This window comes from Gossypium hirsutum, chromosome A01 (assembly GCF_007990345.1).
Source record: "Gossypium hirsutum isolate 1008001.06 chromosome A01, Gossypium_hirsutum_v2.1, whole genome shotgun sequence".
Classification (NCBI taxonomy): domain Eukaryota; kingdom Viridiplantae; phylum Streptophyta; class Magnoliopsida; order Malvales; family Malvaceae; genus Gossypium; species Gossypium hirsutum.
Genome location: NC_053424.1, coordinates 102,857,806 through 102,929,894, shown reverse-complemented (window position 1 = coordinate 102,929,894; position 72,089 = coordinate 102,857,806). Strand labels below are relative to the sequence as shown.

The 72,089-nt window shown below is 37.4% G+C and overlaps 1 non-coding gene across 1 annotated transcript; it reads left to right on the top strand.

Moving 5' to 3' along the window:
* Positions 1-43,629: 43,629 nt before the first annotated feature.
* LOC121208256 (small nucleolar RNA R71) lies at positions 43,630-43,736 on the top strand. Its single transcript, XR_005903226.1, has one exon. It is a non-coding gene; the product is annotated as a small nucleolar RNA R71 (small nucleolar RNA).
* Positions 43,737-72,089: the final 28,353 nt, after the last annotated feature.

Below are 72,089 nucleotides of genomic sequence, written 5' to 3'. Positions count from 1 at the left end.
GGCTCTATGCCAACCTAAATATGGCTCTGTGCCATGTTGATTATGGCTTTGTGCAAATCGTATTTACCAGTGGCTATGTACCTATCATATTTATTGATGACTCTGTGTCGTTCATATTTACCCAAGGCTGTGTGCCAATTATATTACCGTCGTTGATGGCTATGTGCCAAACTTATTACAATTACTGAGGGCTTTGTGCCAATAATAATACTGCTACTGAAGGCTTAAAGCTGTATATGTACTAGCAGCTTTGCTGCAATTTCGGTTAGTGCTTCAACCAGTACTAACATTGTAAGTGTAGGGATGGTGTGGGTGAGTTATTCCCCATAGGTAGTGTAGGGTTGGACGGAGGCAAGTAGAGGCTTGGATGGGATAGCATGCATCCATGCATTCACACATTTTGTTTATTACTGAGAAGGGCTAGGCCCAATTGATTCTGTTATGGACTGTGACCCAAATGATATTGTAGTAGGCATTGGCCCACGTATTCTCTGAATTGGACTGTACTGTTATTGTTAACGGGCTCTAGCCCAGACTGTTTCTGTTTCTGTTTTGGTATTCTGACTATTACTTTAGTAAGGGGATTACACACTGAGTTTTCATACTCTCGCCCCGTCTATTAACTGTACAGGTAATCCCTAGCATTAGGAGGATCGGTGCTGCGAGGGACTCGAAGATGTTCACACGACTGCAGTCTTATTATGCTTTGGACTTTATTTATGGTTTAGATACTGTTTTAGGTTTTAATTTTTGTAATAAGGCCTTTTAGAGTTTTTTGGATTTTAAATTTGGGTTTCATTTACTTTGATTTATATCTGTTTGAATTAAATCACGATTTTCCCAAAATGTTAATTGTTTTTAAAATAGCACTATATTTCTGCAACATTTTCAAAATGCTTATACAACTTAACTTTTTAACATAAGTTTTAGTAATTATTTTAAAACAAGCTTCCAGAACTAAAAAAGACTTTGGGAATAAAATTATGTATTTTTCAATGAACCACGCGTTGAAATTAAACTAACAAACTGGGGTTTTTAATGAAAACATGGTTTTCGAAAAACAATTCAATGTGACACGCCAGATTCGGGCCTAAATTTTAGGCCAGGTTTGGGGTGTTACACAACCAATACAGAAACACAACTTTTATAACTCTGAAAATGGTACTGCAGTACTTCCCAAATTTCAGAAAGAAATTATGATTAAGTAGATATCTCTTATAGATAATCATATGAATCATAAGAAAACCAGAATGGCGAATTTTTCAACATTTGAAGTTACATAGAATATCAGAAAATTACAACCCATATAGAATGATATCAACCCTGATGATATCCTAGAAAATGTCCAGAAAGAACAATATCACTCGTAAATACTAGAATCCACAGTAATAAAAGCAATATAATCTTCGCATATTTTTAATAGAACAATAGCTAGCAGAAACAGAGTATTAGCATCATACAAATTTTACCATCGACCTTTATATCCACACAATGGAATAAATACTAGAGAAAGATATAGCAATGTCGAACATAACTTAAACAGACTAACGATACTTTCGTCTATTTATATGTTTAACTAATATTCTCATACGATAAGGATCCTTTCTGAAACTAAACAGTCACATATACTTTTGAAGATAATTGTACACACAGAATGCCCAGAAGAAGTCATAGTAACTACCCGACTATAATTACTGTACATAGCTATCAATACAATTCAACCATTATTCAACTGAATAATTCTATCATCATTAAGTTCATATTATCACATCAATAGCAAAAATAAATCCAGAGCAGCTTCCTGTTAATACTTTCTTTAGATAACTTACCTGAATAGGTCATTTAATCGGAGTTAAATTCTTCTGTGACAATGCCTTTACATAATTGAATAGTCTCCAGAAATATCCAATATCTCTTTTAATACTACCTTCATTTGCTGATTCATTCACTTTTCTGACCATATTATTAATCTTCCGAACACGGACTTCTGTAACCCCAAACTTGTGAACTTTTCAACCAAATTTTACAGATTTCATTTTAACATTTCACTGATAAAGGGGTGAGGGTAATAAAGCCTTAAATTTCACTTACACATAAATGCACATAACACATACTATCTCAAATAGTCAGTTCATTTCTAATTTCACATTCTCAAATCATCTAATAAACTTTTTCTTTTAATAACTTTTGTTCCTAACACATTGTTCATATGCTAACTCAAATTACTAATTCACAATCAAAGCATTTCAGATAGAAATCATAACTCAAATATCATATCTCATACGCTCATATAATTATAACATTTATCAATAACAAAATGTCATACTCTTTGATCCATACCTTTATGAGTTTCAACTCATAATCAACACATTTTTATTCAAACATTCGAGTATACATTCCATACTATCAGAATTAGCTCGGTTGGAAAACTTATTTGTCTCATCAAAACAATTTTCATCAGAGTTTGGAGATATCACACTATCGTAGGTTAAAAGTGGCATGTATAGCTAAATTCACATACGCTATAGCAGTCCTAGAACTGACTAAACCATGGCTCTGATACCAACCGAAAGCAACACCCCTAACCCGTATCCATTGCCGGACTAAGGTTAAGAGGTATTACCGAAGATATCGGAACATTACAAAATCATATTCATAGATCATCATATCATAGAAATTCATACACAAATAGTCCCTTTAGAAGGTTTACGAAACCTTAAACATGCTTTGGAGAATGTTCGAGACCAAACTAAACACATAAATTTTTTTTTAAAACTTAAATAAATTTTCTAGGTTACAGAGGTCACACGCCTGTGTGAACAGGCTATGTGCCTCACACGGCATTAGACATGCTCGTGCGTCTAGACAGTGTCAAATCAGGCATACATACTGACTTAATCACACGGCCACTAGACATGCCCGTGCGCCTCGACCGTGGTTGAAACTAACTCGGGTTACACGGCTAGCCACACGCCCGTGTGCCTTGGCTGTGCTCAAGACTGACTTAAAATCGTAGGGTACCCTAGGGGACACACGGCCGTGCAACATGATCGGGTGTCACACATGGCCGGGACACAAGCTTGTGTCTCTGCCTATATGCACAAAAATAGCCGATTTGAAAAGCCAATTTGCCACCCAAATTGGGTCAAACCTACAAGCATCAAACCAAACACATTTGCACTATAATTTCAGCCAATTTCAATACTAAGACTTACATCATTCATGCCATATTATTATTAACCAAATTCAAGCTTATAATCTATACTCAATCATATCAAATCATAAGCCAAAGTCATATTAAATAATATGTTACCAACATCTCAATTTCTTATCCATCTTCTTGCCAAACTTATACCAAATTTAACAATTAAGCACATACCAAATTTACCATTTCATTTAATCATTCATATGCATCAAATCATACCATTTTCTTATCATATAAACCATAATAAAACCAAACCGTATTCACATCCATTATCAAGCCATAGCACTTGGAAAAACATATATTTACATCTCAAAACGTATTCACATACTTATAGCCTATACATGCCACATAACCAAATCTCAAAACATTATTTACCAAAATGATAACCGGATAGTGTGATGACGTCTCCATCTACGTCCAACCCGAGCAGATCTTTGAAAATCTATAAACATAGGAAAAACACACAGAATAAGCTTCGAGAACTTAGTAAGCCATAAGAAAATAAATCTTCACAAGATCATGTATATAATTCAACTTGAATAAGCCAAATTTAGTTAACTTCATACACATATTAAATCGCTTATCTTATATAATCCAAAATCACCACATTAAGTAACTTCATTACGCTTATTTATCGGTGAACAAATAAGCCATTCGTTTAATTTCAAATAACGACCATTAGATCATTTATATAAATTAATACATAGCCAATCAAAACATGGTCATTTATTACATTTCATGCATAGAAATATATCAATTTCTTTTTATGCATTTCAAAACCCGAATAACCATAACAAATCACACATCCAAACCATGTTCCATTTTTCCATAATTCTCATGTCTGAAACATAGGACCACAATTTCGTATAACAAGCATATATAACATATCGTTCATTATCATATATTTCACATATTGTCATTTGAATCATACTCACATTTCATATCAGAATTTCATATACAGATCACATGTACCTGAATCATATATGGCAAACACAATTACAATACCACATTTTTCATATAATTCATTTAAGCATAGATCACTAACTAGTATCCACATCTCATTTTTACTAGATCATAAATTAACTGATCATAATCATACTCACTTTCATTGCTTAATTTCATACACATCGTAACATACCTAATTTGGATACACATTCATATACTTATTTATTTCTCGGAATACCCGTTGAACCGTTTGAAATCAATAAGGATACTCAGAAAGCTCATAAGCTCGTACAATGCCAACGTCATAGACATGGTCTTACATGTAATCAAATATCGATGCCACTGTCCCAAACAGGGTCTTACACGAAATCATATACGATGCCAATGTCCCAGACATGGTCTTACACGTAAATCACAAATCAATGCCAACATCCCAGACGTGGTCTTACACGATAACACATATCGGAATCCTATGTCATGACATATGTATCCTAACTATTCCTAAGGTTCGTACGGAGCTTTCGGACTTCGTAACTCGATCGATTCAAGGTCATAAATATTGCTCCATTTTTAATTCAATTCGACGTATAGTTATACACAAGTAATAATTCAATTCGGCACTATTAATATATATACAATCGAAGTTAACGACATTTATTTACATATGAACATACCTCATGTTATCACGAACGGATCGAAACGATTATTCGATAATTTTTATTTTCCCCGATCCAAATCTACCTTTCTCATTTCTTGATCTAATTCAATACAAATTCAAATTATTTAATCATATATTCAACCAAATTCATCTAAAAACACATAAATGGGCTAATTACACTTTTGCCTATGACATTCCACATTTTTTGTAATTTAATCCATATTTCATAAAATCACAAAATATGCATAATTCAATTCAATCAATACTTGGCTGAATATTCCTACACTTCATATAAACCCATATATTTCATTTATTTCACATTTTAGTCCCTCAAAATATCATTTTCACAATTTAGCCCAAATTACTCAATTTCATCAAAAATTCAAAGACAAAACTTAGTAATCTAACATATATCTTTCATTTACTAACATCAAACATCATAAAGCTCATAGTTTCATCAATGGCATAACTCAAAATCATTAACAAAATAAGAAAATGAGACATGGGCTTGATAGTATACAGAGCAACGATTACAAAAACATAAAAATTATCAGAAACCGAACAAAAACGGACCTTTAATCGAACTTGGAAGTAGCCAAACCCTAAAACGTCATGGTAGCTTTCTTGTCTTTCTTAATATTAGGCCAAAAATAGGATAATGAAGCCAATTTTTTATTTTGTTATATTTAATACATAATAATTATACTAATTACTATTATATCCTTAATGAATTTCATTTATAAACATAAAATAAGTGGCTATAATGGTCCAGTTACTCTTCAAAAGGTCTATTAACATTATAAGGACCTCAAAATTAATACGACATAGCAAATAAGCACTTTAACAAATAGAAAGCCACTTTTACATTTTACGCGATTAAGTCCTTTTCACAAATTAAGCGCACAAATGATCGAATTTTTATACGAAACTTTCATACATGCTAATTCACATATAATAAGCATGGAAAATAATATTAAAATATTTTACGAACTCAGATTTTTGATCCTGAAACCACTATTTTGACTAGGGTCTAAACCAGGCTGTTACATGAAACCGCTGTTTCGATTTCACTGAAAAATGGGCTACTACATTTTAGATGTAGTTTATGTTGAATTAATTAAAGAACTACAGGTTAAATTTATAGAATTTCAAGTTAGAATTGAATAAAGGATTGAATTGTAAAATAAATCATAAGTTTTAAGTAATAGGGACTAAATTGAAAAAATTTCAAAATTAGGGTTTTATGGTGAAATTAGAGAGTTGAAATCAGTTTAAAGTGGAAATTTGAATGAGATATGAAATTATTTTTGTAAAAATAACGTTATTTTAGTTAAGGGTTAAATTGGAATTTAGGCAAAAGTTGTGTATAAATTGAAATATTCAATGTTAAATTGTGTGTATTGATGATTTTAAATTGTTTTAACTTTTGTAGATAACGTTGAGTCGGAGACCTCGGCTAAGAAAGGAAAAGACAAGATTAACGAAGAACAGCTCGAGAATTACGGTTTGTATTTCTATAATCTGAATTTAATAATTAATTATTAAATTTATTACTTAATGTGTATGGTAAGTAGATTGAGGTAAGTAATTGTTATTATGATATTGAATGGAATGGAATTAAATTTATGAGCATATGTTAATTGTAACACCCCAAACCCGGCCTAGACATTATGGCCGAATCTGCGATGTCACATTGAAGTGTTTTTTGAAAAACATAATTTCGTTGAAAACTCGTTCTATGTTAAAACCTCTTCGAGATCTTAATGAAAATTTAGGATATCTTATTCATCGTTAAGACTCAAGTCTTTTTATCAAAATGTTGATCCTATTAGATTGTTATTACACTTTAATACAATGTTTGTTGTGGAAGCTTTCAAAATATGTTGTATAAACGTGGTGTTTTGGAAAAACATTCATATATATATATTTTAAAAACCCGTAGCCTACTACTTAGCAGATATAAATCAAAGTAATAAATCCCAAATTAAAATGAAAACTTAGAGAGGCCTTATTCAAAACAAATACCCAAATTAAAGTATTTAAAAATTAAAAGTTAAAAAGGGAAGCAAATGTGGTTGTGTGGCCACCTTCGAGTCCCTCTCAGCACCGATCCACCTAAGGATTACCTGCGCAGAAAACAGGAAGGGTGAGTTTATGAAAACTTAGTGTGTAATCCCTTAACAACAGTCAGTCACATAGTAGGCAATTACAAACTAGGCCAAAGCCCACTTCAGTAGTGGTTTAATTTTAGTTAGGGCCTTAGCCCATTATAGTATCAGAACCAATGTGGGCCTTAGCCCAATTCAGTAGCGGTCACAATACATATATGCAATAAAAACTCCTACCCAGTCAGCCTCTACACACTACTCTGTCCAGCCCTACACACCATGTGGGGATAAAATTGACCCACCCATCCCTACTCACCAAAAATAGCATCGGTTGCGGCACTAAACAGAAATTACAGTAGAGCTGCTAGAACAACTTCCTCCAATGATAATAACCCATCCCCATGCAACACATTATAATATCATGCATGTATGCAACATATATATAAGATGGCATGCGCAGTACAGTCATACATCCCATAAGGGCATAATAGTCACTTTAACTCATAAGGGCATAATAGTCATTTATCAATTTTGGGGTCGAGGTATGCTTACCGGTTCCAACAGTAGGTCCACAGTCATCTCGGGCAACCCGTGCAACCTTAACAGTCAAACAGTGAAAATGGGCCCAAGGCCCATAATGTAGGCCCATATGAGCCCACACACCCATATGGCCCACTATGCCCAAAAATGGCCCTGGCCATGTGAACTACACAGCCCAGCCCAATATTCTCCATACTCTAGTGTGGTTTACCCCTGTGGGGCCAATGTGTTTGTGGGGCCCACACAGCCCATTTTGGCCCAATATGGCCCTAATCGGCCTAAGCCCATGAGGACGCTTATGGTGGCCTTTACAATCATACACCCATATTATGCATTCGAACTACCACACGAGCGAATGCACGATCGTATAGTGTTGATGATCACCTATTTCGACTTTTGTCAATTTACGATAATGGCAATGTGATTACACACCTGTTTACGAAAGTGCACAACTGGTCCACGAGTACTCCAACCTATTTCAAAGAGAAACTTCGGTTAATAGCTTAAAATAAATTAAAGCGAACCCTAATTAAAACACTCATTCATAAAATTACCTATCACTCGCCTTGATCGATCGATTGAGGCTTGCATAAGAGGTTGGTTATAACCCCTACAGATACCTATATTCCAATAGATACTTGTTATCTATAACCATCCTCGCAAACAGTTGGACTAAGTATGTAACAACTTACTGGAAACGTAGAACTAAGAATAGGGGACAACAGTATTCGGCCAACACCCAAAGCATACCCTAAACTCGAGGCACGAGATGGAACAATCGCACCCCTAACAGTAGTCGGCAAAGGAAAGAGTTGTTAGAAGAAGATCAGAATGGTAGAGAAAAACAAGAGGGAAGACATGTGCTATTTTTCGCTTTTTCAGAGAACACCTACTAACCCGAAACTAACAATAAAAGAGTAAAGCGGAAGTATTCGGGTAATACACTACTTGAAAGGATAAGAGAATCAAAGCAAATAAATTAGGGGAAGAGAAGAAGATATTCAGTTTTACCAAAGCAAGGGGAAATCTCGATAAAAGCTGAAGGAGTAGAAGAGAAGAGGAAGGAAATATTCGGCCAATGACCCAATGGGAAGGTAAAATTTGATAATCGATTGGCAGGGGAGAAATGAAGGTTCGGCAAGGTGAAGAAAGTTAAGAGAAGAACAGTGAGGGAGAGAAGTCAATCAGTTAAAGCATAATATTGGAGAACAAAAACCACAATAGGCTAACACGAAGTGTACCCAAATGGTCACGAGTAATATTCGGCTACCAAGTAAACAATGAAAAAAAGAACAAAAAGAATGAAAAGAAGCAGAATGGATAATAGTTATCGAAATGGAAAGCAAATTAGATCACACTTTCGGCACTAAGAGCAAAACTATCCTATGACCAAATGGCTAGGGATACCAAAACAAACTGAATGGTTGAGGAGAATCACATTTCGGCACTACCACTCCCCTATGCCTTGATCTACTCCTTAAATCTCTCCACAAATCACTCAATTCAAAGTCCCAGCAAACACCTAAATTTTAGTCAACCTAGGACACTTCTACGGCACTTGTAGCAAAATAAAATGCTCCAGTTTCATCGCCAAGCCTCGAACCTCAAACCCCAGGGAACACTCCACACGCCACTATCCCGTAGACAAGAAGGCATTTTGTGTCATGTCTTACTCACATTAATTTAAAAGCCTACTAACTAAAGGTGTAACATCCTGATTTTCGGATTTATTCGTGGTTTTCAATATTTTGTAAAGATTTTAAAATTTTGTATTTGGATGTGGAATTAATATTTTGAGTAGGTAAATGGGCTTATAGAAGGCCCATGTGTTGGCCAAAACTTGGTTGAATTTTTGAATTTTTGGACTTAGGAGTTAGGGGTTCTGGCTAAGTGGCCCTTAAGTGGAGTGATGGGTAAATTGCATCACAAAAAGAGCCTTAGTAAAGTGGCAAGGGTGACACCACTAGGCTCCTAAAAAGGTGGCGTGTGGAGCTTTGAGGGAGGCATGGGATCGATTCCCTGTGTTGACAAATAGATGCATTTATTTTTAAGTGCAGGAGGGGTAGTGTTGGAGTCCAGGTCGATTCTGCTAAAGGAGAGTTTGGATCAGTCCAAACGCTTGGATTAAGGAGTGATAAGGGGAGAGATTTAAGGGATTTGGAGAGAGGCTAAGAGTTGGCCGAATTTTGGGAATTGAAGAGGGAAAAATCGGCAGGGGTTTTGAGGTTAGTATTTCGGCACCTAGGGTATTGAGTGGTGCCGTTCTCTTCTGCTCAGACATCACAAGGTTTTCTTTTCTCTCTTCTTCCTCTCTAGCCGAAACTACCACCTCCCCTATTCTTCTTTTTCTATTTTTCTTCTTCAAAACCATTCATCAATTCTGCTGTTCATCAATACTTTTGCCGAATCCATAAAAGCTGAAATCCTGTGATCACTGCTTGTGCCGATTTCTTCAAAGCCAGGTCCTTCTATGTTCTTTTGTTTTATTAAATCTACGATTATCTTTTCTTAATCCTAGATACCTGACGACAATTCTACTTCAAGGTCATAGCCTCATATCCTCATCTCCTTCACCACCCAAAAGCCGAAAGTACCATTGGTTTAGGGGCTTATAGCCGAAACTTCTTCAACTCTTGGATTCGGGTTTTACCATTGTTCTAAGGATAAATCTGCACCGGATTGCGTGGAAATCAAGTAGGAGTAAGGGGTAAGTACTTATCATCTCAGATCTGTTCTTATTTTACGATGTTAGGAAAAGCCGAAATCCCTAAAAATTAGGGAGGCTGTCGATTTGAGCATAAGGCTTTAAGGGTTTGTAACTGATGTTTTCTTTCTGTGATTAGAGTCTTCTTAAAGCGTTGGATCAAAAGCGTGAATCATTGGAACAATCGGATTCGGAGCTAGCTATCGATTTTGGCAAAAAGGTAAGGGTTCAAAGGCTTTTTAGGAACATGGTTCGACTTTGGTTGAGCAAGTTTTGGGTTTAGTGATTACGGTTTGTAAATAAGAACTGTACTAATCAATTGTAGGATATCGAAAGGGATCTCGGTAGCAGTCGTCGTGAATCAGGTGTGTACCGAACACCCTTCCTTAGTTCAATTCGGCAAAAGCTGAAATGCCAAAATTTCGGCATTTCATGGGCTTGTGAGTATGCGAATACTCTCAAGACATAGAGAAATTGTTAGATCTAGCACCACAAGGTGGTAAGTAAGTTCGTGCGACATTTTAGCGTACTTCGGAAAAAGGGTCTCGATGGGCCAAAACTGAGCTCAATAGGCTTACGGACCAATATGGGTAAGAGATGGGCAAATTAGCCTGTTAGTTAGATGGTGGAACCAAATTGCATAAAACTGCTAAAAATTACTGAAGTAGCTTGTGTAGTTGCGTAAGTTACGAAATTACCCCTAAAGAGCATAATTACTGAAATACCCCTAGGGTTTAAATTGGCTAAACTGTATGATTGATTAATACTGTTTTTTACATGATATGCTAGTATTAATATCTGTTGCATGGGATTGGGGTATTGATGGAGGAAGTATTGAAAGTGGTTCATCCACGTACTGGAGGCTTTGCCTCAACTTACTGATATTTGAGCAGCGTTGTTGCAACTGTGGAGTGTAGGGCTGGGTGGGTTGAGATATTCCTCACATGGAGTGTAGGGCTGGTACGGGGCAGTGTAGCGGTTGGTGGGTTGAGTAGTCTCCCCAGTTGGGCTTGCATTCATTACTACTATTGTTACTTATGTTACTGAACTGGGCCTATGGGCCACACTGTTATGTAAAAAGGGGCTAAGGCCTTACTACTGTATTCTGAAAAGGGCTTCGGTCCATTGTGTACTGTGATCTGAGTGGGGCTTAGGCCCAATGGGCTCGAGCTGATTTGGGCTTAGGATGGGTTTCTGTATACATTGAGTTTTCCCAAACTCACCCCTTCTTCCTTCCATCCTTGCAGGTGAGCCCTAGTTGGTGGACTTGGAGCTGGGCGGGATTCGGAGTGGCCACACATTTTCTGCAAATTCGATTCCTTCTGGTGAACTAGATTTTCCATATTTTTCGTTTATGGTTTTGGGTTTTTTGTAATAAGGCCGCTAATTATTTTTATGGTTTAGGTTGTTTCTTTATTATTTAATTCTATTATGATAAAACTGAACTATGATAACTAACGAAATAGATTAGCTCTAGGACGCGTTTTCAGAAACATTAAGTGATTTCAAAATAACACGAATACAAGTAAGACTTCCGCTAAGCTAACGTTTTCAACCTTAATCATTTTCTTAAGGTAGACATAACCAAACGGTTTTCTCAAAATTATACGAGATGTTAGAGTGTGGCAATGGCGGTGTGCATATCTAGGATTGGATCCGAAGGGAGCTTGGTACTTAAGCAGTCCGACGGACTCACCTCCTCTTCTTCCTGGTTTCCTACCTGGTGCACAGCTTCCATTCACTTTAACCTACTTTTAAAAGTGTCTTTTACAACACCAACTAAGTTTTCCAACTAAGTAATACGGAATGTTTTGAACGCTTCGATGTGGCGCATCAGATCCAGTCATAACGTCTAGGCTGGGTTTGGGTGTTACATTTAGTGGTATCAGAGTCAGGTTGCAACAACTCGGCTGTGGATCGGGTCCGAAAATCTTTTAAAAAAAAAAAGTTTTTTTCTATAAGTTTTTCAAAGATGTTCAAAGTTTTTCTATTGAACGAGGTTAAATCAATAGTTTTAAAATAAAAGTGTTTTCAAATGAAATCTTTTTATTTTCGGTAAACAAAAACATGGGTTTTTTTATGGACTGATAAGGAAGTGACACACTGAATCCCCGGCACCAAGTCTATAAGTGTTCTTTTTCTGCTTTAAATATTTATTTGGAACTGGAATGGAAATAATACTGTAGATAGTACTGAGCCTTAGAGATAGTGCTATTGATAATGTAGTATTAGGGCTACAAAACTGGGACCGTAGCTAAATTGTGATTGCGCGAAAATAACTCTGAAACTCTATCTGTTCATAAGACATTCTGTAATAAACAGTGAAACCAGTAAACTAATGTCATAAAATTCGTAATCAGATAAATCGTTATGAGTACAAGGGTTACTCGGGGAAGAGGCCGTGGTCGAGGTCGAGGTAGCACTCAAGTTGGATCTGCGTCATCTGAACACAGGCCAGCTGGCGAGGTACGTCCACCACCGATTAATGAAAATGGGCTGTATGACCGGACCGCAGGGGATGACGTTCTGTCTCAGGCCATGTTGAGGGTTTTGAAAAGGGTGGCCGGAGCTAACATCGGGCCCATGAATAGGGGGTCCATTTCTGAACGACTTCGGGCCAACGGAGCTGAGATTTTTAGGGGCGTATCTAAAGTGGCCCCAAATGTGGTTGAGTACTGGTTGGAAGCCACAGAGCGGATCATGGATGACCTAGACTGCTCAGTAGAACAGAAGTTGAAAGGGGTAGTGTCGTTGCTGCAGGATGAAGTGTATCAGTGGTGGATTACTGTGAGAGAGGGTACCCCAGCTGAGAGGGTAACATGGGAGCTAATCAAACAGACCTTTAAGGCAAAATATGTTGGAGCTAGCTATGTGGATGCACGCAGAAAGGAGTTCTTGAATCTGACTCAGGGAAATAAGACCATTGCTGAATATGAGGCGGAGTTTCTACGATTGAGTCGGTATGCTAATGGCATCGTTTCCATCGAATACAAGCGCAGCGTTTATTTTGAGGATGGCCTCAGAGATGAGTTAAGGGTGCTCATAGCTCCGCAGAGAGAGCGAGATTTCACTGCACTAGTAGAGAAGGCTAAGATAGCCGAGGAAGTGAAACAAACCGAACAGAAGAATCGTGATAGGGATCGAAATCGGTTCAGGAGGGATGCTGGACCAGCAGGTGCTGGAAATCAAAATGCTAAGAGAGCTAGGATGGAGGAACCGGTTCGTGCAGTTTCGATGAACACAGGTAGACCGCAAGCTTGTGGGGATTGCAGCAGAATGCATCAAGGAGAGTGCTGGAAGCGTTCTGGGGCTTGTCTTCGTTGTGGGTCTAAAGAGCATAGGATTAAGGATTGTCCTAGGAGGGCCACTCAGGCTCAGGTGGCCGAACAAGGGGCTGTGCGACCGGCTCAACCTGTGAGGGATGGACCGCTGCTGCCAAGAGGTCGTGGACAAGGTCGCGGTGGTAATGACCGTGGACGTGGGGCACCTGGCAGGGGTATTGGTAACGCGGATGCTCGCCAGCCAGCTTTGGTGTATGCTGCTCGTCGCCGCGAGGAGGGTGACGCACCTGATGTCATAACTGGTACATTTTTATATATGGTGTACCTTATACTGCTCTGATTGATGTGGGATCAACCCATTCATATGTGGCATATAACATTTCTGTGGCACTGGGTGTGCACTTCGAGGAGACTGTATGTGGGGTGTCTGTGATAAGTCCTTTAGGTCATTCGTTAAGGTAGAGAAACTCTTCAAGGAGGTGCCTTTGGAGATTCAAGGCGGGGTTTTCTGTGGGGATTTGATGGAGCTACCGCTTGAAGAATTCGATTTTATACTAGGGATGGATTGGTTGACCAAGCATAAGGCAACTTTAGACTGTGCAGCTAAGAGGATGGTGTTAAGGACTGTCAATGATGAGGAGGTAATGATTATTGGAGAACGAAGGGATTACTTATCCAATGTAGTATCAGCGTTGGGGGCTGAGAAACTGATGCGCAAGGGATGCGAGGCATATCTGGCTTTGGTAAGCCAAGCTGAAACTGAGGATCTGACTGTGGAGACCATCAGAACTGTTAGGGAATTCTTGGATGTTTTTCCGGAGGAGCTTCCTGGATTACCTCTGAATCGGGAAGTCGAGTTTGGAATCGATTTGTTGCCTGGAACAGCTCCAGTATCTATTGCACCCTATAGGATGTCACCGAAGGAGTTAGTGGAACTGAAAGCTCAAATTCAAGAGTTGTTAGATAGAGGCTTCATTAGGCCTAGTGTGTCTCCTTGGGGAGCACCGGTCCTGTTTGTGAAGAAAAAGGACGGAACGATGCGCATGTGCATCGATTATCGCCAGTTGAACAAACTGACGATTAAGAATAAGTATCCACTACCAAGGATTGACGATCTGTTCGATCAACTTAGGGGAGCTTCGGTATTTTCCAAAATTGATCTTCGTTCTGGATACCATCAGCTAAGGGTAAAAGAAGGGGGTATTCATAAGACAGCATTTCGAACTCGATATGGACATTATGAGTTTGTGGTCATGCCGTTTGGGCTGACGAATGCACCTGCAGCTTTTATGGATCTGATGAATCGAGTATTCCAACCTTACTTGGATCGGTTCGTAGTCGTCTTTATCGATGATATCCTGGTATACTCTGAAACAGAGGCAAAGCATGATGAGCATCTCCGTACCGTGCTGCAAGTGTTAAGGGAAAAGGAGCTCTATGCGAAATTCAGCAAGTGTGAATTCTGGTTGAGGGAGGTAACCTTCCTAGGGCATGTGGTCTCTGTCGAGGGGATTGAGGTGGATCCTCGTAAAATTGAAGCGATTCTGGAATGGAAGCCACCTAGGTCAGTATCAGAAATTTGGAGTTTCCTAGGGTTGGCAGGTTACTACAGAAGGTTTGTGGAGGGTTTCTCAGTAATGGCAGCACTCTTGACAAAACTCATAAGGAAAGGAGTACTGTTTGTCTGGACCGAGAAACAGCAAAAAGCTTTTGATAGGTTGAAAAGGTATTGACCGAAGCGCCAGTGTTGATTCAACCGGTGTCTGGGAAGGACTTTACTGTATACAGTGATGCGTCGCATGTGGGGTTAGGTTGCGTACTGATGCAAGAGGGCAAGGTGGTCGCTTATGCATCGCGACAGCTTAAGGCTCATGAGGTGAATTACCCTACGCATGATTTGGAGCTAGCAGCAGTGATTTTTGCGTTAAAAATTTGGAGACACTACTTATATGGGGAAAAGTGCATCATATACACAGATCATAAGAGCTTAAAGTATCTGTTGACGCAGACGGAGTTGAACCTTAGGCAACGAAGATGGGTGGAGTTGCTTAAAGACTACGACTGTTCGATAGAGTACCACCCAGGAAAAGCTAATGTGGTGGTGGATGCATTGAGTCGAAGGGTTATTACTGTCTTCAGAGCCTTATTCGCACGTTTAAGTCTGTACGACGATGGAAGCTTGTTGGCAGAACTGCAAGTAAGGCCTACTTGGACTGAGCAGATTAAGGAAAAACTGTTGAAGGACGATTCATTAGCTTTTCGGTTCCAAGAAGTTAAGAATGGTGAGAAAGAGGATTTTGGGTTGAACACTGAAGGAGTTCTGTGCTTTCGTGGAAGGGTTTGTATTCCAAAGGACCCTAAGTTGAGGCAGTTAATTCTAAAAGAGGCTCATGGTGGACTCTGTGCCATGCATCCTGGGGGGAATAAGTTATATCAAGACTTGCGAGAGGTGTACTGGTGGCCCGGATTAAAATGAGAGGTGACTGAATTTGTTGGGAAATGTCTGACGTGCCAGCAGGTTAAGGCTGAGCGCCAATTGCCTTCGGGATTACTGCAACCGGTGAAAATTCCACTATGGAAGTGGGAAAGAGTAACAATGGACTTTGTGAGTGGGTTACCTTTGACACCCACCAAGAAAGATTCGGTGTGGGTGGTTGTGGATAGGTTAAAAAAATCTACTCATTTCATACATGTTCGTACCGACTGCTCACTGCGAAAGTTGGCCAAGTTATATGTGGCGGAGGTAGTGCGACTGCATGGGGCACCAGTGTCGCTAATTTCTGATCGAGACCCTAGGTTTACATCTCGATTTTGGCAGAATTTACAGGAAGCGTTGGGTACACGATTGGATTTTAGCACCGCTTTTCACCCACAGACAGATGGACAGTCAGAAAGGGTTATTCAGGTTCTAGAGGATATGTTGAGAGGTTGTATCATTGATTTTCGTGGAAGTTGGGAGGACTACTTGCCATTGGCGGAGTTTGCTTACAATAACAACTATCAAGCAAGTATTAAGATGGCACCATATGAAGCGCTTTATGGGCGAAGATGTCGTACGCCGACGTGTTGGACAGAGTTGGGTGAACGACAAGTGCTTGGACCGGAATTGGTGGCAGACACTGAAAGCAAGGTTAGGCTGATAAGGGATCGGTTAAAAGAGGCATCCGATAGATAGAAGTCGTATGCGGATCTGAAGCGCAAAGAGATTGAGTTCGCTGTTGGGGATATGGTTTTCTTGAAGGTTTCCCCATGGAAGAAAATTTTGAGATTTGGTAAGAAGGGTAAGTTGAGCCCACGGTTTATTGGGCCTTACCGAATTGTTAAGCGGGTTGGACCAGTGGCTTATCAGCTAGAGTTAGCAGCAAAACTGCATCGTATACACGATGTTTTTCATGTATCCATGCTGAGGCGGTATCGATCTGACCCAACTCATATCATACCAGTTGCAGAAATCGAAGTACAGTCAGATTTAACCTTCGAAGAGGAACCTGTGCAAATACTTGATCGTGACGTTAAGGTGTTGAGAAGGAAATCAGTTCCACTAGTGAAAGTACTTTGGAGGAACCATGGCAAAGAAGAAGCTACTTGGGAGACTGAGGAGGCTATGCGTCAACAGTACCCTCAACTGTTCTAATAAGGTAAAATTTCGAGGTCGAAATTTCTTTAAGGAGGGTAGAGTTGTAACATCCTAATTTTCGGATTTATTCGTGGTTTTCAATATTTTGTAATGATTTTAAAATTTTGTATTTGGATGTGGAATTAATATTTTGAGTAAGTAAATGGGCTTATAGAAGGCCCATGTGTTGGCCAAAACCTGGTTGAATTTTTGAATTTTTGGACTTAGGAGTTAGAGGTTCTGGCTAAGTGGCCCTTAAGTGGAGTGATGGGTAAATTGCATCACAAAAAGAGCCTTAGAAAAGTGGCAAGGGTGACGCCACTAGGCTCCTAAAAAGGTGGCGTGTGGAGCTTTGAGGGAGGCATGGGATCGATTCTCTGTGTTGACAAATAGATGCATTTATTTTTAAGTGCAGGAGGGGTAGTGTTGGAGTCCAGGTCGATTCTGCTAAAGGAGAGTTTGGATCAGTCCAAACGCTTGGATTAAGGAGTGATAAGGGGAGAGATTTAAGGGATTTGGAGAGAGGCTAAGAGTTGGCCGAATTTTGGGAATTGAAGAGGGAAAAATCGGCAGGGGTTTTGAGGTTAGTATTTCGGCACCTAGGGTATTGAGTGGTGCCGTTCTCTTCTACTCAGACATCACAAGGTTTTCTTTTCTCTCTTCTTCCTTTCTAGCCGAAACTACCACCTCCCCTATTCTTCTTTTTCTATTTTTCTTCTTCAAAACCATTCATCAATTCTGCTGTTCATCAATACTTTTGCCGAATCCATAAAAGCCGAAATCCTGTGATCACTGCTTGTGCCGATTTCTTCAAAGCCAGGTCCTTCTATGTTCTTTTGTTTTATTAAATCTACGATTATCTTTTCTTAATCCTAGATACCTGACGGCAATTCTACTTCAAGGTCATAGCCTCATATCCTCATCTCCTTCACCACCCAAAAGCCGAAAGTACCATTGGTTTAGGGGCTTATATTCGAAACTTCTTCAACTCTTGGATTCAGGTTTTACCATTGTTCTAAGGATAAATCTGCACCGAATTGCGTGGAAATCAAGTAGGAGTAAGGGGTAAGTACTTATCATCTCAGATCTGTTCTTATTTTACGATGTTAGGAAAAGTCGAAATCCCTAAAAATTAGGGAGGCTGTCGATTTGAGCATAAGGCTTTAAGGGTTTGTAATTGATGTTTTCTTTCGGTGATTAGAATCTTCTTAAAACGTTGGATCAAAAGCGTGAATCATTGGAACAATCGGATTCGGAGCTAGCTATCAATTTTGGCAAAAAGGTAAGGGTTCAAAGGCTTTTTAGGAACATGGTTCGACTTTGGTTGAGCAAGTTTTGGGTTTAGTGATTACGGTTTGTAAATAAGAACTGTACTAATCAATTGTAGGACATCGAAAGGGATCTCGGTAGCAGTCGTCGCGAATCAGGTGTGTACCAAACACCCTTCTTTAGTTCAATTCGGCAAAAGCCGAAATGCCGAAATTTCAGCATTTCATGGGCTTGTGAGTATGCGAATACTCTCAAGACATAGAGAAATTGTTAGATCTAGCACTGCAAGGTGGTAAGTAAGTTCGTGCGACATTTTAGCGTACTTCGGAAAAAGGGTCTCGATGGGCCAAAACTGGGCTCAATAGGCTTACGGACCAATATGGGTAAGAGATGGGCAAATTAGCCTGTTAGTTAGATGGTGGAACCAAATTGCATAAAATTGCTAAAAATTACTGAAGTAGCTTGTGTAGTTGCGTAAGTTACAAAATTACCCCTAAAGAGCATAATTACCGAAATACCCCTAGGGTTTAAATTGGCTAAACTGCATGATTGATTAATACTATTTTTTACATGATATGCTAGTATTAATATCTGTTGCATGGGATTGGGGTATTGATAGAGGAAGTATTTAAAGTGGTTCATCCACGTACTGGAGGCTTTGCCTCAACTTACTGATATTTGAGCAGCGTTGTTGCAACTGTGGAGTGTAGGGCTGGGTGGGTTGAGATATTCCCCACATGGAGTGTAGGGCTGGTACGGGGCAGTGTAGCGGTTGGTGGGTTGAGTAGTCTCCCCAGTTGGGCTTGCATTCATTACTACTATTGTTACTTATGTTACTGAACTGGGCCTATGGGCCACACTGTTATGTAAAAAGGGGCTAAGGCCTTACTACTGTATTCTGAAAAGGGCTTCGGTCCATTGTGTACTGTGATCTGAGTGGGGCTTAGGCCCAATGGGCTCGAGCTGATTTGGGCTTTGGATGGGTTTCTGTATACACTGAGTTTTCCCAAACTCACCCCTTCTTCCTTCCATCCTTGCAGGTGAGCCCTAGTTGGTGGACTTGGAGCTGGGCGGGATTTGGAGTGGCCACACGTTTTCTGCAAATACGATTCCTTCTGGTAAACTAGATTTTCCATATTTTTCGTTTATGGTTTTGGGTTTTTTGTAATAAGGCCGCTAATTATTTTTATGGTTTGGGTTGTTTCTTTATTATTTAATTCTATTATGATAAAACTGAACTATGATAACTAACGAAATAGATTAGCTCTAGGACGTGTTTTCAAAAACATTAAGTGATTTCAAAATAACACGAATACAAGTAAGACTTCCACTAAGCAAACGTTTTCAACCTTAATCATTTTCTTAAGGTAGACATAACCAAACGGTTTTCTCAAAATTATACGAGATATTAGAGTGTGGCAATGGCGGTGTGCATGTCTAGGATTGGATCCGAAGGGAGCTTGGTACTTAAGCAGTTCGACGGACTCACCTCCTCTTCTTCCTGGTTTCCTACCTGGTGCACAGCTTCCATTCACTTTAACCTACTTTTAAAAGTGTCTTTTACAACACCAACTAAGTTTTCCAACTAAGTAATACGGAATGTTTTGAACGCTTTGATGTGGCGCATCAGATCCGGTCATAACGTCTAGGCCAGTTTTGGGGTGTTACAAAAGGCAAGGATTTAATCAAGTAAAAACAAAACTTTGTACAAGCCAAGGCTTGAACCCAAGACTTCTCAAACATTTCCCAGAACACGTAACCACAGAAGTAGACATGCATTTGTGTCACAACATACATAAATAAATATCTAAGATTTGGGGCGTTACATGAATAGTTGAATTGAAATTATGAGAATTTGTGATTGGTGTAAATTTTGATTGAAATCGAATTGAGAAATTGGAATTGAAAACCCTATTAACTGTATCGGGCTGAGCCGGATATAGTTGACATTCCATAGGATTGGAAGAGTTCAGGGATACTTTGACCACAAGTCAATAAGACACTGGGTGTCATATTATTACTTTAGATAAATTCAATGAGGTACTGGGTACCAACTTACTTCGTCATGGTGATGAGGCACTTGGTGTTAATCTATTACTTCAAATTATCCGATGAGGCACTGGATGCCATACTGGTGTGTTTTGGTTTGATCCGTGTATCCGCCAAAAGTCCGAGTTATGTTAATAGGGATAAATAAAAGAATTGGCAATATGAATGATATTTGATGATTTTTTTAAACATGAATTGGATTGGGATATTAAATTGAATTATGAAATTGAAAAGTATGAACCAATAGGTTCATGATGTGGTTATTGATATAATAAGATGACATGTGAATCCTATTGAGAAAAGCTATTTGACTAGCAATTGATGAGAATTGAAAGTGTTATGAATGATGGTTTATGGAATTGATTATTTGAATTAATGTTCTTTGGTTATATGTGCTGAAATATGTGTCAATATTATAAATTCTTGTTTAATAAGTATTCGGATTATAGAAAAACCACTGAGTTTTATACTCAGCGTACGATTTTGTTTCTGTGTGCTGGTTAGGTTAAAGTCAAATTACCGAATTAGCATCCAAAGCCGATCTCGATCTCATTGTGGTGAAGTACATTTCTTTTTGGTAAATGGCATGTACCTAGGATGTTGTATTTGTCATTTGGGGAAAATGTTTGTGAATAATGTTATAATATGAAATGAGTTTAATATATATGTGAATATATGTTTCTTGTTTATAGTAATTAAGTGATGTGTTTTGGTTGAAATTGGCATAAATTTAGGAATGGTTTAAATGATGTTTAACTGAAATGTTTGAATATTATATGATGTTCATATTTGTTCTGAAATGTTCGGTAATGCTCTGTATGTAATATCTCGAATTAGGCCTTAACCGGAATAGTGGTTTTGTGGCCACAAATTTGAGATAAAAATAATTATTCTATAATTATTTTAAGGTTTATGATTTGATTGCATGATTGTGTGAAAATTTCATGACGAAATTCTATGCATAAAATGCTTAAGTTGAAATTAGGGACTAAATCGAATAATTTGCAAAACTTGCATTCTAGAAGTTTTTAGTATGAAATTGCTTTGGAATATTAATGAGGAGGTCTTAAATAGAAATTTGACCAATTTCTAAGTTTATGGACAAAAATTGGACATGGAAGGAATTTTTGAAAGTTTAGTAAGGAAGGACATTTTGGTCATTTGGATATTAAATGAAATGAAATGGGAAAAATAACACAAAAATGATCATCTTCTCCATAAGTTGCTGCCAAATTTTGCTCTCCACCATAGCTAGGGTTTCAACACTTTTAAGCCTTGATTGTAAGTGATTTCTATGCCCGTTTTTAATGATTTTTATGTTTTTGAAATCCCGGTAGCTCGATTTAGATTATGCTAGCAATAATTCAACCTAAGGTTCAAGAGAAACGAGATTCAAGTCACAATCGAGGGAAAAACAAAGTTTACGAGGAATAGGCTCGATTGCTAATATTTTGTATCGAGGTAAGTTCATGTGTAAATAAGGTAACATAATTTTTATTTTAAGTGATTTAATGTTATTTATATGACATGATACTTATTATCATGAAATATGATGTTTTGTGAATTATTATTTGGTGATATGCAAATTATGTGAACAACTTGATAAGTATGAGATGTTAGCAAGTATCGGTTTCTACATTTCGAAGAAGGCGATCAAAATGTGTAATTGAAAAAGAATCCATCTGAACCTTGGGAATAAATTAGGGTACAAGTTTCTAACTCGTTGAGTTGAGTCCGAGTTCGTGAGATGTAACTAGGCGTCCGAACTCGTTGAGTTGAGTCCGAGTTCGTTTATGGGCGGGTTACATGGTAGCTTGGCTACATAGATTTCAAAAGCTATTGAGCTTGTTTAGCTATGAGTATAGCACTTATGTGCACATTATCCGTGTATCCGAAATCATATTCCGATGTGTTCAACGGGAGATCTCTAATAGAATAAGGAGAATGCCTAATACGAAGGTGGCATGCTGGTAAGTGTGGTGAATAAGAAAATTTGACAGGTATGTGTTTAAACCCTCGGGTTGAGAACTTAGTATGATGAAATTGTAGTAAGATATTAAATGCAAATGGAACATGAATGTCTTGGTGTTGTTTATGCAAATAATGTTTATGTTGAATGGCATGATTATGTTACTTGTTATTTGCATGTGAACTTACTAAGCATTTATGCTTACTCCCTCCTTTTCCTTCATTGTAGTTTTGACAAGCCGGCTTGAGAATCGGGATAGGTCGAAGGCTCGCTCACACTATCCGAAGACCTAAATTGGTAAAATGGCTTGTATATTTTGAGTGTGGCATGTATAGCAATATACTCACTCTATGTAATGATCATATGATATGGTTATGGTTTGGTAAAAAAGGGTTTGTAAATGATTAGTTATTGGAATGGCTAATCAAGTTTATATATGATAACATGTATGCTTTATGTCTTAACTAAACCATGAAAATCCTTGGAAAGGTAAAATTGGCCACAAAATAGAATCAGACAGCAGCAGTGACATGAATTTGAAAAATCACTAAAAATAGTTGAAATGGAATTTAAAAGATGAATAAGTTATGAAATATAATCTAGATGAGTCTATTTTCATATGGATGGAACAAAATAGGTAAATGAGTTATATTTTATGAGATATTTAAGTTTTGGTGGAACAGGGTTAAAGTGGTCTCTGAATCCCCTGTTTTGAATTTAAAAATTCACCATAAATTTTAAACAAATAATTAGAAGTAATTTTTTATATTTATAGATTCCTTGTTGAGTCTAGTTTTATGAGAAACAAACAGTATAATTATTGAAACTCTATACAGGGAGATATCTGATTCGTAATACACAGGGGTCAGAGTAGTCAAACCCTGAAATAGGGGAGACTTTAATCAATAAAATGTACTAATTAGCTCTACCAAAAATTCTAGAAAAAAATTAGTAGATAGATATATGAGCTAAGTTTCAGGGAAATTTTACGGATCTTAATTTTGAGTTTTGGAACTCGAGATATGAATTTTTAAGCGACTATGACGCAGTTAGCCAGCTTGTCTGGAAATTCTAAAATAAATTGTTTAAGCTATTTAATTAATGAATTAAGTTTAGTAACACCTCGTACTCGACTCCGGCGATGGTCTCGGGTATGAATTAAGTTTAGTCGGTTCCCGAACTAACGTGTTGTATGTACGGGTTTTGCTATACATGGCATATATATTGTGATAGTGTGATGACTTCTGACCTTTGAAATGATTTTTTTATAGTAAATGGATCCCGATCCAGCTGTGGCTGATGATGTAGAGAGTAATGCACCAGCTCCGGCTGAAGGGGCGGTACCAACTGAAAATCCACCTCCTACTGTTGGTCAAGGAGGAGGAGAAGGGGCTCGGGAAGCCTTTCTCCAGATGATGAATGCCTGGTATACTGAGTTCGTTCATACGAACCCGAATGCACAACCTCCCCCACCTCCCCCGATTCCTCAACCTGTACCCCGATGCCTCAAGGTGTAGATCTGATGAAATTTCATAGAACTCTAGTTGACAGAATTCGTAAGCAAGGGGTCGAAGAATTCAGGGCAAATGTTGATGATGATGCCGAGAAAGCAGAGTTTTGGCTTGAGAATTCTATTCGAGTATTTGATGAATTGTCTTGTACACCTGAGGAATACGAATGGTTGAAATGTGCTATATCATTGTTGAGGGATTCAGCCTATCATTGGTGGAAGACATTGATTTCAGTAGTAGCAAAAGAGAAAGTAACTTGGGAGTTCTTTCAAGAAAAATTTTGGAAGAAATACATCAGTGAAAGATTTTTTTATCAAAAGCGTAAAGAGTTTCTTGAATTGAAGCAGGGGAACATGACAGTTACTGAATACGAAAGGGAGTTCGTCAGGTTGAGTAAGTATGCTAGAGAATATATTCCTACAGAGGCTAAAATGTGTAGACGATTTGAAGACAGACTCAATGAAGACATTAAAGTATTTTTTAGGATTCTCAAATTAAAAGAAATGGTAGTACTTGTTGATCAAGCTTGTAAGGTTGAAGAACTACTCAAAGCAAAGAAAAAAGTAGAGCTGAGACTAGAAATTGGAAGAAAAGATCGATGAGCAGTTTATTCTCATAGTAATCCAGAAAATCTAGAAATAGGAATCCTCGTTCTTAGGTTTCGGCCGGACAATCATATGGAAACTCTAATAAGCAAAATGTGGGTTTTAAATCTCAGGCTACTTACGTGGCTAGTGTGGGGAATTCGAGATTTGCTAAGCCCGAGTGCCAGCGGTGTGGTAGAAATCATTTTGGCTCGTGTAGAGTGAATGAATGTTTTCAGTGTGGTTCTCCGGATCATTTTATTAGAGACTGCCCAAAGAGAGTTGGGAAAGAAAATTTTCAGAGTGTAAAAGCTAGTGGTGCAGACTCGAGGGGAAGATATTCGAGAAAAGCTGGAAATGAAGCAAGTACCAAGAATGTAGTCAGAGATCCAGCAGCTAAACCTGAAGCAAGGGCTCCAGCTAGAACTTATGCCATAAAAGAACATGAAGATGCTTTATCACCCGACATGATTACTGGTATATTTTCTCTTTATTATGTTAATGTTATTGCTTTGGTTGATCCCGGTTCTACTCATTCATATGTGTGCATGAAATTGGTGTCTAGTATGAATATACCTGTTGAGTACACAGAATTTATGATTAGAGTGTCCAATCCATTAGGAAAATGTGTGATAGTTGATAAAGTATGCAAGAAATGTCCTTTAATGATTCGGGGTCATTACTTTCCGGTCGGCTTGATGTTGTTGCCGTTTGATGAATTTGATGTTATTTTGGGTATGGATTGGTTGACATTGCATGATGCTATAGTAAATTGCAAAGAAAAGGTTATAGAATTAAAGTGTGAAAGTGGTAAAATTCTGTGGGTTGAATCAGGCAAATCAGAAGCATTATCTAGTGTGATTTCTTCAATGTCGGCTCAGAGATATTTGAGGAAGGGTTATGAAGCTTATTTGGCATATGTAATTAATACAAAAGAAATTGAAAAGAAAGTTGAATCAATGCCAATTGTGTGTGAATTCGCGGATGTATTTCCAGAAGAGTTGTCGAGTTTGCCTCCAGTCAGGGAAGTAGAATTTGGTATTGAGTTGATACCAGGAATAGCTCTGATCTCGATTGCTCCGTATAGAATGGCACCAGCAGAGTTGAAAGAATTAAAGTCGCAATTGCAAGAGTTGACTGACAAAGGCTTTGTGAGACCGAATTTTTCACCTTGGGGTGCTTCCGTGTTATTTGTGAAAAAGAAGGATGGTTCTATGAGATTGTGTGTTGACTATCGGCAATTAAACAAGGTGACAATCAAGAACAAGTATCCATTGCCGAGAATTAATGATTTGTTTGATCAGCTGAAAAGAGCGACATGGTTTTCAAAGATTGACTTGAGATCTAGTTACTACCAGCTGCGAGCAAAAGAGTCGGATGTGCCTAAAACTACTTTTAGAACAAGGTACGGTCATTATGAATTTTTAGTTATGCCATTCGGGTTAACAAATGCTCCTGCTGTGTTTATGGATTTGATGAATCGCATATTTCGGCCATACTTGGACAAATTTGTTGTGGTATTTATAGATGACATCTTAATTTATTCGAAATATGAGACAATGCATGCCGAGCACTTGAAGATAGTTTTGAAAACTTTGAGAAATAAGCAGTTATATGCCAAGTTTAGTAAAAGTGAATTTTGGCTTCGGGAAGTTGGATTTTTAGGTCACATTGTTTCAGGTGATGGTATACGGGTTGATCCTAGTAAAATTTCAGCCATTGTTGATTGGAAACCACCGAAAAATGTAACCGAAGTTGGAAGTTTCTTGGGGCTAGCTGGGTATTATCGCGGTTTGTAAATGGATTTTCTATAATTGTTGCTCCTGTAGACTACTCTGAAAGGATGTTAAATTTGAGTGGACGGAAGAATGTCAACAGAGTTTTGAAGAATTGTAAAAGTTATTAACTAAAGCACCCGTGTTGGTACAACCCAAATCAGGTAAAGAATTTGTGGTGTATAGTGATGCTTCTCGAAATGGCTTAGGATGTGTACTTATGCAAGAAGGAAAAGTGGTGGCTTATGCTTCGAGGCAGTTAAAATCTCACAAAAGGAATTATCCGACTCATGAATTGGAATTGGCTGCTATAGTGTTTGCTTTGAAGATTTGGCGACATTATTTGTATGGTGAAAAGTGCCGAGTATATACCGACCAAAAAAGTCTTAAGTAGTTGATGTCACAAAAAGACTTGAATTTGAGACAGCGAAGATGGTTGGAGTTATTGAAAGATTACGAGCTTGTTATTGACTATCATCAGGGAAAAGCGAATATGGTTGCCAATGCTTTGAGCAGAAAGTTGCTATTTGCTTTGAGAGCTATGAATACTCAGTTAAAGGTATTAGATGATGGTTCAATTTTAGCAGAGCTAAGAGCAAGACCGATGTTTTTACAAGAGATTTGTGAAGCTCAAAAAAGCGGTGAAGATTTGCAAGCCAAAAGAAAACAATGTGAGGTTGATACAAGGTCAGATTTCAAAATCGGTTCTGATGGTTGCTTGATGTTTAAAACCCGAATTTGTGTACCAAAAAATGATGAGTTGATTCAAAAGATTTTGCATGAAGCACATAATGGGTGTTTGGCGGTTCACCCGGGCAGTACGAAAATGTATAATGACTTGAAGAAAATGTATTGGTGGAGTGGAATGAAAAGAGATATCTCTGAGTTTGTATCAAAGTGCTTAATTTGTCAAAAGTGAAAGCTAAACACCAAGTACCTTTGGGACTACTCCAGCCTATCATGGTTCCTGAATGGAAATGGGATCAAATTACTATGGATTTTGTGTCAGGGTTACCGTTAACTCCAGGGAAGAAAAATGTCATCTGGGTAATAGTTGATAGATTGACTAAATCAGCTCATTTTATTCCGGTACGTACAGATTATTCTCTTAATAAGTTGGTTGAATTGTATATTAGTGAGATTGTTAGACTTCACGGAATACCTTTGTCAATCATTTTGGATAGAGATCTGAGATTTACTTCGCGATTTTGGAAAAATTTGCAAGAGGCATTAGGTACGAAGTTGAATTTCAGCACTGCCTTTCATCCACAAACTGATGGACAGTCAGAGAGAGTGATTCAGATTCTTGAAGACATGCTCAGATGTTGTGTATTGGAATTTCAAGGTAGTTGGGAAAGATACTTACCGTTGATAGAATTTGCCTATAATAATAGTTATCAGACGAGTTTAAAGATGGCACCTTATGAAGCATTGTATGGTCGTAAATGTCGGACGCCATTGTATTGGACTGAACTCAAGGAAAATCAGATTTATGGAGTTGATCTAATAAAAGAAACTGAAGAAAAAGTGAAAGTGATTCGAGATTGTTTGAAAGCTGCTTCGGATAGACAGAAATCTTATGCGGATTTGAAACGAAAGGAAATCGAGTTTCAAGTTGGTGATAAGGTATTTTTAAAAGTATCTCCATGGAAGAAAGTTCTTAGATTTGGACGGAAGGGCAAGCTAAGTTCGCATTTTATTGGATCGTATGAAATAATTGAAAAAGTTGGAACAGTAGCTTATCGGTTAGCATTGTCATCTGAATTACAGAAGATGCAGATGTGTTCCACGTATCTATGCTACGTCGGTATCGTTCGGATCCTTCACATATAATTTCACCGACAGAAATTGAGCTACGACCGGATATGACTTACGAAGAAGAACCGATTAAGATTTTAGCTCGAAAGGTCAAGAAACTAAGAAATAATAGTGTCACTCTCGTGAAAGTATTGTGGCAAAAATACGGGGTAGAAGAGACTACATGAGAACCTGAGGAAACCATGAGAAATCAATACCCACACCTGTTTACCGGTAAGATTTTCGAGGGCGAAAATCCTTAAAGGGGGGAGAGTTGTAATATCCCGAATTAAGGCCTAACCGGAATAGTGGTTTGGTGACCACAAATCTGAGATAGAAATAATTTGAGGTTTATGATATGATTGCATGATTGTGTGAAAATTTCGTGATGAAATTCTATGCATAAAGTGCGTAAGTTGAAATTAAGGACTAAATCGAATAATTTGCAAAACTTGCATTCTAGAAGTTTTTAGTATGAAATTGCTTTGGAATATTAATGAGGAGGTCTTAAATAGCAATTTGACCAATTTCTAAGTTTATGGACAAAAATTGGACATGGATGGAATTTTTGAAAGTTTAGTAAGGAAGGGCATTTTGGTCATTTGGATACTAAATGAAATAAAATGGGAAAAACAACACAAAAATGATCATCTTCTCCATAAGTTGATGCCAAATTTTGCTATCCACCATAGCTAGGGTTTCAACACTTTTAAGCCTTGATTGTAAGTGATTTCTATGCCCGTTTTTAATGATTTTTATGTTTTTGAAATCCCGGTAGCTCGATTTAGCTTATGCTAGCAATAATTCAACCTAGGGTTCATATTTGGAAAAATACCCATAGGTGAAATTTGTGTATTTTGGTGTTTTGATAGAATATGAGGTTTTAAATTATGCTAGACAACTTGTACTACTCGGTTTTAAGTGAAAACGAATAAAATGGCTTAATCAGGAAAAATACCTAATATTCATAAGTACACGTTAGAGTGTGAATTTGATGTTGCCATAGAAGGAAAAAATGATCATCATGTCATAAAACATAAAAAAATAGGATGAGATTTAATTTACGAGCCTTGGGGCAGAAGTGAAAATATGTGAAAGTTTAGGGGCAAAATGGTAATTTTGCAAAAGTTTGTATTAGGGCCTGTTTTAATGAATGAATGCATTAAATAAATTAATTTGGCATTATAGATCAAGAGAAACGAGATTCAAGTCGCAATCGAGGGAAAAGCAAAGTTTACGAGGAATAGACTCAATTGCTAATATTTTGTATCGAGGTAAGTTCATGTGTAAATAAGGTAACATAATTTTTATTTTAAGTGATTTAATGTTATTTATATGACATGATACTTATTATCATGAAATATGATGTTTTGTGAATTATTATTTGGTGATATGCAAATTATGTGAACAACTTGATAAGTATGAGATGTTAGCAAGTATCGGTTTCTACATTTCGAAGAAGGCGATCAAAATGTGTAATTGAAAAAGAATCCATTTGAACCTTGGGAATAGATTAGGGTACAAGTGACATGTCACTAGGATGGTTCAGTTTCGTACTCGTTGAGTTGAGTCCGAGTTCATGACATGTAACTAGGCGTCCGAACTCGTTGAGTTGAGTCCGAGTTCGTTTATGGGCGGGTTACATGGTAGCTTGGCTACATAGATTTCAAAAGCTATTGAGCTTGTTCAGCTATGAATATAGCACTTATGTGCACATTATCCGTGTATCCGAAATCATATTCTGATGTGTTCAACGGGAGATCTCTAATAGAATAAGGAGAATGCCTAATACGAAGGTGACATGCTGGTAAGTGTGGTGAATAAGAAAATTTGACAGGTATGTGTTTAAACCCTCGGGTTGAGAACTTAGTATGATGAAATTGTAGTAAGATATTAAATGCAAATGTAACATGAATGTCTTAGTGCTGTTTATACAAATAATGTTTATGTTGAATGGCATGATTATGTTACTTGTTATTTGCATGTGAAATTACTAAGCATTTATGCTTACTCCCTCCTTTTCCTTCATTGTAGTTTTGACAAGCCAGCTTGAGAATCGGGATAGGTCAAAGGCTCGCTCACACTATCCGAAGACCTAAATTGGTAAAATGGCTTGTATATTTTGAGTGTGGCATGTATAGCAATATACTCACTTTGTGTAAATGATCATATGATATGGTTATGGTTTGGTAAAAAAGGGTTTGTAAATGATTAGCTATTAGAATGACTAATCAAGTTTATATATGATAACATGTATGCTTTATGTCTTAACTAAACCATGAAAATCCTTGGAAAGGTAAAATTGGCCACAAAACAGAATCAGACAGCAGCAGTGATATGAATTTGAAAAATCACTAAAAATAGTATAAATGGAATTCAAAGGATGAATAAGTTATGAAATCGAATCTTGATGAGTCTATTTTCATATGGATGGAACAAAATAGGTAAATGAGTTATATTTTATGAGATATTTAAGTTTTGGTGGAACAGGGTTAAAGTGGTCTCTGAATCCTCTATTCTGAATTTAAAAATTCACCATAAATTGTAAAAACATAATTAGAAGTCATGTTTTATATTTATAGATTTCTTATTGAGTCTAGTTTTATAAGAAACAAATAGAATAGTCATTGAAACTTTGTACAGGGAGATATCTGATTCGTAATACACAGGGGTCAAGTAGTCGAACCCTGAAATAGGGAGACTTTAATCAATAAACTGTACTAATTAGCTCTACCAAAAATTCTAAAAAAAAATTAGTAGATAGATATATGAGTCTAGTTTCAAGGAAAATTTATGGATCTTAATTTTGAGTTTCAAAACTCGAGATATGAATTTTTAAGCGACTGTGACGCAGTTAGCCAGCTTGTTTGAAAATTCTAAAATAAATTGTTTAAGCTGTTTAATTAATGAATTAAGTTTAGTAACACCTCGTACTCGACTCCGGCGACGGTCTCGGGTACAGGGGCGTTACACTGTAACCCTGTTCTGGTGACAAAAAGGGGTCCTGTTACATTTAATGGTATCAGAGCTGTTTAAGTTTAGCCGATTCTCAGGCTAAATTGAGCTCAAAATTGAGTCTAAAGGTACATGCCATAATTGAGTGGAATTAAGTCGGGATTAGATACTAACATATTTGTTTGTTTTTGTTTTATAGTTAAAGATGTCAGATTAATATATTGCTGATACTAATCAAGAAATGTACACTGGAGATGATGAATCATATGAAAGGGATGAAACCGAGTCAGTAACACCTAGTGTAAATTCGGTAAGAAATCAACCACCTAATGTTGAAAGAGGTAATGTTAGAGAGAGAGAGATTCACAGCTATTTAGGGATATAGTCAATGCCCTTCAAAGAGTAGCAGGAACTGTATCTACCATGACATTTGCACCTACTACCTGACGAGCCCCGATTAAAGAACTGCATAAGTATGGTGCCACAGAATTTTTGGGCTTAAAGGGAGTCGATCCTTCTACTACTGAAAATTGGATGGAATCAACAAAAAGAATTCTGCAACAGCTTGAATGCACTGCTAGGGAAAGTTTATTATGCGCTGTATCTTTATTACAAGAGGAGGCTTATGTATGGTGGGAATCGATAATTCGACATATACCAATAGAACTGGTAAACTGGGATTTATTTCAAAGAGAATTTTAGAAGAAATATGTGGGTGAACTGTACATTGAAGATAGAAAATAGGAGTTCTTGATGTTAAAAAAAGGTGAAATGTTAGTAGTTGACTATGAAAGAGAATTTTCATGACTTAGTATATATGTAGCTAAATTTGTACCAACCGAAGCTGATAGTTGTAAGAGATTTTTACAAGGATTATGTGATGAACTACGTGTGCAGTTGTTATCTCTCAAAATTACAGAATTTGCAGATTTAGTTGAAAGAGCAAAGATGGTTGAACAAGTACTGGGTCTTGACAAAAATCTTGAAAATACTCGTCTGATTGGCAAACGTACTGGAACTACTAGTTCAACTCTGCAACCTAAAAGATTGAAAGAATCTCATGGTAACTGGAGACTGCGTTTTAGATAAGACAGAAGTGAAAGAAATTGTGGAACGCAGATGACAGTTTCTACTAGAAGTGTACGGGGTCCATTACGAGATATTGAAATACCAGATTGTGAACAATGCGGGAAGAAACATAGAGGTGAATACTGGAAATTAACTCGAAGATGTTTCTATTATGGATCTACAGAGTAATTCATTAGAGATTGTCCGAAGAATGAAAACGATGCACCTGTTACATCATAGAGATCAGTGCCTACTTTTAGAGGATGAGGATCTGGCAGAAGTGGTTCATTTTCCAAAGGTGGTGCAAGAAGAGGAAGTGATATAACTACTTAACAATCAGAAGCTAGAATACCAACTCGAGCATATGTCGTGCGGAGACGTAAAGAGAGTGATGCACATGATGTGGTGATAGGTATATTTTTATTGCAATCAAACCTATTTGTGTTTTAATATATCTGGGATCTACACACTCATATGTAAATACAAAGTTAGTTGAGATGGGAAATTTAAAATCTGAAACATCTAAAGTATCAATAGCAGTGTCTAATCCATTGGGGAAATTTGTGTTAGTAGATTAGGTGTGTAACAAGTGTCCTCTAATGATACAAAACATAATATTTCCTGTTGATCTGTTAATAATGCCATTTGGCGATTTTGATATAATTCTAGGAATGGATTGGTTATTTGAACATGGGGTGATTTTAGATTGCTATAAAAAGAAGTTCACTGTTCAGAATGAAAGCGACAATAAGATTGAGGTAAATGGTATTCGAACCAGTGGGTCAACTCGTATTATCTCAATGATTCAAGCTTTTCTGGGTTGTGCAGCTTTTCTGGCTTATGTTATTGATTCAAATTCTGTTGAAAGTCAATGCAGTAAAATTAGAACTGTTTGTGAATTTCCTAATGGTTTTCCTGAAAAATTGTCAAGATTACCAACAGATCGAGAGGTTGAATTTGCAATTGAAGTTTATCCTGGTACAGCTCTAATATCAATACCCCCATACCGTATGTCACCTACCGAGTTAAAAGAATTGAAAGTGCAGTTGCAAGATTTACTGGATCAAGGATTCATACGTCCTAGTATTTCACCTTGGGGAGCTCTAGTGCTATTTGTTAAAAAGAAAGACGATTCAACGAGGTTGTGTATAATTATCGACAATTGAATAAGATGATGATCAAGAATCGATATCTGTTACCTCGTATTGACGATCTATTTGACCAGTTGAAAGGAGCTTCTGTGTTTTCAAAGATTGATTTGAGATTGGGTTACTACCAGTTGAAGGTGAAAGAAAGTGATGTACCAAAAACAACATTTTGTACAAGGTATGGCCATTATGAATTCTTAGTAATGCCTTTCGGATTGACAAATGCTCCAACTATTTTTACGGATCTCATAAACCATATTTTTCAACCGTATCTGGATTAGTTTGTGGTGGTTTTCATTGATGATATTCTGGTTTATTTGAAGTCTAAATCTGAACATGAGCAGCATCTCATAATTGTTTTGCAAATATTACGAGAGAAACAGTTGTATGGAAAATTAAGCAGATATGAATTTTGGTTATCAGAAGTTGTATTTCTGGGACATGTGGTTTCAGCAGATAGAATTAGAGTTGATCCGAAGAAGATTAAAGCAATTGTTCAGTGGAAATCACTGAGAAGTGTGTTACAAGTATGTAGTTTTTTGGGATTGGCTGGTTACTATTGGAGATTTGTAAATGGATTTTCAAATATAGCTGTGCCGATGACAAAGTTGTTGCAAAAGAATGTTCCATTTTTTTGGGATGATCAGTGCCAAGAAAGTTTTGAGAAGTTGAAGCAAATGCTCACTGAAGAACCAGTTTTAACTTTGCCAGAGTTGGGAAAAGATTTTATTGTGTATAGTGATGCTTCTTTGAACGGTCTCAGATGTGTATTGATGCAAGATGGAAAGTTGATTGCTTATGCATCTCAGCAATTGGAACCGCATGAACATAACTATCCAACACATGATTTGGAATGAACTGCTGTGATTTTTGCGCTAAAAATCTTGAGACATTACTTGTATGGTGAGAAATGTTATATTTATACTGATCATAAAAGTCTCAAGTATCTTCTATCTCAAAAAGAGTTTAATTTGAGACAGCGTCGGTTGGTAGAACTTTTAAAAGATTATGATTGTGTTATTGATTATCATTCGGGAAAGGCAAATGTTATAGCTGATGCATTGAGTAGAAAAACAACAATTGAATTACGAGCAATGTTTGCACAACTCAGTATCAATGATGATGGAAGTTTGTTGGCTGAATTAAGAGTTACACTGGTGATGTTTGATCATATCAAGTCACCACAGTTAGAAGATGACAGGTTGATGAAGAAAAGAGAAATGGTTCAGAATGGCATGTCAGGAAATTTCAACATTGATGATCATGGTTGCTTGAGATTTCATAATCAAATTTGTGTTCCAGCTGTTTCTGAACTGAAAGAGTTGATATTTCGTGAAGCACATAATGGTTCTTTTGTGATGCATCTGAGTGGAACAAAAATGAACCATAATCTACAAGAATCTTATTGGTGGCTAGGTATAAAAAGAGATATAGTTGAATATGTAGCTAAATGCTTGACTTGTCAAAGAGATAAAGTAGAGCATCAAGTTCCTACTGGACTACTTCAGCCTATTAATATTCCTGAGTGGTAATGGGACTATGTTACGATGGATTTTGTAACGGGGTTACCATTGTCAACAAACAAGAAAAATGCTATTTGGGTGATTGTTGATCGGTTTACAAAGTCAGCTTATTTCATAGCAGTCAAAACTGATTAGTCACTTTAGAAACTTGCTGAAGTTTACATTCGAGAAATTGTGACACTGCATGGTATACCTATATCAATAATTTTTTTATTGGGATCCGCGATTGACATCGAGATTTTCGAAGCAGATACATGAATCTTTGGTTACACAACTCAACTTTAGTACAGCTTTCCATCCATAGGCTGATGAACATTCTGAGCGAGTTATTCAGATTTTGGAAGATATGCTTCGTGGCGTGTCATTGATTTTGAATCAAGTTGGGAACGCTATTTACCGTTGGTTCAGTTTATATATAATAATAGTTTCCAATCAAGTATTCGAATGGCTCCGTATGAAGCATTATATTGTTGTAGATGTTGATTACTTGTGTGTTGGATGGAATTGAATGAAAGAAAAATGGTTAGATAAGAGTTAATTCAAGAAACAGAAAATACTGTTAAGAAGATTCGAGAAATACTGAAGACATCTTTCGACAAACAAAAATCATATGCAAATTTGAAATGTCGGGACATTGAGTATTCTGTTAGAGATAAGGTATTTCTTAAAGTATCGCCTTGGAAGAAAATCTTGAGAATTGGTCGAAAGGGAAAGTTGAGTCCTCGTTTTATTGAGCCATATAAGATTGTGGAAAGAATTGGGCCAGTTGCTTATCGGTTAGCTTTGCCTCCAGAACTGCAGAAAATTCACGATGTTTTTCATGTTTCAATGCTCAAAAGATATAGATCAGATCGCTCTCATGTTATTTCAACATAGGATATTGAAATTTGACCTGATTTATCATATGAAGAAGAGTCGGTTAAGATATTAGCACGAGAAATGACAGAATTGCATAATAAACAAGTACCATTAGTAAAAGTATTATGGTGAAGTCATAGTATTGAAGAGGCAACTTGGGAACCGGAAGAAATTATGAGATATTAGTATCCGCACCTCTTTTTAGGTAAATTTCAAGGATGAAATTTATTAATGGGGGAGAATTGTAATGACCCAAAATTTTACGGTAATTGGAAAGTGTATTTTCGTGTCACTGTTTTCATAAAACGGATTCGTAAATATTTATTAAAAATATTTACAAAATTAGTTGTGCGATTAATTAGGTTTTGGTCAGGTAAATTAGTTTGAATTAAGGTTAATTATGTATAAGGATTAAATTGAATACAATGTGAAAGTTTAATTATAGAATAAAGAAAAGTAAAGCGACTAAATAAATAAATAAACCAAATTTTGACAATTGTGTGGTAAAAATAAAATACGTGTAATAAATACATACATACATATGTAATACATATATGTATTTACTTATTATTTAAGAAATAAAAATTATTATGTCAATACAATATTATACTAATATAATAAACATAAAGTAAAATAAATAAATAAAAGAAACAAAATAATAAAAGAAAGAACAGAAGGCAAACAAAACAGGGGAGAAAAAGAGAGAAAGAAAAAGAAAGGAAAATTAGGGTTTTAAAGGCTTGAAGTTGAAGTGGTAAGTCAATTTAATTCATTTTCTTGTAATTTTTGAGTTTTTAGGATCCCAAAACAAAATACTAATTGATTTATGTTAGAATATTGAAAGTTAGTGAATTTTAATGTAACATTTCTGACCCGAATCTGTCGTCAGAACAGTGTTTCGAAGCATTACCGAAACTTTCATAACATTTTACAAATAATTTATGTAAATTACCATTCATTAACCAAGATCATTCAAAACATCCCATAATTGGACCCTCGAGGCCCAATACGAGCATTAGAGTTGATTTGGGACTTAACCGGGGACTCTAAGAATTTTTCACGACATTTAAAAAATTTTCCAAAGTGCAGGGCTCACATGCCTGTGTGGCCCAAGGGACACGCCCGTATGCCCTGTGACACGCCCATGCTGCAGGCTGTGTTTGACCCCATGTAACTCTCTGACTTGTGCACACGACCATACCACACGCCCGTGTGCTAGGCCGTTTGGTTAATTAATTTAATTTGAAATTAGGTGCAGGTTTCACACGGCCAAGACACACGCCTGTGTTCTAGGCCGTGTAGCACACATGGTTGAGACACACGCCCTTGTCTCTGCCCATGTGTTCAATTCTGAGCATTCTGTTTCTCAAAATTAAGGCGCGAGAGATACACGGCCTATTTACATGCCCATGTCCTTGGCTATATGTCACACACGGTCTAGACACACGCCCATGTGTCTGCCCGTGTAGACAAATTAAAGTCATTTCTAGCTTCATTTCTCACCCAAAATTTCACCCAAGACCTACACTTGAAACAAACATCCAATACCAACCATTCCAAGCATTCAAATTAAACAATTCCATCATTCATCATGCCATACCATTACATGCATATGTGTTTATAAACTCACCTTGGAATAACTTAGGCATTAACATCATTTGATCACATGTACTCAAAATATCACATATGAATATATCATAATAATCTACTTAAACATACCAAAATAAGCCATTACTAGCCATTCTAGTGGGTAGGCTACAAAACATCATCTTCAAGCCACTATTGGTCAAGTTGTCCTCTACATGCCATTATACCAAAAAGATTTTACTATGTATACCCAAAATAACTAGTAGATAGTGTGACGATACTCCAATGATCTTCCAACCTTAGCGAACTTCCAAGCACTATAAAACAGGAAAAATAAAACAAAGTAAGCATTACATGCTTAGTAAGTTTGTATAACGGAAACTAAACTTACCAATCTCGTTATTAAATTTAAGCATACAATATCATGTTTACCATCCATTAGCAATTTTGCCTAAACAGATGCATTCAATCAAACATGTTAGTCACCAAAATCTTTATAACAATCAAGTAAACATAGATGAGCTCATCATGCAATATTCTTTCAAGTCATTATCATTTCATCTTATAATTCTCATACCATGTCAAGAGTTTTATGTCAGTTGAATCATTGAAATTCCAATAGATGCTCAAGTAGTACACTCGAGGTTTACGATTCAACAATTCGTCAATTTCTTATTCAAGGGTACCTACTAGGGTACTTAATCAAGGAACACACTCTCGTGCCATATATCGTGTAACAGGGTTACCAGTTCAGGCTAAATCCTTTATATAACATATGCTCAGAAAAGCTCAATTAGGATTACCAGTCCAGGCTAATAAGATTACTCAGCCGAGCTAAATCTCGTTCGCAACAAATGCAGAACCTTATTCGTATCAGGAAAGCACATATAATCATTGAAATCCAATATTCAATCGAGACTTAACCCTTTTTCACCATTTTAAGCATGTATTAATGATTGATGTAAATTGTGATAAGTTTTATAATTCATGAATGACCATTCTTGAAAACTAACTATTATCACGACAAAGGTAAGCGCACCTATCAAATAGTAAGATAGCTTATGGCAAGACTGGAATGTCGAACCCAAAGGAACTAAAAGTACTCGTATTAACTTTCTTTTTATTATATAGCCTAAAATTAAAGGGATTTGTTTTATCTAAACTAATTGCTAAACTAAGAATGCACAGAAAGTGAATTGGGGAAGTAACTTTTGGGGAAACTGAATGATTTGGACAATACCTAAGGAAAAATCCACCTAGACTTCACTTGTTATTGACTCTGAATTAGACGATTTATTCATTTGACTTGATCCGTAGAAATCTCTAATTTAAATTATTATCTCTCTCGAAACTAACAATGTCTAACCCTAGGTTGATTAATTGAAATCTCTTTCTAATTAAAACCCCTAGTTTTGCATTAACTTAATTTATAGATTCCCTTATTAGGTTTCACCCTTGCAAAATTATGTCACCCTATCTCTAGGCGTGCAATCGATTCTGCTTCATTATGTTAGATCTACTCTTAGACAAGGACTTTGTCTCCTCTAAATAAGCACATCAAAACTTGAATTAATATCCTGGAATATCAAAGCAAGAATTAAGAACACATAATTAAGAACAAATCAAATATTTATCATATAATTCAGATAATAATAACAATATCCGTCTTAGGTTTCGTTCCTCTTGGGTATTTAGAGGGTTTAGTTCATATTTATGAAAGAAAACATCTTAAAAGAATAATGATAACAAAATATAAAGGAAACCTAAGAACTCTTGAAGGGAATTGAAGGGAGATCTTCAGTCATGAAGGTGAATCCGGCTTTTGAGATGGATCAATCGGATTCCTTCGAGTAATTCCTTGCTTCCTACTCTCTTTGTCCATTTCAAGTACCTCCTGGGGTGTCTATATAGGCTTTAGAATGGTTCAAAACCCTCAAGAGTGGCCTTTTCCAAATAAGACTAGACTTGGGCTCGACAAGGACACGCCCGTGTGACAAGCTGTGTGAGGTGGCTTAGGTCGTGTTGCAATTTGTTAAATAGACACGGGTGTGTGAACTACCCGTGTGAAGAAGTCTAGGCTGTGTTAATTTCCTACGTTGACCCATTTTTTTGTTTTTGGCCTGTTTCTCACTCTTTTTACTCTCCTAAGCTCACCAAGTATAAAACATGAAATTAAAGGATTAGGAGCATCAAATTCACCAAATCTAAGGAGAAATCATCCATAAATGTGTTTAGCATGGGATAGAAATATGTATAAATTACGGTTTATCAAATACCCCCACACTTAAGCGTTTGTTTGTCCTTAAGCAAAATCCTCAACTCACAATTAAGAATTCATTTTTCTCAACTTATAATTCCTGTCAATAATATCTCAGAATAAACCATAAGTAATCATACATTGAGAATTTGACTAAAAGAACATCAAAGTTTAAAATATTCCAAGTTGAGCATTTTATCACGAAAACATTAGGTGTCTCCCCTCATCTAAGTAATCGCCTTTGATTCAAAATATCACACAATTCAACATCCTCACTAAAGATTCACTCAAATCACTCGAGGTGTTTAAGGAAAACAAATTAAGCACTCATCAGTCAATATGAAAAGTTATTACCATAAGCTTGCGTGAAAATTAATCTCCATCACTATGTATTGAGATGATACATCAATCAAAAGCTCTTTAGAGGGTTGTAACTTGGCTTTAGTTAGGGGGTGTGGTCACAAGCTGAAAGAAAAGGTTAGAATCAAGATTGAATTGAAAAATTACCTAACTAGAAAAATACTACAATTGGCAATTTATATTCCTAATTGAGCTTTTCTTAATGGATAACATCGTTTTAATCTAAGCATTACATAATTTCATAATAACTTTTTTTAAGAACAAATCAAATAATTTAGAACTTTGCTAAAAATAAAACATAGCTAAGCAATTTATTCAAATCGAATCACGACAAAAATAGGGATCAAATTAATTTAGGGGATTTCAACAATAATGGGTTATGGGTTAATATTGGGGGTGAATCAATGAATGGTTTGTTAGGCTCAAGGGGTTCACTAAGGGTTAATTATGAAGGTAGGCTTTTATAGAGTGAGTGAGTTAAGCCTAAGCGCCTTTATCATCTCAACATATCAAATCAAAGGTGTGGTCTTGACATGCATAATCAAGCAAGTTCTAGAATAACAAATCAATATTGACGCACTCATAACAATAATAAGAGTGAGCATGAAAGAAATAATATATGCTTTAAAGGCTCAAGATCTCACAAAAATTATGGCTTTTTGATGTTAAACTTGTGAATTCCAACTCAAGATAATACCTAAACTTAGGGAAACAACCTAAAAAATTTTAATTCTCAAGAATCAACTTATCATGCTTGATTCTCTAATTCCTTAAAGTTTAAACAATCAATGCATGAATACTTAGGTTTTAATCCAAGACATATCAATAAAAATCATAAGTTAATCAAAATTCATTTTAATAGTGATATGAGCAGATTATTTGATAACAAGATAAAATTTAGGGATTTTTCTGATAATGATATAAATAACCCCCTCCCACACTTAAGATGTACATTGTCCTCAATGTACAAAGATATATAATAGCGATATAAATATAATATCGAAAGAGAGGAAGAGAAGGGAAACTGCCCTGAGATTGTAGATGAAATCCTTGGATTAGCAAGAGTGAGAACTGAAGATAAAGCTGAAGGAAAGGAATGATTCTGAGCGATAAATGCGAAGACACTACTGTGAAGGAGAATTGAGGGAATAATTCGATGATTACCATAAAGATAGGTAGAGTTTAAAAAATATAAAACATGAGTCTTCAAAAATAAATAGAAATAAAAGTAAAAAAAATAAAAATAAAAAGAGGCACGGCCGTGTTGCCCAACACTGGTCTAACACGGTCGTGTCACACGCCTGTGTGGCTCACGTCCAACCCGTGTTTACCATAAAATGAGGAATCACCACACGGCCTGAAGACACGCCCGTATGTCTAGGCCGTGTGGTCACATGGTCGTATCGCACGACCATGCGCAATGTGGTTCGCTTCTCCGACGCCCGTGTATATATGCGCACGCTCGTGTTCTTTTGATAGTCTCGACCACGGGTGTTGACACGGACGTGTCGCACGCCCGTGTTAATTTCTCAGTTTCTTCTACGGGTGTGGCGCACGCTCGTGTTATTTTGACAAGATTGCCCACGGCCATGTCACATGGCTGTGGCAATGTATCGAATCCTGTGTTTTGGGAAAATTTTTCCTTTGTTTTCACATGGCCGTATCGCACGGCCATGTCGCCGCCCATGGTATGAGCATGGCCTAAAGCACACATTTGGGCTAGGCCGTGTTTGCTGCTGTCAAATGTCAAAATTTCCTACTGCTAAACTATGAAAAGTTAAAGAAAAACTAAACCCTATTTAGTGAGGTTAGTACTTAGGTTGCCTCCCAAGAAGCGCTTATTTATAGTCTAAGCTCGACTTACCTCAATTTCGTGTGATTACGGTGGATTAAGGAGTTGAAAATCCTCACCTCTGCTATCAATTTTATCAAAATAAGGTCTAAGTCGAGTATTATTTACCTTAAAAGTTCTGAATACAGTATGTGTCACCTCGACTATACCATGTGGGAAGATGTTCATTACTGTGAAAGGAGCCACTCTGTCCGTATTGTGCTCTAGAGTGGCAATTCGGGGGTCATTTCCATCTAGCAATACTTTGTCCCCAACTTTAATTTGCCTTGTTTCATCCCTATGTTCATTGTGGTGTCACTTCGATTTTTCGTGCACTTTTGGTTTTTCCTTGATAAGTGTTCGCCATTCATCTAGTTCTTCGATCTGTAGCCTTCGTTCTTCATAGATGGCTCTCTTGTTGTTACTGGAACAAGGCTCATTTATGCTCGTCGAGCATGTTTCCTGCAAAGAAGGTTGCACCACATGATCAGTATTAGTAACACAATTTATACAACCACTCTCAATATTTGATTTGTTACTCGAATTACGAGCTTGAAGAGTGATTGTTTCATCACCCACACGAAGTGTGAGCTCACTTATACCAACATCGGTAATAGTTCTAGCAGTTGCTAAGAATGGCCTTCCTAAAATTAAAGGCACGTCACTATCCTCTTCTATGTCTAGACAAAGTCTACTGGGTATATAAATTTATCGATTTTAACAAGAACATCTTCAATGATACCCCTAGGAAATTTAATGGTTTTATCAGCCAATTGAATGCTCATCCTAGTTTGTTTGGGTTTCCCAAAACCTAGCTGTTTAAACATTTTATAAGGCATAACATTAATGCTCGCCCCTAAATCAGCCAATGCATTATTCACGTTCAAACTACCAATCAAACAAGGAATCGTAACTCCCTGGATCTTTCAACTTGTTAGGTAGTTTATTCTGTAGAACGGTTGAGCAAACTGCATTCAACTCTACATGCGACGCCTCAACCAACTTCCGTTTATTTGCTAAAAGCACCTTTAAAAATTTAACTGCGTTTGGCATCTGCGAAAGAGCTTCAATAAACGATAAGTTAATGTGTAATTTCATTAATAGTTTAAGGAATTTAAAAAATTGTTCGTGCATATGGTCTTTCCTTGTCGTATTGGGGTATGGCACACGAGGTTTGTACTCTTTACTTACTGGTTTCTGCTCACTGTGGTCCACCTCATCCTTACCTTTACTTACCATAATTTTTTGTCTCGATTCTGGTTCAGGTTCAACTAACTCTTCTTTTTCTCGAGCGGTAATCGTATTGAGTTGTTCCCTTGGGTTAGATTCAGTGTTACTTGGCAAGCTACCTTGTGGTCATTCAGAAATTAATTTGGCAAGTTGGCCTATCTGAGTTTCAAGCCCTTGGATCGACGCTTGTTGATTCTTAAGTGTTGTTTTGATATTCTAAAAACGAGTCTCTGACACCGAGACAAATTTCATTAGCATCTCCTTAAGGTTCGAATCTTTTCCTGCTGGTAAGGTGGTTGTTGAAATCCTAGGGGATGTTGTGGCCTTTGATTTCCTTCACCACCCCAGGAGAAGTTGGGATGGCTCCTCCAACCTACATTATAAGTATTACTGTATGGGTTATTTTGAGGTCTAGAATTATTGTTACCCATATATTGAACTTGTTCCTCCTCGGTGCTAGGGTTGAAAGATTGATATTCTGTGTGTACTCCTTCATTTGAATCGCACCTCATCACTGGATGTACCTAAGTAGAACCACACAAACCGTCAATCTTTTTATTATAAAGTTCTACCTGATTTGATAGCATAGTGACCGCGTCAAGGTTGAAAACACCGGCTGCTTTTGTCGGCTTTGTTCTCATGACTTGCCACTGATAGTTATTCAGTGATATCTCTTCAATAAATTTGCAAGCCACTTTAGGTGTTTTGTTATTGATAGTCCCACCAGCAGCTGTGTCGATAAGTTGCCTTGTTGAGGGGTTCACACCGTTGTAAAACATTTGAACCTGCAACCACAAAGGTAACCCATGGTGAGGGCACCTTTTCAATAGATCCTTGTATCTCTCCCATGCATCATAGAGTGTTTCTAGATCCATCTGCACAAAAGAAGAGATATCATTCCTCAATTTAGTCGTTTTAGCTGGCGGAAAATATTTAAGTAAGAATTTTTCAGTCATTTGTTCCCAAGTAGTGATTGACCCTCGTAGTAACGAGTTCAACCACTGTTTAGCTTTGTTTTTCAACGAAAAGAGAAACAACCAAAGGTGAATGGCATCGTTAGAAACACCATTGATCTTAAATGTGTCGCAAAACTCCAGAAAATTTGCCAAATGAGTATTTGAATCCTCATCCTGCAAACCATCAAACTGAACAAACTGTTGTATCATTTGAATCGTGTCAGGTTTTAGTTCAAAATTATTTGCAGCAACAGCAGGCCTAACTACACTTGACTCAGTTCCTGTTAAAGTAGTTTTAGCATAATCATACATAGTGCATGGAGCAGGATTCTGATTTACTAGATCAGCAGCAATCGCAGGAGGTAGCGGATTTTCTTGATTTTCAGCTATCTCCTCAATATGGGTGGAGATATTGTCCTTTTGCTTTTTCTCTGTGTATCTTAGGCTTTGCCTTATTTCTCTTCAGTTTCTGTGAGCTGTGCGATCGATCTCACTGTCAAAAAGCAATGGTCCCGACGAGTTTCTTCTAGTCGTAAACTATAAAAACCTTCCAGAAGGAAAAATAAAATTTAGTAACAAAAATCAAAATAAAACTCAAATTGCAATAAAATAAATGGCTAAAGTAATAAAAATTAAGTGTTCCTAATATCTTAGTTCCCCAGCAACGGTGCCAAAAACTTGATTGATATAAATCGTGATAAGTTTTATAATTTATGAATGACCATTCTTGAAAACTAACTATTATCACGACAAAGGCAGGCGCACCTATCGAACAGTAGTATAGCTTATGGCAAGACTGGAATGTCGAACCCAAAGGAACTAAAAGTACTAGTATTAACTTTCTTTTTATTATCTAGCCTAAAAATAAAGAGATTTGTTCTATCTAAACTAATTACTAAATTAAGAATGCACAGAAAGTGAATTGGGGAAATAACTTTTGGGAAAACTGAATGATTTGGACAATACCTAAGGAAATATCCACCTAGACTTCACTTGTTATTGACTCTGAATTAGATGATTTATTCATTTCACTTGATCCGTAGAAATCCCTAATTTATATTATTATCTCTCTCGAGACTAACAATGTCTAACCCTAGGTTGATTAATTGAAATCTCTTTCTAATTAAAACCCTTAGTGTTGCATTAACTCGATTTAAGGATTCCCTTATTAGGTTTCACCCTAATCCGACAAAATTATGTCACCTTATCTCTAGGTGTGCAATCAACTCTGCTTAATTATGTTAGATCTACTCTTAGATAGATACTTTTGCTCCTCTGAATAAGCACATTAAAACTTGAATTAATATCCTGGAATATCAAAGAAAGAATTAAGAACACATAATTAAGAACAAATCAAATATTTATCATATAATTCAGAAAATAATAACAAGATCCGTCTTAGGTTTCATTCCCCTTAGGTATTTAGGGGGTTTAGTTCATATTTATGAAAGAAAACATCTCAAAAGAATAATGATAACAAAACATAAAGAAAACCCGAGAACTCTTGAAGGGAATTGAAGGAAGATCTTCAGTCTTGAAGGTGAATGCGGCTTCTGAGATGGATCAATCGGCTTCCTTTTAGTAATTCATTGCTTCCTACTCTCTGTGTCCCTTTCGGGCACCTCCTAGGGTGTTTATATAGGCTTTAGAATGCTTCAAAACCCTCAAGAGTGGCCTTTTCTGAATAGGACTAGACTTGGGCTTGACAGGGACACGCCCGTGTGAGGTGGCTTAGGCCTTGTTGCAATCTGTTAAATAGACACGGGCGTGTGAACTACCCGTGTGGAGAAGTCCAGGCCGTGTTGATTTCCTACGTTGACCCATTTTCTTTGTTTTTGGCCCGTTTCTTACTCTTTTTTACTCTCTTATGCTCACCTAAGTATAAAACATGAAATTAAATGATTAGGAGCATCGAATTCACCAAATCTAAGGAGAAATCATCCATAAATGTGCTTAGCATGGGATTAAAATATGTATAAATTACGGTTTATCAATTAAATTTTTCATTATAGCATACAAATAATCTACATCAATATAATTCACATTCCATACAAACACAACATTCAATTAAACTTATTTACAAGCTCGATTAAGTTACAGGAACTTACCCCAACACTTGTTCGTGTATAAAATCTACTAATCCGAACCCTTGTTTTCCTCGGTCTAACCTCAAATTTGTATTGTCCGAATCTATATAAATAGTTTTAGTCATCAATTTCACATATTTCATATTTATTCAAACTCAATTTACATCCTAGGCAAAATTACCATTTTACCCCTAACTTTTTCTTAAATTCCAATTTCGTCCCTAGGCTCAGTAAACTTGTGCAGTTTACTCCCTATTCCAAGCCTAACCAAATTCCCATTACAAATTTTACAGCACATGTATTCATAAAAATTCATAATTTTTCATCAAATTTCTCAACTTTACATTTTAGTCCCTGAATCATGTTTTCATCAAAAATCACTTTGTAAAAGTTGTTTATCTATCAACAATCTTTCATTTTCTACCATAAATTTCTAATTTTTAGCATATTCATCCATGACCCAAATTTCATACCTTGATAACTTTTCAAATTAATCCCCCAAATAGATAGATTAAGCTATCGCAGTTTCAAAAATATAAAAATTACTAAAAAAGGGACAAGGAAACTTACCCAATTAAGCCTTGAAAGATTCTTCTCTCTCTCCTAGGGTTTCCATATAATTTTGGGGTTGAAGATGACAAAATAAGATGATATTTTGCTTTTCATCATTTTTTAATTATTTATTTATTTTAATTTCCAATTTAGTCCCTACTCTTTTCTAGTTTTTCCATGGATGAGTCACCAAAAATCTGCATACTTTTCTTTAATGGTCTAATTACCATATAAGGACCTCTAGATTTGAATTCCATAGCTATTTAATCCTTATAGTTACTAGAATTTAACTTTTGAATTTTATGCGATTTCGTCCTTCTAGTGATTAAACACTTAATCGATAGATTTTTTGTATCAAAATTTTCACACGACACATACATCATAATATGAACCATATAATAAAATAAAAATAAACTTTATTTTCGGGTTGGATTGGTGGTCACGAAACCATTGTTCCGATTTCACTGAAAAATGGGTTGTTATATTTTAGATGTAGTTTATGTTGAATTAATTGAAGAATTAGGGGTTAAATTGATAGAATTTCAAGTTAGAATTGAATAAAGGATTGAATTGTAAAATAAATCATAAGTTTTAAGTAATAGGGACTAAATTGAAACAAATTCAAAATTAGGGTTTTATGGAGAAATTAGAGAGTTGAAGTTAGTTTAAAGTGGAAATTTGAATGAGATATGAAATTAGTTTTGTAAAAATAAAGTTAGTTTATTTAAGGATTAAATTGGAATTTAGGCAAAAGCTGTGTATAAATTGAAATATTCAATGTTAAATTGTGAGTATTGATTATTTTAAATTGTTTTAATTTCCGTAGCTAACATCGAGCCGAAGACCTCGGCTAAAAAATGAAAAGACAAGATTAACAAAGAGAGTTCGAGAATTACGGTTTGTATTTCTATAATCCAAATTTAATAATTAATTATTAAATTTATTACTTAATGTGTATGGTAAGTAGATTGAGGTAAGTAATTGTTATTATGATATTGAATTGAATGGAATTAAATTTATGAGCATATGTGAATAGTTGAATTGAAATTATGAGAATTTGTGATTGGTGTTATAACACCTCAAACCTGGCCTAGACGTTATGGCCGAATCTGGCAATGTCACATAATAGTGCTTTTGAAATCATATCGTTGCTATCACCTCATTTCTCATTTTAAAACACTTCATTATCTTAACACTGGTTTTCAAACTGAGTCACCTATTTAGTTTATCATCATCAAAACGTTAACGTACGAGGCAGCTTTCGACACTGTTGGGTGGTTGTGAATATTTTGATAAAACGTTTGTTTATTCTGAAAACCCGAGTCTTCCTTCTACTAGCAGTAAAACCATAAAATGTTGCAAAACCCAAATTTAAACAAAAATCCGTAATGGCCATAATTACATCAAAACTCCCCAAATAAAATTAAAACCATGATAAGCATAAAACCGTAAATTTATTGTGAGGCAAAAGCAGTGGTCACTATCGAGTCCTCCGCTGCACTGATCCGTCTAATGCTGGGGATTACCTGAACAGATTAAACATAAAAGGGTCAGTTTTTGCAAACTCAATGTGTAATCCCCACAGAAAAATATACACACAGCACAATATCCGAAATTAGGCATATATTTACATATAGTTCGGGCCCGAGCCCTTTACAAAATCGATGTGGACCATAACCCACTCAGATAAAAAATCAGATACAAAATAGGGCCTTAGCCCATCTCAGATATACCGTGCAGAATATAAAAAAATAACAGAGTCCTACCCACCAGCCTCTACACACCAACTCCATCCAACCCTACACACCATGTAGGGATAAAATCAACCCACCCATCCCTACACACCATGTTGTACCGAAGTGTGGCACATAATCAGATAATTGCAGCGAGGCTGCCAGATATCAGGCTTAAGAGCCTTTCAGAATACTTCCTCCAATTAATACCAACCTAACCCCGATGCAATGCAACATACAAGTAAGACATGCTAATATACAATTTAACAGATCGTACATTCAAATCGGTATACATGATAAGAGTAATATGCTAAAACACATATATATCACATAGTTAGATCGCGTAATCAGGGGTCAAAGTAACTCTTACCAACCCTATAGTAGGCCGCAGTCGACTTGGGCGACCCGAGCAACCTTACAAAGTATTTCAAAAAAATGGGCTCACACGCCCATGTGGCCTGCCCGTGTGGGCCCACACGCCCGTGGGGCCCACAGGCCCAAATTGGCCTTGGCCGTGTGGATCACATGACCTGCCCAGAAACTAACATGCCCGTGTGTTTCACCTATGTGGGCCCATACGCCCATGTGGCCCACAGGACCAGATTGATTGAGCCCGTGTCTCGCACACGGCCTCTTTGCCCATCACGCGGCCATGTCATGCGCCTGTGTCACACGAGCACGGCCTACCGGACCGGCAACCACACACCCGTGTTGCGTCAACAGTTTTGTTTTTCAGCTTTCGCCAACACTCGCTTTCTATGTTTTCGGCTCCACACCTAGTAATGATTTGAAACGAAGGCAACCCCAAACACTCCAGAACCTATTAACGACCAACAAATACCAGATTAAACACTTGATAAACATTAAAACCAAATTGAAACAAAGAGTCCCAAAAATGCATAAACGGCTTACCGATAACAATTGAACTCAATCCCGATTCAGGTTGAAGAAGCGTGACTTCCAGCCTCACTGCCTCCTCCTAAACATGAACTAAACTTATTAAACAACGATTCTAAAGTCCCAAAACCAAAACATTACACTTTTAGAATGCGCGATTTGCGACAACGGAAAAGAATTAGAGGAAAAAATGGATTAAGGAAAAATGTGAGTAGAGAACGGCTAAAATTTCAGTACCAAAATGGCATCGAAAAGGGAGAACAGAAAGGAGGAAAATGGCAGCTACCAGAGAGGAAAAGAAAAGGAAAAGGTGTTAGAAAATCAGAGAATGGAAAGGGAGGGGCCCAAATTTCCTACCCCAACAATTGGGATATCTCAAATCCCTTATTTTCCTCCAAGAATCATTCCAACACTCCCCACCACACGACTACTACTCAGAACCCTAGTCAAAACCAACTCTTGCTGAGCAGGTAGCAAAAATTATCCCCCTTTTTCCCACACAGTTTTCGAACACAGGACCTCAAGCAACTTAACACTCTATTTAACCACCAGAACAGCAGACCCATTCTGACACATTCTTACAATCAATAAAATATAAGCCTAATGGACCAAGTTCAGACTTTATTCATTAAAATACCAAAATTTACCCAAGTTGTGGCTTGAACTTGGGACCTCTCACACATACCCAGAACACTTAACCACTGAAGCAGATACATATTTATGTCAAATTAATACAGATACATCTACAGGTATTTTGGAGCGTTACAACTCTACCCCCTAAAAGAAAATTTCGGCCTCGAAATTTTACCTGATCAGAATAGATGAGGATATTACTGACGCATCGCATCCTCAGGCTCCCACGTAGCCTCCTTAGTGCTATGATTACTCCATAGAACCTTAACCAATAGAATAGATTTTCTCCTCAGAAGCATTACATTGCGATCCAGAATCTAAACCGGCTCCTCCTCGAAGGTCAGATCTGGCCAAACCTCAATCTCCTCAATAGGGACAATGTGCGTAGGATAAGAGCAGTAGCGTCTCAACATCGAGACATAGAAAACATCATGAATGCGATCTAACTCTAGAGGTAGCTCCAACTGATATACGATTGATCCCACTCGTCTCAAAATCCGATACGGCCCAATAAACCTACGGTTCAGCTTGCCTTTGCGACCGAACCTCAGAATCTTCTTCCATGGCGAGACCTTGAGAAAAATAGAGTCCCCTACAGAATACTCTATCTCTCGATGTTTCAGATCCGTATATGACTTCTGTCTATCAGAAACCTCTTTCAGTCGATCTCGAATCAAACAGACCTTGTCCTCAGTCTCAGAAACCAACTCTGAACCCAGAATACGCCACTCAACCAACTCAGTCCAGCAAAAGGGAGTGCGACACTTACGACCATACAGTTCCTCGTAAGGTGCCATCTATATGCTAGACTAGTAGCTATTATTGTAAGCAAACTCTGCTAATGGCAAGTACTCCTCCCAACTGTCGCAGAAATCAATAATACAGCCCCTCAACATGTCCTCCAATATCTGAATCACCCTCTCCAACTGACCATCTGTCTGAGGATGGAAAGCCGTACTAAAGTATAATCTCAAACCCAGAGCCTCATGAAGCTTCTTCTAGAATCGAGATGTGAAACAAGGATCCCTATCAAAGATGATCGAGACAAGTACCCTATGCAACCTCACTATTTCAGAAATATAGAGCTTAGCCAGCTTTTGTAGAGAAAAGTTTGTCCTGACCTGAATGAAGTGAGCAGACTTGGTCAATTGATCAACGATAACCTACACAGAATCCTTCTTAGTGGGTGTTAGAGGCAACCCACTAACGAAGTCCATCGTTACTGGCTACCATTTCCACATCGGTATCTTAACCGACTGTAGCAAACCCGAAGGCAACTGATGCTCAGCCTTAACCTGCTGACAAGTCAAACAGCAAGCAACAAAGTCAGCAACTTCAAGCTTTAACCCTGGCCACCAATACAACTCTTGCAGATCTCGGCTCATCTTATTCCCACTGGGATGCATAGCATAAGGGCTACTATGCACCTCCCTCAGAATCGACAGTCTCAAATCCTCATCATTTGGTACACAAATTCGACCGTGGAAACACAATACCCTATCCTTATTAATCCTAAAATCCATAGTAACACCACTTTCAACTTGACGAAAATGCAACTCACAAGACTTATCCCCAAAATATTTATCTCTAATCTGATTAATCCATGTCGGTTTCACTTGAAGCTCAGCTAGCAGACTCCTCTCGTTGAAAACACTAAGTGGAGAAAACATCGCTCTTAGATTGGTTATGGCTCTACAGCTCAATTGATCGGCCACCACATTGGCCTTACAAGGATGATACTCGATGGTGCAGTCAAAATCCTTAAGCAGCTTAACCCATCTACGCTACCAAAGATGCAACTCCTTCTGGGTGAGGAGATACTTAAGGCTTTTGTGATCAGTGTAGATAGTACACTTCTCACCGTATAGGTAATGCCTCAAGATTTTCAAAGCGAAGACAACCGCTGCCAACTCCAAATCGTGCATCGAATGGTTAGCCTCATGAGTCTTGAGCTGTCGAGACGCATAAGCAACTACTTTTTTGTCTTGCATCAGAACACAACCCAGACCCACATGTGATGCATGTAACACCCCAAACCCAGCCTGGACGTTATGACCGAATCTGGCGATGTCACATTGAAGTGTTTTTCGTAAAGTGTTATATCGAAGAAAACTCTTACTATATATTTAACCTCTTTGAATGGTTCTGAGTTATGTAATTCATTTCAAAACTTGTGTCACTATCCAAAAAGTATTTACTTTAAAATCCTTATTCATTTCCAAAAATATCATTTTATAGCGAAAGCTTTTTTAAACAATCGCGTACTTGGGTTTACTTTGTAAAAACGTTATTTCTTTTGAAAACTCGAGTTTTCCTATCTCTAACAGTTATAAACCAAAGAAAATAAAAAAAATCCCCCAATTTAAAGATTAAAAATTTAAAGAGACCTTATTACAGTAAAAATACCCAAAATAAAATTACTTACAAAAATAAAGCAAATATGATAGTAATGCGGTTATGTGGCCGCCTTTGAGTCCCTCGCAACACCGATCCACCTAAGCCTGGGAATTATCTGTACAGATAAAAAGATGGGTGAGTTTATGAAAACTCATTGTGTAATCTCATATAGGTAAACAGTCAGAAAATAAACACAGTCTGGGCCTAAGCCATTTTTAATAACAGTGACAATATCAGTTTGGGCTTTAGCCTATCTCAATACAGAAACAGTCATGTGCTTGGGCCTTGGCCCATTATAGTAACAATGATCAGTCCAGTAACAGTTTAAACAGTAAATAAGTCCTATCCATCCAGCCTTTACACTCCAACTCCGTCCAACCCTACACTCCATGTGGGGATATAATTGACCCAACTATCCCTACACTCCAGAATTAGCACGGGTTGCGGCACTAAACAATTTTCAGTACACTTCTTCTGATCAATATAAACCCATCCCCATGCAATGCATCATACAATCATGTAGAATCATACATGTATCCATTACAGTTTATATAACATGCTAAAATATGGTCATACATGCACATATATATAAATCACATAGGGGCAAAATAGTCACCTTACCATATAAGGGTAAAAGAGTCATTTTATCATATATAGAGGGTCTAGGTAAACTTACCGACCCAACAGTAGGTCCACAGTGTCTCGGGCGACTCGTGCAACCTTAACAGTCAAACAGTGAGAATGGGCCCAAGGCCCACACTATGGGCCCATGTGGGCTACACGGGCGCCCATGTAGGCCCACACGCTCGTGTGGCCCACACAGCCCAGAAATGGCCCTGGCCGTGTAGATTACATAACCTGGCCCGATTATTACCACAAGTCTGTGTGGTTCACCCATGTGGGGCCCACACAGCCTAGTTTAGCCCAATAAGGCCCAAAACAGCCTCGGCCCATGAAATTACTCATGACGGCCTCGTCGACCATCTACCCATGTTTAGTCACACGGGCCACCACACGGGTAGCCGCACGACCGTGTGGTGTCAGCTAATCACACAACTTTGACTTTTGTCGATTTCTATCATTGAGATTACGTTTGTACACATCCACACACCTGGTTCGACTTGTCACGCATAATCGCTCGAGCCCTTAAAAAACTAAATTAGACCATTCAAGCCCCATGATCAATCCTACTTTACATTTTAAAAGAAACTCGAAACCAATAAACCAACCATTGAACATTTTAGAGTTACTTCCAATAGAACCACTATGATTCCCGCGAATTTAATTCTTGGCGATTTATTAAGAGTTCCTGGACTTTCCTAAACAACCATAACAATCTTTATTAGTCACCACTTAAGAGCAGAAGAATGAAGGAAATCAAGATCTCATCCGTAGCACTTACCGAAAAGATCAATAGACCCAACTGATGGAAGCACAAACGTGATGGCCAAAGAGTGAAATAAAAATAGTGAGATTAGTGAGAAAACAAAATCGGCACTAGCACAGCCCTTCACCCTCGATTTATAATTGTCAAAAATCATTAAACAAAAACCCCCAATTACACAACTTAAAAATTGAAACTTCAAGTATTATACTACTTATCGAAAGAAATGCGATTAACCCCTGCACACAGTGGATGCTTGAAACGTATAAGAGGAAGAAAAAGCAGTATCAATTCGGCAGAGGAAGAGGGATGAATTTTCGAAAAAATGAGAAGGGAAAAAAGACTTTTGATAGCGAAAAAGAAAAGGTAGTCTGCAATGAAGAAGAAAGAAATTATTGTTGAGCAAAAGCAGACAAAATTGACCAGAGTAAGACTCTAGCCGAAACACACCTCCCAAAAATGTAACAGAAAGAAGAAGAAAAGAGGGGGAATTGATAGACTTGAGTGCAGAGATCATCAAAAACAAAACTCAATTTGAAAAAGAGAGGAAAAGAGAGAGGAAGCAGTAGAAGCAATTTCAACCAGAAGAGGATAGTTGACCGAATGTTGAGTGGACAAAAGCCAAGCCGAATTCTTTTGAGAAAGAGTTCAATTTCGGCACACTACTCCCCTTCCCTTGATCTATTCCGTGAAAATTTCCTTACATCACGCCACCAAATAATTTGAACTCCACACAACCTCTTCAATCCAAATTTTCCTCCCCAAATCCCCCTAACAACCAAAATTCCTCAATAATCTCCTAAAATTCAGCCACAACTCGTAATCCCCTCAAACACTCCAAGTTTTGGTCAAACTAGAACTCTCCCATGGTCAACAGTAAAAATAAATTCCTTGCTTGTGCTAGAACTTGAACTCTAAACCTCTTGCTAATTAACACTCCTCTTAACCACCAGACCAGCAGGCCTATACTGTCATGTTTTACCCACATTTATTTATAAGCCTATTGACTAGGGATAAGGGTTAAACCTTTTAAAAACAAAACCTTTGTACATGCCTAGGCTTGAACCCAAGACTTCTCAGAATCTTCCCAGGACACTTAACCACTGAAGTAGACATGCATTTGTGCCATTTTCTTATACCACTAAACATTTATGTGCAGCCTCCTAACTGTCCCTATGCTCAAGACCTAATACTTTCAAGCCCAAAATTCGGGACATCACAATGCATCACTATATACCACAAAGTATTTACCAGGCGCAGGCTGTATCAGAATAGGAGCTTGAGTTAAAATAGTCTTAAGCTTATCAAAACTCTCCTGCTATGCATCAATCCAAATGAAAGGAGCTCCCTTACACAGAAGTTTAGTCATCAGAGCTGCGATCAAGGAGAACCCTTCTATGAAGCATCGATAATATCCTACCAGGCCCAAAAGCAATGAATTTTAAACACATTCCTCAGCTGTTTCTAACTCAACACGGCCTCTTACGAGGATTAGCACGAATACCCTCAGCTGAAACCACATGTTCCAAAAAGGTTACTTTTCGGAGCCAGAACTCACACTTACTAAACTTCACATACAGTTGTTTCTCACGAAGAGTCTGTAAAACTACTCTAAATTGCTCATCGTGCTCATCCTCAGACTTAGAATATACCAAGATGTCGTTGATGAATACCACCACAAATTGGTCCAAATAGGGCTGGAACACTTGGCTCATCAAGTCCATAAATGCCGCTAGTGAATTAGTCAAACCAAAAGGCATAACTAGGGACTCGTAATGTCCATATCGAGTCCTAAATGCCTTCTTATGCATGTTAGCCTCCTTTGTTCTCAACTGATGATATCCCGATCGTATATCAATCTTAGAAAACATAGAAGCCTCTCTAAATTGGTCGAATAAGTTGTCTATTCTCGTCAGTGGGTATTTATTCTTGATCATTAGCTTGTTCAACTGACGGTAGTTGATACACATCTTCATTGTCCCATCTTTCTTTTTCGCAAATAGCACAGGTGCTCCTCATGGAGACACACTGGAACGAATAAACCCTCAATCCAACAATTCTTGAATTTGAGCCTTAAGCTCCATAAGCTCCTTCAGTGCCATTTGGTATGGCGTAATAGACACTGGAGCTGTACTCGGAATAAGCTCGATCCCAAATTCCACCTCTTGGCTTGGAGGCAAACCCTGTAGTTCCTCAGGAAAAACATCTGGAAAGTCCCTCACGGTTTTGATGTCCTTAACCGAAGAGCCTCCAGAATCAAAAATACTGATGTAGGCCAAGAATGCCTCACACCCTTTCCTCACTAACTTTTCTGTCGCCAACGCAGAAATCACATTAGTCAGATAGTCACGTCGTTCCCCAATCATAACTACCTCATTGTCCTTCTCGGTCCTCAAGACAACCCTTTTCATCGCACAATTCAGACTCACTCGGTGTTTAACTAACTAGTCCATTCCCAAAATCAAATCAAACTCACCAAACAGAAGCTCCATTAGATCAGTTGGAAACACTGCCCTTTGGACCCCTAGCAGAACGTCTCTTTACAACTTACTAACCCGGACAGATTGCCCCAAAGGACTTAACACAGTTACCTCACTATCAGTACTTTCAAGTGGAATCCTCAAAGATTCAGACACAGTACTAGCTATATATGAGTGTGTAGAGCCTATGTCTATTAGTGTAAGATAATGTACATCAAATATTAAAAACATACCCGTAATGACGTCCGGAGCATCTCGGTCCTTACAGTGATGAGCAGCATAAACCAAAGTAGGCTGTCTCGCTTCAGTCGGTCCAACACCTCGGCCTAAGCCATTACCACCCCTGGCCTAACCTCGGCTCCTAGGTGGCTGCTGAACTACCCTTGGTGGCTGTGCAGTCTTAGTAACCGGGGCTTGCATCTGATCAGTTCTCAATGGAAAATCTCTAACATGATGCTCAATGGACCCACATCTCAGACATGCCCCATAGTCCTCCAACACTCGCTGGATGGCGTCTACCACAATGCCCACAAAGCGTTACCCCAATAGGAGTAGCAGGAGGCCCAACTCTTACTGGTCCATCAGTCCTAGCCTTTTTCTTAGGCTTCATCCCAGAACTCGAGGGCTTCAAACCCCTCTTACTCTTCCCTCTGTCTCAATTTTGGTGCTTAGTGCGCTTTACCTCTTTGGCTATCTTCGCCTTCTCCACTAGAGTAGAAAAATCACGCTCCCTCTACGGAGCTATCAGAACTCGCAAACTGTACCTAAGACCATCCTTAAATCAGACACAGTGCTCATACTCGGTTACCACCATGCCTCGCGCATAACGAATCAACCTCAGGAACTCAGCCTCATACTCGACCATCGAACGATCCCCCTGCGTGAGATTAAGGAACTCCCGTCTCCTAGCATCAATATAATTGGCCCCCACATATTTACCTTGGAAGACCGTCATAAAGAAATCCCATGTCAGTCGGTCGGGCTGGGTGCCCTCCTTAACCGTCAACCAGCAGTAGTACGCCTCATCACGAAGCAGAGATATATCCCTCTTAAGCTTCTGCTCAACAGTAAAATCCAGGTCGTCCATAATTCTCTCTATGGCCTCCATCCAATACTCGGCCACGTTAGGGGAGACTCTAACAACACCTCTGAATAAATCAGCCCCATTGGACCGGAGTCATTCCGTAACCAACCCTCGAACCCCAGTTCTGGTGTTAGTCCTAGCGACCCTCTCTAATATCCTGAGCATAGCCTGGGGCAGTGCGTCATCCCCAGCTATACCATCTTGAGACCCAGTCTCTGTAGCAAGTGAGACCGGTGTCTCGTTCGTATCTAGATTTGGCATGCTGCTTAACGACGAGGACTCAGCTCGAGCCCCTCTACGGCCTCTACCATGTCCTCTAGTACTTTGTCCACGCGTACCACGCACGCTCATCGTAAATTTTATAATTTATCTGTATTAATAGTTTTATGCATTAGTTAACAGTTTTGATATTTTATTAACAAATATTTTATGTAGTATAGTATTAGAATGTTCAGGGTCGGTTATCATGAGTAGTAGTCCCACTACGGTTTTCAGTTTACATTACCTAGAGTGTTTTCAGTGTAATAAACTACCTAAACTAGTTTTAGTATATTTTAATTATACTTTCAGACAATTCTAAACAGTTTCAAAAACTTACAGGATCAGCGTTGAACACTCGGAGTACCACATACTTATTCCAAAAATATTTCAAATTATTTACAAATTATTTTTTTAAAACCACTCTTTAAAACCCAAATTCACAGCCGAGTTTGCAACCTGGCTCTGATACCACTAAATATAACACCGTAAAATCGACCTAGACATTTTAGCCGAATCTAGTGATGTTACATAATAGCGCTTTTGAAATTGTATCGTTGCTATCACCTCATTTCCCGTTTTAAAACACTTTATTATCTTAACACTGGTTTTCAAACTGAGAAACCTATTTAGATTATCATCATCAAAATGTTAACATACGTGGAAGCTTTCGACACTGTTGAGTGGTCATGAATATTTTGATAAAACATTTTTTATTCTGAAAACCCGAGTCTTCCTATTACTAGCAGTAAAACCATAAAATGTCGCAAAACCCAAATTTAAACAAAAACCTGTAATGACCATAATTACATTAAAATTCCCCAAATAAAATTAAAACCATGATAAGCATAAAACCTTAAATTTATTGTGAGGCAGAAGTAGTGGTTACTATAGAGTCCTCATCTGTACCGATCCGTCTAATGCTAGGGATTACCTGAACAAATTAAACAGAAAAGGGTGAGTTTTTTCAAATTCAGTGTGTAATCCCCACAAAAAAATATACACAGAGCACAATATTCGAAATCAATCATATATTTACATATAGTTTGGGCTTGAGCCCTTTACAGAATTGGTGTGGACCTTAGCCCACTCAGATACAGAATCAGATACAAAATAGAGCCTTAGCCCATCTTAGATATACCGTGTAGAATAGAACAGAATAACAGAGTCCTACCCACCAGCCTCTACAGGCCAACTCCATCCAACCCTACACACCATGTGGGGATAAAATCAACCCATCCATCCCTACACACCATGTTGTACCAAAGTGTGACACATAATTAGATAATTGCAGTGGAGCTGCCAGATATCAGGCTTAAGAGCCTTTCAAAATACTTCCTTCAAATACAACATACAAGAGTATACATACAATGCAACATATCACATAGTGAGATCACATAGTGAGTATACATTATAAGAGTATGACATGCTAATATACAATTTAACAAATCGTACATTCAAATCAGTATACATTATAAGAGTAACATGCTAAAACACATACATATCACATAGTGAGATCACGTAATCAAAAGTCAAAATAACTCTTACCGACCCTACAGTAGGTTCCAGTAGACTTGGGCGACCCGAGCAACCGTACAGAGTATTTTAGAAAAATAGGCTCACAAGCCCGTGTGGTTCATCCTTGTCGGCCCACAAGCCTGTGTGGCCCAAATGGCCTGATTGATCAAGTCTGTGGTCTCGCACATGGCCTCCCCGCCCATCACACGACCATGTCATGCACCAATGTCACGTGCGTACAGCTTAGTTCGTCGACCACACGACCGTGTACTACTTAGTTCGTCGACCACATGGCCGTGTACTACTACACAACCTACCACATGGGCAACCGCACACCCTTGTGGGGTCGACAGTTCTCTTTTTTTACTTTCGTCAATTCTCATTTTCTGTGTTTTCTGGTACACACCTGGTATCAATTCGAAGCTAAGAAAACCCCGAACACTCCAGAACCTATTAATGACCGACAAATACCGATTAAACACTTGATACGTATTAAAACTGAATTGAAATGGAGAGTCCCAAAAATGCATAAACGGCTAACCGATAACAACTAAACTCAATCTCGATTTAGGTTGAAAAAGTGAGACTTCCTGCCTCACCGCCTCCTTCCAAACATGAACTAAACTCTTAAACAATGGTTCTATAGTTCCAAAACCAAAACGCTACTTACATACTTACCGAACGCGTGATTTACGACAACAGAAAAGAATTAGAGGAAAAGATGAATTAAGGAAAAAGGTGAGTAGGGAATGGCTAAAATTTCAGTACCAAAATGGCAGCGAAAAGGGATAATGGAAAGGGGGAAAATGGTGGCTACCAGAGAGGAAAAGAAATGGATTAGGTGTCAGAAAATCAGAGAGTAGAAAGAGAGGGGCCGAAATTTCCTACCCCAACAATTGGGATATCTCAAATCTCTTATTTTCCTCTTAAAACCGCTCCAACACTCCCTCAACACACCACTACTACTCAGAACCCTGGTCAAAACCAGCTCTTGCCAAATAGGTAGCAAAAATTATCCCCATTTTTTTCTACACAGGGTTTCGAACACAATACCTCAAGCAACTTAACACTTCACTTAACACTGAATGAATAACGGTCCAACTTTTAATACGGGTAGAATTGAACCACCATCAAACAAAACTAAATGAGTATTCATGGCACGCAGAGCAAACAGTGATTTTCGGCTGAAAGCATCAGCAACAACATTTGCTTTTCTTGGATGATAGTCAATAACAAGCTTATAATCTTTTAACAATTCTAACAATCTTCTCTGTCGTAGATTCAAATCTTTCTGAGTCATCAGATATTTCAAACTTTTATGATCAGAATATACGTGACATTTCTCACGGAACAAATAGTGGAGCCAAAATTTCAAAGCAAATGCAATCGCAGCTAATTCCAGATCGTGCATCAAATAGTTCTTTTCGTGCGGCTTTAACTATCTCGAAGCATAAGCAATGAATTTGCCTTCCTGCATTAAAAAGCAGTCCAAACCTGTAACACTCCTTACCCGTATCCGTCGCCAGAACAGGGTACGAGGTATTAACGAATCATAGTATATACCATTAAATAAAACCAAAACAAAAATATGGCATACAATTAGATCATGAATCATTATAACATATGCCTTTAATAATATTAGCCAATTTCAAAGGCTTCGTACAAAATAATCGATCAAATACTATACTTAATATTTTAAAACCTAGACAATTATGACACGTAACAAAATAAATAAGTCTACTATACATGCCATAATTCAAAATGTTTAATTCAAATACCCAAAAATATTGATAGTGCAGGCAGATCTTCAACGATCCTTGACTCCTGTGCAAGCTGGACGACGCTATAAGACAAAAGAGAGAAAAGAGGGTAAGCTTATAGCTTAGTAAGCAAGTATGTAAATAATGAATAAAGAATCTAATATGTTTACACAATAACTCAAGTGTATCTACTTTTAATTTCACCATTTACTCCACTTTGGTCAAGCTGTCTCTACTGCATCATACTCACTAAATAAATCATAACTTGAGTTACAAAACTTGAAATTCAAATCTGTAAAATTTTTATGAAACTAGACTCATATTAATTTTTACTAAATTTTTTCTAGAATTTTTGGTGCAGCCAATTAGTACAGTATATTAGTTAAAGTTTCCCCTGTTATACAGCTCGACTGATCTGACCTCTGTTAACTACGAATTGAATTTCTCCCAATACAAAATTCAAATAACCATGAAATCTATTTCATTTAAAACTAGACTCAATAAGGAATATATACATATAAACTATATTTCTTAATTATGTTTGTACATTTTTAATGATTTTTTAAAGTTAGAATAGGGGATCACATAGTCATTCTGATCAAGTCACACACAATTATAAATATCTCAAATTATAGAATTCCTTTACTTGTTCTGTTTCTTTTACATGAAAATAGACTCATTAAGATTTAAATGCATATCTTATTTAGCCTATAATTAAATTCCTACTATTTTTGGTGATTTTTCAAATTCACATCACTACAACTGTCCAAAACAGTATTATTGCTAATTCACTCTTTCACACTTTCTTTGTATTTACCTCATTTAGCCTACATATCAAATTCACTTTCACCACATTTCATACATCACAAGTGTAGGTTCATGATTACAATGTCACTATAAAATCATCCCGTTGAACAATCCGGATCGATCCTTGATACTTAGTGGTTTCAGCACACAGCTCCACCATCATATTTCATATAATTCGGCTCTCTTGTACACATGGTGAACACTTAGTACCACCCATGTGACCTAGCCAATTTATCTCGTAGCTCTCTTGTCTACATGGTGCCCTTCACTCGGAATCACACAAGCGACCTAGCTACATTTATCCTCTCCCGTAGCTCTCTTGTCTACATGGGATACATCCCGTATCACACATGTGACCTAGCTACTACATAGTATCTCGTAGCTCTCTTATACACATGATGTGCACTTAGCACCATACATGTGACCTAGCTACATTTCATCTATATTATTCAATCTTTTTTAAAGTTCAACCGGGATTTCTCTCACTATTACTTATTTCCATTCTTCCAATAGTCGATTTATGATTCAAAATCAACTAAAATATATAAAATAGGCTGAAATAAAAAAATGTAAATGAAGTTAATGTATTATTTACATACAAACTTACCTCGGTGCAAAATATGAAAATTTTACAATTTAGTCCAAAACCTTTTCCTTCCCCCGTTCGAGGTCGATTCCATGCCTTTCTTGATCTATAACAACACATTTAGCTCATTTAACACTCATACTATTTATTTCAATCCAAAAATCACATTATGTAAAAACTACATTTTTGCCTCCTAACTTTTACAAAATTACGATTTTGCCCCTAGGCTCGGAAATTTAATTTCAGCCCTTATTCTTATGTTTTATGACATGCTGAAAATTTTTCTCTTCTATAACAACATCAAATTCTCACTCTAACATGTACTTATGAGCATTAGGTATTTTTACCGATTATACCGTTTTGCTCGTTTTCGCTAAAAATCGCTTAGAAAAGATCGTTCTCCTAACCTCAAACATTCATATTCTACCATCAAACATCACAATACATGCATATCATTCATGGGTAAATTTTTAAACATAAACCCTAACTCAAAATAATGGTAAAAATAGGTAAACCGAGCTACGAGGATTTCAAAAATGTAAAGAACATTAAAAACGAGGCTTGAATGCACTTACTATTGAGCTTGAAAGCTTGAAACAAACCCTAGCTATGGAGAACATACAAGTTTCGGCCAAGTTAAATGAGGATGAACACATATTTTTGTTAATTTTCCCATTTTATTTCATTTATTATGCAAATGACCAAAATGCCCTTACTACTAAACTTTCTAAAAATTCCATCCATGTCCAAATTTTTGTCCATATAAAGTATAATGGTCTAATTTCCATTTAAGGACCTCTAATTAAAACTCCCATTTCAATCAAGTACTTTATGAACTAGAACACACACATTTTTCACCTATTTCAATTTAGTCCTAAACGTCAAATTAAACACCCAATCGATAAAATTTCGCAACGAAATTTTCACACGATTATGCAATCATGATATAAACACTAAAACTTAATCAAAATGATAAATTCTCAAATTTGTGGTTTAAAAACCACTATTCCGTTTTGGCCCTAAATCGGGCTGTTACAACTCTCCCCCCTTCAGGGATTTTCGTCCGTGAAAATCTTACCGATAAAAAGGTTTGGGTATTGTTTTCTCATGGCTTCCTCTAGTTCCCACATAGCTTCTTCTACTCCATGTCTTTTCCATAACACTTTCACTAAAGCTATACTTTTCTTTCTCAACTGTTTCACTTCTCGAGCCAAAATCTTAATCGGTTCCTCATCATAGGTCAAGTCCGAACGAATCTCAATTTCTGTTGGAGAAATCACATCTGAAGGATCTGAACGATAACGTCCAACATTGATACATGAAACATGTTTTGAATTCTTTCTAATTCTGCCAGTAATGCCAACCGATATGCCACTGGTCCAATCCTCTCAATAATCTCGTACGGCCCAATAAAACGCGGACTCAACTTGCCTTTTCGACCAAATCTCAGAATCTTTTTCCATGGTGACACCTTCAAGAACACTTTATGACCCACCTAAAATTCAATCTCTTTTCTTTTTAAATCTGCATATGACTTTTGTCGATCTGAAGCAGCTTTTAAGCAATCCCGAATTACTTTTACTTTCTCTTCGGTTTCTTTAACTAGATCAACTCCGTGAATCTGTTTCTCACTAAGGTCGGTCCAATATAAAGGAGTCTGACACTTGCGACCATACAAGGCTTCGTATGGTGCCATCTATATACTCGACTGAAAACTGTTATTGTAGGCAAATTCAACCAAAGGTAGATATTTCTCCCAACTGCCTTCAAATTCTAAAACACAGCATCTAAGCATATCTTCGAGTACTTGGATTACTCTTTCCGACTGACCATCTATTTGTGGATGAAACGCGGTACTAAAGTTCAATTTTGTGCCCAAAGCTTCTTGTAACTTTTTCCAGAATCTCGAGGTAAACCTCAGATCTCTATCTAATATTATAGACATAGGTACCTCGTGCAACCTCACAATTTCAGCAATATATAATTCAGCTAATTTATCAAGTGAGTAATCGGTACGTACCGGTATAAAGTGAGCCGACTTTGTTAACCTATCAACTACTACCCAGACAGCATCCTTCTTTCTAGGAGTCAGTGGCAAACCGGTTACAAAATCCATGATAATTCTATCCCATTTCCACTCAGGCACCATTACCAGTTGGAGTAATCCTGAAGGCACTTGATGCTCAGCTTTTACTTGTTGACAGATCAAACACTTAGTTACAAATTCAGAAATGTCCCTTTTCATGCCTGGCCACCAATATAACTTCTTTAAATCATTATACATTTTTGTGCTACCAGGGTGAACTGACAAACAGCCACTATGCGCCTCATGTAATATTTTCTGAATCAATTCATCATTTTTCGGTACAAATATCCTGTCTGGAAACATCAAACAGTCATCTGGTCCAACTCGAAAATCTGAGTCGTAACCTGATTCGCACTGAGTTCTCTTGGTTTGCAACTCACTATCGTTCTTTTGAGCATCACAAATCAGCTGGAGAAATAATGGTTTAGCCCTCATCTCTGCTAAGATTGACCCATCATCAGACAATGCTAACCCCGTATTCATGGCTCTCAAAGTAAAAAGAGATTTCCTGCTCAAGGCGTTAGCAACTACATTTGCTTTTCCCGGATAATCAATCACTAGCTCATAATCCTTCAATAATTCAAGCCATCTCTGTTGTCGTAGATTCAAATCCTTTTAATTCATCAAATACTTCAAACTTTTGTGATCAGTAAAAATTCGGCATTTTTCACCATACAAATAATGTCACCAGATCTTCAAGGCAAAGACAATAGTGGCCAATTCTAAATCATGTGTAGGATAGTTCTTCTCATGCGGCTTTAACTGTCTCGAGGCATAAGCTACCACTTTACCCTCTTGCATCAGTACACATCCAAGGCCTGTCAATGATGCATCACTATAGATTACGAACTCCTTCCCTGGCTCGGGCTGTACTAAAATTGGTGCTTCAGTCAATCGTGCTTTCAGCTTTTCGAAACTCTGCTGACATTTATCAATCCATTCAAACTTAACATTCTTTTGTAGGAATTTAGTCATAGGAGAGGCAATCATTGAAAATCCCTCGACAAAACATCTATAATACCAGCTAAGCCTAAAAAGCTTCTAACCTCGGATACATTCTTTGGCAGTTTCCAGTCAATGATCGCGAAAATTTTGCTCGGATCCACCCGAATACCATCACCTGAGACTATATGCCCTAAAAATCTGACTTCACGAAGCCAGAACTCACTTTTACTAAACTTAGTAAATAGTTTCTTTTCTCTCAAGATCTGCAATATGGTTCTCAAGTGTTCGGCATGCTCAGACTCGTCCCGAGAATAAATTAGAATGTCATCTATGAACACTACTACAAACTTATCCAAATATGGCTGAAAGATTCAATTCATCAAGTCCATAAATATAGCTGGAGCATTTGTTAAGCCAAAAGGCATCACAAGAAACTCATAATGTCCATACCTTGTCCTAAAGGCAGTTTTCGGCACATCCGACTCCTTAACTCTCAACTGGTAGTAACCGGACCTCAAATCGATCTTTGAAAACACTGTTGCCCCCTTTAACTGATCGAATAAATCATCAATCCTCGGTAACGAGTACTTGTTCTTTATAGTCACCTTATTGAGCTGACGGTAATCAATGCAAAGTCTCATTGAGCCATCCTTCTTCTTTACAAACAATACAGGAGCACCCCAGGGAGAGAAACTCGATCTCACGAATCCCTTGTCTGTTAACTCTTGCAACTGAGCCTTCACTTCTTTTAATTCAGTCGGAGCCATTCTATATGAAGTAATCGAGATCGGTACAATCCCTGGCAACAAATCAATGGCAAACTCTATCTCTCTGTCTGGAGGCAACCCTGGCAATTCCTTAGGGAATACATCTGGAAATTCACAGACTATTGGCACTGATTCAAGCTTCAATTCAGACATCTCAGTATTCATTACATAGGCAAGATAACCTTCACACCCTTTCCTCATGTATTTCTGAGCAGACATGCACGAAATCACCATAGGCAATTTATTTGATTCATCTATTTCAACCCACAGAATTTCACCATTTTCACATTTCAACTCTAGTGTTTTCTGTTTACAATTTACCTTGGCATCATACAATGTCAACCATTCCATTCCCAAGATAACGTCAAGCTCATCAAATGGTAACAGTATCAGATTAGCCGGAAAACAGTGACCTTGAATCATTAATGGGCAATTCTTGCAAACCTTATCAACTAGCACATATTGGCCTAAGGGGTTCGACACTTTAATCGTAAACTCAGTGTATTCAACAGGAAACTTCTTATTAGATATTAAATTCACACAAATATAGGAATGAGTAGACCCGGGATCAATCAAAGTAATAACAATAGTATCATAGAGAGAAAATGTACCAGTAATGACATTGGGAGATGATGCATCCTCTCGAGCACGTATGGCATAAGCTCTAGCAGGCGCTCTAGCTTCTGATCTCGCTGCTGAATCTTTCATTACAGTTTTACTGCTAGCTCCACTTCCAGAATTTCTCGGTGGCCTACCTCTGCTAGCGGTAGTACTCTGTCTAGCACTCTGAAATTTTTCTTCTTTACCTTTCTCCGGACAGTCTCTGATAAAATGCTCGCGAGAACCACACCTGAAACAAGCTCGCTCGTTTCCCCAACACTTACCATAATGTTGCCTGCCACATTGTTGACATTCGGGCTTTCTAGGCCGCACATTACCCACACTTGCCACTGAAGTAGCTTGAGCTTTAGACCCCGAATATGCCCTGCCACGATCTCTGTGTGAATCCCCAGCTGAAACTGTCATTCAAGGGTTTTTCTCTTTGGACCTCTTTGATTGAGATTGAAATGACTTGCTTATCGGCCTCTTTCTGGCATCTCGAGCCTCAATAGTAGCTTTTCTTCTTTCTTTGCTCAATTCTTCAGCTTTCAGAGCTCGGTCAACCAATACTACAAATTCTTTCAGCTCCAAAATTCCCACAAGCACTTTAATGTCCTCATTTAGCCCATCCTCAAATCTCTTGCACATAATAGCTTCGGTGGACACACATTCCTGGGCATACTTGCTGAGTCTTACAAATTCGTGTTCATACTCTGCCACAGACATCTTGCCTTGCTTCAATTCAAGGAACTCCTTCCGTTTTTTATCAATAAATCGTTGACTTATGTATTTCTTTCTGAATTCTTCCTGGAAGAAATCCCAAGTAACATTTTCTTTTGGCACCACTGCTACCAAAGTCTTCCACCAATGGTAGGCCGAATCTCTCAAAAGTGATACAGCACACTTTAAGCACTCCTCGGGTGTACATGATAGCTCATCAAATACACGGATAGAATTTTCAAGCCAGAACTCCGCCTTCTCGGGATCACCATCGATCTTTGCTCTAAACTCTTCGGCCCCTAGTTTTCGAATCTTGTCAACCAGAGGCTTGTTCATTCTTACCAAATCTATGCCTTGAGCAGCTACAGGAACTGTCTGAGGTATGGGAGGGGTGGAGGAGGTTGAGCTTTTGTGTTTGCTCAAATAAACTCAGTATATCAATTGTTCATCATTTGGAGAAAGGCTTCCCGAGCCTTATCTCCCTGTCCCAATGTCTCAGGTCTACATTCTACAGGCACGGTCCCTTGTGCGGGAGCCGACGCATTACTAGCAGCATCATCAGCTGCAGTTCCATCAGGATCCATTACTATATTAAAATAAAACACAGTTTAGAATAATCAGGAGTCACCACACTATCACAATATATTTATGGCATGTATAGCTAGACTTTTATACACACTTTATTAGTCCAAGAACCGACAAAACCATAGCTCTGATACCACTAAATGTAACACCCCTTACCCGTATCCGTAGCCAGAACAGGGTACGAGGTATTACCGAATCATAGTATATACCATTAAATAAAACCAAAACAAAAATATGGCATACAATTAGATCATGAATCATTATAACATATGCCTTTAATAATATTAGCCAATTTCAAAGGCTTCGTACAAAATAATCGGTCAAATACTACACTTAATATTTTAAAACCAAGATAATTATGACACGTAACAAAATAAATAAGTCTACTATACATGCCATAATTCAAAATGTTTAATTCAAATACCCAAAAATATTGATAGTGCAGGTAGATCTTCAACGATCCTTGACTCTTATGCAAGCTGGACGACACTATAAGACAAAAGAGAGAAAAGAGGGTAAGCTTATAGCTTAGTAAGCAAGTATGTAAATAATGAATAAAGAATCTAATATATTTACACAATAACTCAAGTGTATCTACTTTTAATTTCACCATTTACTCCACTTTAGTCAAGCTGTCTCTACTGCATCATACTCACTAAATAAATCATAACTCGAGTTACAAAACTTGAAATTCAAATCCGTAAAATTTTTATGAAACTAGACTCATATTAATTTTTACTAAATTTTTCTAGAATTTTTGGTCCAGCCAATTAGTATAGTTTCCCCTATTATACAGCTCGACTGATCTGACCTCTGTTCACTACGAATTGAATTTCTCCCAATACAGAATTCAAATAACCATGAAATCTATTTCATTTAAAACTAGACTCAATAAGGAATCTATACATATAAACTATATTTCTTAATTAGTTTTGTACAACTTTTAATTATTTTTCAAAGTTAGAACAGGGGATCACATAGTCATTCTGATCAAGTCACACACAATTATAAATATCTCAAATTATAGAGTTCCTTTACTTGTTCTGTTTCTTTTACATGAAAATAGACGCATTAAGCTTTAAATGCATATCTCATTCAGCCTCTAATTAAATTCCTACTATTTTTGGTGATTTTTTAAATTCACGTCACTGCAACTGTCCAAAACAGTATTATTGCTAATTCACTCTTTCACACTTTCTTTGACCCTAGTCGGGAAGTGGTTTCGGGACCGCTAAACCGAGTCACCGAAAGGTTTGAATGTGATGTTTATTGTCTAGAATATGTAATCATGATTGTTTGAAAATTTCAAGCTTCGATTTAGTCGATTGCATGTGAATTTAGTCAATAGGACTTATATGAGAAAATTTTAAAATGTAATAGGTCAATGCATGAGGACCTATTAGTGCATGGGGAAGAAAAAGGGGACTTGCATGTCAAATTCCCCCTCCCTAATATGTAGTGGCCGGCCATGCTATGGGTGGAAACATGTCTCCAGCATGTTATGCTAGTGATGTATGTTAAGAAAAATAAAATAATGAGCATGGTGATTAAATAATGAAAGGAAGGGTGATGAAAAAAAAATAACATGGTCTCATCCATACCTCTTGTTGCCGTGAATTGAAGAAAGAAAACAAAAAAAAAGTGTTCATTCTTGAACATCCTTGGCCGAATAGAGGAAAGAAAGGAAGGGGAAAAGCTTGAGAAAATTGGCTATGGTGGTTTGCTAGACTAAGGTATGTTTGATATTATTCTTTGAGATTCATGTATATTTTAAGTTGTAAGTGAAAATCTACCTAGCCATGGTTCAAATTTTGTTAATTGATGGAGATGATATTCGGCCATGAATGTTACATTCTTGGTTGGTATTTTGATGTCTTTGGTGATGAGGTATGAAGATGGTTGATTTTGAGTGTTTAATAAAAAGGATGCATGAATTATTGTTAAATAATGGTCGAATGTAGCATGATTAAAGATGTGAATAAATTGAAGTTAAGGAGGTTGTCAATGAAAAACATGAGTTGGATGAGGCTTAAAGAATAAAAATCTAGGTGACTAGAGGTCAAGGACATTCGGTCATAGGCTTGTGTGCTAGCAAAATCGGCCAAGTGTTTATGTGGTGGAAATTAAGTGTTAAATGGAATGAAAATGATACTATATGGGGGTATGTATAATCGGCCATATGAGTAAATATATAGATGATGTTAAATTTGATTATGTATAATGGGCATTAAGATGTTGAACTTAAGAAATTAGAAGTAAATGAACTTGATAGTATTTAAGAGATAGAGGTGATAGATTAATGTTGCACATTCGGCTATGGTTAGGCATGTTGATGATCTTATCTTGATTTAGATAATTAGGCATAAAAGGGTGGTAAAGGGGATGAAATTGTCGAATGATTAGTTGGGTAACAAAAGAAGCATTCGGCCATCACTTGAGAGCTTGTGTGATGTTGGGTTTAAAATTAGCAAAGGTAACTTACCTAATGCATGTGCATGTGTGATTAGATTTTTGATGATATGGTAGTTGCATGAGGTTATTAGCCGAATATACTAACATACATATACGTGTGAAATTGGATTGTAAATATTTAGCAAGGTGGTTAAACTAGTTAAATTATTGATTAAGCTCAAGGAGTTAAAGGAGGTGAATCGAGCAAAGGCAAAGACAAGGTCATCGAGTAGCCGAGTTGGAACCGTCTTACCCAACACGAGGTAAGTCATTAAGCATGTAGTTGGTATTATTTCAAATGGTCATAATGTTTATGTATTGATGCTGAATGGAATGAATAAATATACATATATATATATGCATGTACGTATGTGATGATGAAATTGTTGAATGAAAAGAAAAGAGGTAAGATGTACTGAGTTGTTGATCTCGGCACTAAACGTGCGGGTATAACCATTTATGACCATGAGATTGGCGCTAAGTGCGCGGGATTAAATTGTACAGCACTAAGTGTGCGATTTGACTATGTTGCACTAAGTGTGCGAAATGAATATGATGCACTAAGTGTGCGAATTGACCATGCGGCACTAAGTGTGCGAGTTTGACTATGTAGCACTAAGTGTGCGATTTGATTACGTAGCACTAAGTGTGCGAGTTGATTATATAGCACTGAGTGTGCGGACTCAATATGCATTCGTGAATCATTATGGACACTATGTGTGCGACACTATTGAGTCGATCGCGGACAGCGGATCGGGTAAGTGTCTTGAGTACATGGCTAATAGGTGCTATGCTTATACTTGGTGTTGAGCTCGGTAAGTTTGAACCTATGTGACAACTATACTTGAAGTCACGTACATAAAATTTATCGTAGGATGGGTGAAAGGCCGTTTAGTCGTTTGATTGTAACGAAAATAAATTGATTTATGAAAATGCTTCAATGTCCTATTGATGAGTATATGGAATGTGAATGCATGAATTGATATGAAATTGAATCGATAGGTTGGAGGAACTATGGTATGGTTCGGAATGGATGGAGTAATTAGTCTCGTTCCATTTTGTTTCCTCTTGTGATAATGTTATTGATGGATGGTAGTGCATTGCTTATGACTTACTGAGTTATAAACTCACTCGGTGTTTCCTTGTCACCCATTATAGGTTGCTTGGACTCATCTATTTTTGCGGGGTCAGGCCGTCATCGAAGTCATCACATCGGATAGCAAGTTTTGGTACTTTCTTCTTAGTTGGCTTAGAAGAACATTTTGGCACGTATAAGCTATTACGTTGTGTTTGAACTTTGGCATGTAAACTTTAAGCCATGCGAAGATGGCACGAATGTTCGATTGAGTTGGATCAAGGGTAGGCATGAAATGGACCTAGTTACTTTCGTAACAGATGCTGGCAGCAGCAGTGTCATGAGATTGAAAAATCACTAAAAATAGTAGGAGTGGAATTAATTGATGAATAAATTATGTAATCGAAGCTCGATGAGTCTGTTTTCATGAGGAAGTAACGAAAAGATCATATGGGCAGTATATTAAGAGATAATCAGATTTTTGTGGGACAGGGCCAGAACGGTTTCTGGATTCCCTGCTCCGACTTTGGAAATTCATTATAAATTAACCAGAGATAATTAGGGGTCGTACCATATATGTACAGATTCCTCTCTGAGTATAGTTTTCATAGAAACAAACGGCATCAGTATTGAAGCCCCGTGCAGGGAGATATCCAAGTCGTAATAGGCAAAGGTCAGTGTAGTCGACCCCTGCAACATGGGAGACTTTGACTAATAAACTGTACTAATTGGCCCGACTAAAAATTCTAGAAAAAATACATAGATGGGCACATGAGTCTAGTTTCTGGGAAAAATTACGAAACTGATTTTTGAGTTACGAAACTCAAGATATGATTTTTAAAACGACTAGTACACAGATTGGGCAGTGTCTGGAAAATAAATTTTATAAGGGGTTAAAGT